Source organism: Anguilla anguilla, chromosome 11 (genome assembly GCF_013347855.1).
Source record: "Anguilla anguilla isolate fAngAng1 chromosome 11, fAngAng1.pri, whole genome shotgun sequence".
Taxonomy (NCBI): Eukaryota; Metazoa; Chordata; class Actinopteri; order Anguilliformes; family Anguillidae; genus Anguilla; species Anguilla anguilla.
Window position 1 is genome coordinate 14037652 of NC_049211.1, and position 58484 is coordinate 14096135.

The window sequence follows — 58484 nt, forward strand, 5'->3', positions numbered from 1 at the left end:
TGAAAATTGTTTGCAAAATGCACTATACAATCAAATTTTTGCATGTGGTATATATATATATATATATATATATATACACACACACACACACACATACACAGACAGGGGACAAATTAAAGGAAGAACCAACAAGTCTCTTAGTAAGGTGTTGGGCCACCATGAGCTGCCAGAACACCTTGGCACAGATTCTACTAGTCTCTGGAACTCTACTGGAGGGATGGAACACCATTCTTTCAAAAGATATTCCCTTATTTGGTGTTTTGATGATGGTGGTGGAGAACGCTGTCCAACACGTCTGTCCAAAATCTCCCATAGGTGTTTGATTGGGTTGAGACCTGGTGACTGCGAAAGGACATAGCATATGATTAACATAATTTTCATACTCATCAAACCCCTCATACTTTGTGAATGGAGGCATTACCATCCTGGAAAAGACCATTCCCATCAGGATAGAAAAGTTTTATCATAGGATAAAGGTGATCACTGAGAATAACTTCGTATTGATTTGCAGTGACCAAGTAGACCCAAACCACCCCCCCCCCCCCCCCCCCACAGCATAACAGAGCCACCATCCTCATTGTAGGGGTCAATAATTCAGGCCTGTAACGTTCTCTTAGTGTGTGCCACACTTGTTGAGAATATGATGAAGGATGAATCATCTGACCATATCACTTTTTTCCACATCTCTGTAGACCAGTGGCTATGGTTTTTGCGCCGCTGAATTTTAAAATGTGCATTCGTCTTTGTAATGAGGGGTTTATGCACTGCAACCCTACTATAATATTCCTCTCTCTGTAGTTGCCGACGTTGCTGTTCTTGCTGACGTTGCTATTGTGTTTTTCATTACATATCGCACTAATGCATGAGCATCATAGTCATCGAATGTACGCTTTCGACCACAATTATTACGCCAACAAAATCCTACAAGATGAATCTACATTAGCATGCTACTTTCATAAGTTCTACTCAAGCTGCAACTACACATAATCTGTTCTCCTGTCTATAAATAGATAGGTAATTTATTGCAAAATCTAGCACTATTACATTTTGTGTCAATATTCTGAGAACAACACGGAACATCGACCTGTCTGTAATTTTCAAGAAACTGAAGGTTTCAGATTCATTCTTGCTCTGACAGGAAGCAGTATTGATTGTACACTCAATTTCAGGTTGTTCTTTTAGGAAATTTTATATCATAGAGGGAAATTATGTTAATCACCTTGCCAGCATGAACTGCTGTCAGAAATACTGCTTATGTTCACAAAAAATAAACAATTTGTTTTCAAATTATGGAGTGGCCAAAAATGGCTGTACACTTTAAATAAACAATTACCTTTCTTTTTTAAGTTTGACTCATGAACTTGTGATCAGAAACCTCAAAGTCATTGGATCAAAAGCAGCTCACCCCCCCTTCTCCCACACACTCTTGCCTCTTCTCCTCTTCCCCTCTGGCCAGAGCAGAGATCTCTTATTATTTTATTATCCATTAAGACAATAAAACAGCAATATAACTTTTATATCTCTGGGAGAGAAAATCATTCAGTTCTGAATGTCATTTCCCTGCATCATTAATACCTATGACGGGCAAATAACACTGAATTATGTTGCTTTTGTTAATGGAAAGATTGTTAAAAATGAGAAATTATTAAAAATGATAATGAAAATGACAGCTCCAGATTGGAGAAAAGCAAAATGCTTTGAGGTTAACCTGTGATGTCATACTCTAATTACAATTGATACATGATTAAACTGGATTCCTCCAATATAGTTGCACCAATAAAGTCTCATAAACCCTTTCATCACTCAGCAATTAAACTAGACACAATGTGTTTTCGGTTTTATCTTGCACAGAGGAAGAATTTGTTTTTTAATGCTTTAGGGTGAAAGACACAATCAGTCTGTTTCGGTCAACCCTATTGGCAGCTTAGCACTCAGGCCTAACTTTACCTGTCCAGATGAGGCAGGACTCTGTCCCTGCAGATGAGGCATGCGACGAACTCTGTATGGCGGGGGGGGGGGGGGGCAGTAGGAGAGATTGATGAATCAGGAAGTTTGGGATTATTCGCCTGAGGGCAAAGACAGGCTCCACACCTCGTTTCTTGGCTTAACGGAGCTTAGCCTTGTCTTATATGATGTTTCCTGTGCGTACAGTATGTGTGCATGTGTGTGTGTGGTGGGTGGGGAGGAGAAGGGGCTGATGCACACATGAGTGTGTGATCACGGGAGGGTGTAAATGATGGGGGGTGGGAGTGGAGAGGGGTTCCTGGGGGGGGGAGTACAGACTCAAGGTTAAACAAGGAGGATGTAGGCCTTTGTTAGCTGCCACGATGCGTGCTCTGCTGCGGCGAGATACGAGCCCTCTGTCAGCCACCATCTTCCCTTTGACAGGGGCCGCAGTGAAGGGGCTTCTGCATGGGTACACACAGCAGCCCGAAGAACAGGAAACTCATCCCCACAATGAGCCAGCGTTCCAAGAGCCACCGCATCTCATCCCCACAGCCCCTGTCCCAACCACCCCCCCACCCCCACCCAGGCTAAAGGAATCTTATTCCAGGAATGCTATCACTCCCCCCTTTCCTTGTAATGCGACGTCTTATAAATAACCAAGTCCTGTTCCATGTAGCCTTAACTGTGACAATGAATGGCCCGCAAATGTGTGTGAGGGTGGCTGTGGTGCTGATAAGGGTGCTGGGATGGGGGTTGTTGAACGAGCGAAGAGCGTTGGTTGTTATCAGCGTGTATACAAATGGATGTTGGGGAACGAGTTCAGCAGGTGCTGTTTACCCACTTCCACATGAAGTATGACCCAGAAGCCTGCCTCCCTGGCACTCTGATTGCAGGAGAGATTGTATTATACCAGAAAAGGGTAGACACGCAGCATATATTTAATGGAAATCTATACGTGCCCTCCTGTGGGTGAGGATGGAGTGACAGCTGATTCCGAGGAGGTGTAGTGGTGCCCAGCCTCGAGAGACGCTGCTCTCTTCTGTATTTTATGTCTGTGATGATTCCTTTCAAATGCGTTCTCTCATCCCCCTCTGCCTCCTGGCTGTGGCAGTTTGCCTTTGATGAGGTAAATTTTCACACTTCCTCTTGCAGTTAGTGCGTGTACTTAGAATGTGTTTGTGTGTGTGTGTATGTGTGTGTGTGTGTGTATGTGCAGGTATGTATGCATGTGTGTGTTTGTGTGTGTGTGTGTGTGTGGCCGTATGTGTTCAGGTATGTACGCATGTCTCTGTGTGTGTTCAGGTATGTAGGCATGTCTGTGTGTGTGTGTGCGCGCGCGGCTCACCAGGCTGCGAGGTGTGTGTGTGTGTGTGTGTGTGTGGGTGGATGAGTGTGCATCTTGTTAAGAGAGACTCTTTTCACTGGAAGCTCTTTGTGGCTCAGAGCTCAGTGCTGTGAGGGGGAGTGCATGCCTAAATAGAGAACTTGTTTACATTACCAGAGGCTCACACCTCACACACTCTCATCTGATGGGTTTCCTCTTGGCAACCGTTCTGTTTATATATTTAACTCCTGTTGTGTTTACTGAGGGCCATCGTTGATTTACACCAATCGCAACTATATATGGCGCTGTGCATTTTACCTTATAAGATACTGTGAATATTATGATTGGATGCTGCCATAAAATCTTAATCATGTTCTTAAAGTATGTTTTAATACTCTCAATCTAAATATGGACATATCCACCTACCCCTCAATGAATAAAACATAGGGACCACCTGGCAGGCTTTTTCATAAATATACAGTATGTGTTCAGTCACATACAAACCCAGCATGTCCGTTTAAGATGCTGCTAAATTTCTATGTCTATATACTGTATGTGGACAGATAAAGAGAGTTAGTGTGTGTGTATATACATGTTGTTATATAGTATGCAATTGCTTCACAAACAAATTATTTAAGCAGTGCTGAACTTTGTTTTATACATTCATTTTCCCCCCTAACCTAGAAAAGCCTCAAAAAGCAGGGAACAAACTCTGCAGAGCACACGCTCTCTCTGTCCCTGCATGGTGTGAATGCAGGCTTCTCAGAGTTGCTCTGTATACGTAAAGGAGTCTGCTTAGGAGTGGTACTAAACATTCTGGCACATTTCTATGGGTGTCTGTGAGGGAGTCTTTAACATTAACCATCATCAGTGCTGAATGTATGCTTCTAATGAGAAAATGCTGATCCTAGCTATATTCCCATTAAGAGAAACTTGGCTGAGATGAGGGGATTGGGATTGAACCCCCACCCAAAACCCCACAGACACACATAAACATCAGTCATTCACCCAATGACAATTTTGTGAAGTCCCTTAGTTCGTAATTTTGAACCCTGCCCCAAATGGAATTCTTTGCCATTGCACAGCCATCAGCCTTTTTTCATTTTTCTTTTTTTAAGACCCACTGTTATGCTAACCTGTTATCATTCAGCTGTAACCCCACAAATACTGGACTGATGACATTCAGGCAGTACACGCTACCTGGAACTTTGCCTACTCAGCATACAGTGCATTGGTGATTCAAGCAGCAAATTCAAGGGAAATTTGCTGCATGCAGCTAGTTTTTGAACATAAAGCAAGGTTTGTCCTTTGGAAACCATTAAACGATTATAAATAATTGTGCAACACAACAAAAATATTAATTTTTGTTACCCTCACATGGAATTAAATGTTTCATTTAAAAGTAGAGTTCAAACATAAAATGAAGCAGCATTTTCATCACGACTCAAACATATGATGAGAGATGTGTTTTGAGCCCTGTAGTGTGCTGACCACGATAAATGGTGCACTGCCTTTTGCAGTTAACACATTCCCCGCAATCTCCAGAGGAGGAGAGTAGAAAGGGTCTAAAGAAAGCAAAGCAATGGTATCATTTCATATGAAGGATCGCTCTTGGATCCTTGCCAGCATTTTCAAAGCGCAGATCCTTCCCAGAGGTCCCCGCTAAAAAAATAAATAAAAAGGAAGTGGCAGGGCTTCCTAAAAACAGACTCTTGTTTCAGGGGAAAATAGGTCAGTGTTAGAAGTGGTAAGCCCAATGAGAAAGGCCTGGTGAAGGTGTTAAAATTATAAATAGAAAGAGCAAATTCCTACCCAGTCATCATGAGAGTACATATATTCTCAGTGGATGTTTTCATTACCTGTGCTCTTTAAGCTTTTACAAACACCATTCATTTTACGACCCTCAGAGTAGGCTCTAACATTATATGACAGATAAGATGGGATATAGCTGATAACTGTACTGTGAAGCCCAACTGGTTATTAATTACACATGAAGTAGAGCCAAGCTCAGAATGTCATTTCAGCTAGTTCATGAAGATGGCATTGTTATGATTATCTCAAGTTAAATTGTTGTCTGGGGAATGCTGTGCGTGAGTTGTACACGGCACAACATTTTTAATAAGTGATTTATTTGCTTTTTTATAATTGATTATGTCAAACTGTGTGTGAAGGGTACAAAGTGTTTTCCCCCTTGTTCTGTATCGACTTACTGTGGGTAAGATCCTGTTATTTTCCATTCCGTAGGGTTCCTGAGGGCTTAGAATAGATGAAGCGTATCGGGAATCCTCGTCCTTGGTTACGGAAGGCAGCAGGCTATTCTGGTTTTTGTTGTTACTTAGCACTTTATTGATCAATTAAAGCAAATAACTGCACAAACTAACCTCACCTGAGTCTAAACTAGTCGATAATTTTGAGGCAAAAACAAAATCCAGCATACCTACAGCCCTGTGTAGGACCCCAGCTGAAGACCCCTGCTCTAACACCAATTATTTTTAAGTTCCAGCTTGAGATCTAACCCACTAAACCTTCTCTCCCTTTATATTGCAGGTCTTGAGGCATGAACCTTGAACCGTACACTTACGCTCAGTGGCCACTTTATTAGGTACACCTGCTCTTTAATGCTAATAGCCTGCTCCTCCAAACAGCGCATCATATGGCCGCAGCTCAATATAGAAAGTATGCAGACATGGAGAAGAGATTTAGCTGCTGTTTGACCAAACATTAAAATGGGCACGATTTGTCACAAAGCATGCAGCTTTTTAAGCTGGTTCCACAAACATGGCTGTGGTTACATTTTACTCCAGTTGTCTGCATAATCCCTAGATCTCAATCCAATAGAGCACCTTTGGGATGAATGTACTTTACCTATTTCAAGCTATTTGTTTGCTTACCTGGTAAGATGCGCTTTTGTAAGTTTCTTTGGGTAATGCTGTGTGCCAGATCACTTAATTGTAAATTGACTAGCTTTATAAAATGTTCCATTTCCCACCTGTGAACCAATTACATTAATGTGTTAACTGGAACAGTTCTATTGCATACATGTTTAAAAGCATAGAAGCTCATGGGATTCTATAGGAAGAGCACTCAATTACTTTTTTTTTTTTTTACTGCTCTTTATTAGGATCAATTGGTCTTTTACAGAAACTCATTCCCGGCGCTGTCATAATCCCTGCCGCAGCAGTGTTCAGGTGGTATTCTGCTTCAGTGCATGACAGCGCTGTAAATGATGATGACCAGCTGCCTCCCCCCCCCGCACCCACCAAACCCCTGTCTCCGCCCCTCTTCATCCCGCATGCGATCCTCATCCCTGAGCGGCAGAGGCCCTCTCTGGCAGTGACAGCGCCTCATTACACACCAATGGGATGGGTTCAGTCGCCATGGCTACCTGAAAGGCTCACCATTAGTCTGAATCCAGTGAGATCTTATATAATTCTTCTCTTCTCCGGGGTTAGTGTTGTGTTGTTTGTTTCTGTGAGAATTATGAGCAAAACACAACAGAAAAGTCCATCAAGTGTTTCTCTAGTGCATTAAAGAAGTGATTACATGTTGCCTAAGGCAATAAAAATGTCATTTTTCAAATTCGAAGAACTTTATTTCACAGTAATATTCATGCACTTTGAGAGTAATACATACAGTGGGACACACTGTAAGCTCCCTAAGAAGTTTGTTGTGAAGTTTGTGTTTGTTTGTTTTTATGATTTACTGATACCTTATCTGGCCAACTCCACGTGTTTTTAAAAACCTATTTTTTTTTGGGTGTTGAAGCCACTTTTTCCAAGTATTCTTGCAGAACACCAGAAAAAAGATGATTATTTTACTTTTTAAATCAAGAAGAACTTTCCCAGACTGGTTTCTGATTGGTCAGGAGACCCACAGAGTCTGCGTTCCACTGCTCTACTTCTGGATTGTTTCTTTGCTGTGACTGCAGGATCTGTGGGAAGTACCTGCCCTTCCTTGTTAAGATTGCAGTTGAAATTCCATTAAGCAAACATCTCGGGATCACTTCAGTGCATGTTGAAAAGAATGGAACTTGATTTCTGTGCTGAGCTCAATTTCACTTTTATTTAAAGAGCTCATTGGCTGCATCCTGTTTTTGTGCAAAAAGCAGCACTGCAGTCCTGATGTAGTCAGACTGTTATAGTCTAGTAAAGTGATTGGATTGACTGGACTGAGATTCAAACAAACATCCATTACAGCAGTAGCATTTTCAGCTCAGGAGCTGGAAATAGGTGCAGCTGAAACTGAATTGGTATAAACGTATTGGTGTCAGCAAGAAGGAAAATACTATTCTTTTCAGTTAAATGAAAACATGACAAACTGATGGATGGATTGATATATGGACAGATATACATACACTGTAGTTAGATGGATAGATAGATACTGTGGATATAGTCTGACAGTCAAACAGGGAATAATTCAAAATTGACTGATGCTTTCCCATGGTGCAGGTTGACCAGGGCACTGATTACCGAATGTTGCCCTTGCATGGATTCATATGATGGAAATAGACTGGCATCTCATTCCATGGCTTGTCTTAACAGTAGACACACATGACTCTTGGAGAGGTTGGTTTGCTTTAAAGCACAGAGAGTAGAGTTTGGGATGTGGTGTATGTGGTGTATTGAATGTGGTGTATAGGAAAGGATTCAGTACTAAATACTGTAACTTCCCAGGTGTGAACGCCTGGGTGATGTGTGCTTCTGGTTGGGTATGTAGACCTGGTTGTGGTCTTGATTGAATGCTGCCTTCGAGCTGGGTGATAAAGGCTCCTGTGGGATCTGAATGTAATTGATGTTTTTCACATCGCAGAATTTTCTTGTTAAAATTAAAGAGGAAAAATGAAAATCCTGCATTTCATTCTTATGGGAACATGAACAAAATTAATGTGCATGGGAGTATTTCCCTGCACAAAGCAGCTGTCACAGCAGTTTGGGGGAAAATTTATTCTTACATGTGAAAGCAGTTACCTTGCATATATGTGGTCTACATCTGTGTATGTATGGGAGAACATTTGTGTATGTGTATATTTATGTATAACACACATTGATATGTACATGCATATGCATACAATTCTTTTCAGTTATATATACTGAAATATACACATTTTCATTTAGTTTCATTAACCTGTAGTAGATATAATGGTATCACATTGACAGGTTTGATCGGCAATCCCATATGAATAAGTTAATTTTTGCACAATTCTGCATAACCTTCAAGACATCTCAGTACATATGAAAAAAACTGTGTATTTTTAACTACTGTTCACTATACTCTTTGGAAGTACGCACGGTTTCCAGCCAACAGGGGGGACAAGAAAAGAAAAACGAATCACTGTGGATTCATCAGTGAGTGACAGTGGTCTTTGTCAGAGGTTGGAGTTAACTACAGACAAAGTAGTCACGGGTCAGTGTGCAGGGACAGGCTGGTCAGTTAAAGATTCAGTGCCGGTGCTGTCTTGAATTGATTGATTATGGTAATCCACTGCACAATGTAACTTGCCGGTTTTCAAAATGTATTCCTCTTGGACACTATTCCATAAATATACTGTGTGGGACATACAGTAGTCTCATCTTCGGCTACCTGATCCAAACGTAAATGCAATCATGTCAATAATTTCATTAGACGCGGGGGAATGTGATGAGCCATCACTAAGAGGAGTAAGGTTTGAGGTTTGTTGTGCAAGGCACAGGCTGATGCTGTGGGTGCGCTGGGACTCCTTTGATAAAGTGGCGAGGCGATGCGAGAGGAGCAGGCTGGGATAGAGAGAGAAGGTGCTCGGGTGTATAATGAATCATATTATCAGGCCGTTGCCAGGCAGGTTAAAGCTGTCTTATCTGACCCCGGAGCTGGGAATTCCCTCCCCCCATTTCTCTCTTACTCTATCTCTCCCTCCCTCCCCAGGAATGTATCGCTGGTCTCTTCCTGTGCATCTGGAATCAAAAATCCCCTCAAAAATCTCCCATTGGACAAATTACTACTGTACGAGGTCAAGCTGCTACAATGTTAACTAATTCATATACAATTAGACCAATTTACTGTTGTATTTATAAGTCCCCATGGGACATTTATGTAAAGAGGTCCGATCAAAGGACACTGCAAAGCTGAGATGGAAGTCTGTATCCTGCACTCTGTGATCTTGCTCCTGTTTTCCCACATGTACTAAATTTAATGGCATTAATAGTATTTATCCTGTATAACATCTGTCAGCATTATCCATTTAAATTTGTGTGCCACTCTCACTTCTTGTTACCGAATGTAAGGGACTATACATTTTTGTATATTTCAAATAAATAATTGTTGATGTTTGAAAATATGTTTAATTTTTTTAAAAGACCCTGTATGGAGAATAAAGATAAATATACATGCATAATATATTAGATGAGCATTCTGTCTCTTTAAACATCATTCTAGTTTCTCTAAGCAGGATGCGTTTTCTCTTCTCTCTCTATTTGAAAGTTCCCATGATGAGATCATTTCCTGTTCAGCAACCGGTAGTGGATTCAAATGCAAACTTATTTTGGTTCAAAAAAAGGAAAAAAAGCACAGTGAGAATTCCAGATGTTCCCAGTGCATGCAGCCAAAAGGACAGCCTTCCCCCGCAACCCCGCCCCCCCTTCCTCCACACCACCGCTAACCCTCTGACATCATCATTTGCAGTGACCCCCATGCACTGAGAAGAGAAACATCCGATGTAGATATGCTCAGTGAAAAAATTCTATCACACACCCTCTTCCCTTTTCTCACTCCTCTTCTCCTGCTCTCCCCCCCCCCCCCTTCCTGTCCCAGCTCTGTCCTAATGCTTTCCCTGCTGTTTCATCATATCTTCATGTCTCAGTGCAACAGTGGAGGGTGAGCACAAGACAGCTGGCAGGGAGAGAGAGAGAGAGAGAGAGAGAGAGAGAGAGAGAGAGAGAGCAAAAGAGCAAAGGGAGAGCAATGGGAACAAGAGAGGCTGAATTCCTATTAGAAAATCCCACAGACACAGTCACTCATTGCTACCAGGCTTTTAGAAATACAAAACAGCCACAAGGATAATTATGCAGAAGTCCTGAGCTATGCAGTTAGTTTTGTCTCCGTAATGTAAACTTTCAACTGGATATGAATAGTTCAGAATAACAGACCAGTCTTATAGGGGAAGATTTCCCCAAAGGAACCTAAATATCACACACTTACTATAGCTTGGAAATAAAAACCCTATTGACGTGAAATCTGTTTTTTCCCCAAAAGTGTCACCATAGGTCTTAGGAACCATAAAAAAGTAATAATAATAATAATTATAATAATAATAATACATTTTATGTGTTACTACATTATCTACATTTTATAATAATTTTTAAAAGATGTATGGTTCTGTAATCCATGACAAATAGCAGTACTTACAGTAAATATTGTCTTCATGACATATTTTTTTCTCAAAGTCTCTGAAGTTCTGCTTACCTTTGAAAGTATGAAGATATCAGTACATGGATGGAAAATATTAAATATTTGAAAATATTAAATGGATTGCCTTCACTATTATTACATACAGTTAATTCTGAGGCATTATCATGTTTATATCCAATGTTTAACATAGAAACGAAAGCTATATTTGGGAAATTTTTCCTTTTTTTTTGAGGGTTAACTTTTCTTGCTTAAAAGACTTGATGAATGGAAAGGAATTAGTCCAGTCTCCGCTGTGGTTCTGAGTGATCTTTTCTTACAAGAGATAATATGAGTGTGTGTTTTCCTTCTACTTTAATAGAATAAAATATAATAAGATCACAAAAAGGCCTGTTTTGCTTACAACAAACATTTATTTTTTTTAACAAGGACAAACAGTAAGCAATGAAATTTGAGCTGACAAATCTCATGGTCACAAAGACCTGTCTCCCAGCACAAAAATCCAAACAAAATTCTATTGCATTTTCCCTTTCATTAACTTTTCAAACTCTCCTATTTACAGAAATGTTCATGTCTAACTAGGGAAAGGAACAGTCACCTCTTCAACAATGAACAAGGCTTGAAAATCCTTTTTTTCTATGCAAGGATAGAAAGAGTATAAATAATATGCATTTTTTTCTTTCAAGTTACAATATTATGGAAAAATTTTTTTTCTATTTTGCTTTCTCTCTCATTTTAATTCAACCCATTAAAAAGAAAGAAAACAAATGCACAGGCAATTTTGCAATAATAATAATTTAGCAAATATTAACAGTTGAAACTAAGAACAGTTCATTTACATATTGCTGCATGTTGTGATGCTCAGCAAGGGGAATGTAGTGGAGGGTGTGATTACAGGGCATGAGCGAGGGAATGAGTGAGGGGCCCATGACCCCTTTGGTCGGACAAACCACACAGGGGAGTGACAGGCCTGTGTGGGGAGGGCTAGGGAGATCTTTCCAGATCAGGAGACACATTCAGTGTCTGTAATGCAGCGAGGCACAGGAGATAGACAGAGAGATGGAGAAATCAGATTGGCTGTAATCTATGTCTCAGAAATCTACGATCAAAACGCACGAGCGAACCAAAGAACTTATTGGCAGATGAGATACAGAGATCTGGACCTGTAATCGTGATCTGAGATCCAAGAGGTGAGACGGACTGACTGCAACTGCCTTCTAGTCTGAGAATGGCAACCTGACCTTGATCTGACCCAATGGCCGCTGTGAGTAACATGCTGAGACAGAGACATCATTATCTCAAGACTCTGCTGGGCACCGGACCTGGCTTATCCGCAGAGGCATCCCTTTGGAGAGCTGTTTTGACTGTGCCCATTAATTGAATTGAATAATTTGGTTTGTGCGTACTTTTACAGATTTCCTGAAGTGAGAGCGATGATGGCTGCACAGCTGAGTATAGTTGCGCTGATTTGGCCGTGGCATTGAATAGGAGTGCTGCATTTCCTGAAATGGGCGGGGCAACACTATACCTAACAAACAGAACAGGTAACTGCCCCAGTAGAAAGATGTTTCTATTTGTAAGTCCCCTAGTCCACAAAACATGAAACATGAAAGGAAAACCTGAAGTGTGGAAATTGGTTAAAACAGCAGCAGCATAATAATAATAATAATAATAATAATAATAATATTCAAATAACTTTCTTTGTAGGTGCAGCTCCCTGTTCATTTTCTGCTTCTAGAGGATGACTGGAGAACCATGTGAAGATTAATGTCGACATTTCCACTTTTCAAGCTGTTACATGTTACATGTTACATCACTTTTGTTTTCAGCACTTTATTGAGCCAGGGAATATGTGGGAGAACATTCAGTAAGTGTCACGCCCAAGGGTTCCGATCGTGCTACCTGCGGTCCAATTCTGTGCTGTTCGCAGCTAGGTCCTGTTCTATTTGAGTATGGTCAGAGCCTACCAGCCTGGGTGGTTGTATTAGGAACTTCCAACCAATAAGACAAATTTTAACAAAGGCACTCACATGACCCTCTAAAGAAATGAAACCTGTTTCAGTCAATAGGCTGCGTACACTTGTCAAGGTGCAGGATCGGAGAGGTAGCCATGGGGAGAGACAGCAGCTGTAGGGCAGGGGGATCCTCTTCATCCCATTCACACTGGCATTTCTTTCCCATAGGTCTGTCCTTTGTGGTGTCGTAACTGAATTAGACATTGACCTCTAATTCACTTATTACACCCTGATAACCAATAACCTCACTTTAGCATGAGAAAGTACATGTAAGTTACAGAAATTTCCTACATACGGAGCATAGGCTGCAGTGACATCGGTAATATGCTCCTGTTTAAGGCATCTGCAAAGAAGTACTCCAGACCCACAATCCATGTTTTTGCGTGCTAGCATTGAAACAGCGGACGTATTTTTTTAAAAAGCTGTTTCTGAGCCATTTAAAAGCACTTATAACATAGTGAAACTTACACTGTTTGTCCAGCACCATCAAGACTGAAGATACAGACAGACACGTCTTTAAAAAAATACCAATAATTTAAATAAAAATAAATCCCTTGTTATCAAAAGAACAGAAACTTTAGCTTTTCAGACATTTTTTTAAATTAAGAAATTAAAAGTAGTCAATAAATGTAGTCATACCACAAGTCCTTAATGACATAAAGTATTGAAGTATTTTATCCTCTTTGCTTGTGGTGAAAAGCCTTGGCCTTCAAGTTACGTGAGGTTGAAGTGTGCTGTCCTGATCTCACAGGCATGAGAAAGCAAGACATGGACCTTTACCAAAATGGGAGTTGGGGGGTGGGGGTGGGTCCTAGATATCTATTTTCACTTTATGCTACAACTAATGAATATTTTCTGTATTAGTTCTGTGGTGTTCAGTTGCACTGAAGTTCCAGGCAGAATTGTTTTGTGAGGAAGATGAAAATTCTCTCCCCCATGGAATGCTGTTCCCGTAGGAGAGAACGGGGCATGGAAAGAGGGCACAGCCAACGATCTAGTTATAAAACAGCGGGTGGGATGAATGACCTTTACAGAGAACACTGCAAGTGCATTCTGGAATGCTAGGAGAAGGCTGTACGCAGACATTCATGCACGCACGTGCGCACACGCATAAACGGGTAGTATTAAAAAGTCCAAGGAAAGGTTCTCTCTGAAAAGTAGAAAATGGACATCACTGTTATTACTATGAAGTCATTTGGTTGGTGCTTTTATAAAAGAGTGACCTTCAGATCCTGGCAGGGAATAATTTCTGTTGATGGATCTTTTCAAGAGCAAATAGAAGTGGAGCAGTCTCACACCTAGACCTACACAAGGTCATGTGATCAGTATGCTATCTACTGAAACTCATGGGGATTTAAAACAGTTTCAACATGTGAATGACTTTCACCTGCTAAAACTGATTCAGACATACAATCTTTGCATCCTAATCAATACAACATCCTCGATCCAACTAAAATCATTTATCAAAAAAGAACTAAAGAACGTTTGTTTAGGCAGTTTTCAATTGTAAAACAGAAGTTTCATTTGACAAGAATTCAATATCAGCAAGTGGTTCAACGTAACCTACATGTGTAGGCAGGGTGAAAATCTGAGCTGGCCTAGTTCAGCTCAGCGTTTTAAAATGTTGCTGCACAACCAGCTCCAGGATAGTTAAATGGATGTGAATGGGAGCAGAATGAGGTCTCTGATTCGTGTGGCTGAACAGTTTCTGTCACAACTGGGCTGCCCTCCTCTGAATTGCCATCATTCATTCATCAAGAGCAGCTCCCCCTCCTTACGAAGACAGAGGCGGCCAACACGGGATGGTACAGAGACTGACTAGCGTCCGAATAAAAAAGAATCTTCTAGTTTTGCTTACGTCTTCACAATGAGAGCCTGTACAGTACTGTAGATCCAGGATAACGAGAGACTAGTTTTTTTCTGTGCAAATCTATAGAAACAAATAGGTGTTTACAATGTTAGAATACTGCAAACGCAGTAAGTTTACGGTAAAAAAGAGGCGTTCCCTGCAGTGTTCCTCTTCTGCTATGTATGAAAGTGGGGCTTTGTTGCTTTCTGCTGGTAGCCAGTGGTGGTCCCGGAGGAATCCCGGGGAGTCCTGTATTTCCTTGGCATTGAGTGTGCTGTTGGGTTAGAGTTCCGGGAGGGGGTCCCTCAGCGCCTCTCCTCCCCACCCCGGGGGTTTGCGTGGCTGCGAGTGTGGCAGTGTGCGGAGGTCACTCGGGGACGGGTTCCTCCTTCTCCTTCTCCGGCGTGGAGGAGGGCTCCTGCGGCGGGCGCAGCCGGCACTGGCCCAGGGAGTGGCGCGTGGCGGTGCGCGAGGGCCGCGCGAAGCAGGAGGTCAGCGACTGGGACGCGCAGTCACACGCCGCGTCCTGGAGGGACAGAGGCCATTAATGCATCTATTCACTCTGCCCACGACAGACAGCACTTACTATTTCTAAATGTGTGGTGTGATTATGTCAGAATAACAGATGGATAACCTGGTGTTTATATACATACTCATGCTTGCTCTCGCATTTTCCTACACAGTTTTGTGAATAGTGTGTTTTTTAAAAAACTTTTTACATTTAACTGTTTCAATATCTTGTGCTGTAGCAAATATCTATGTGAAGGAACAATAAAGTATATCTTACAATACTAATTTTTATTTGTAAACTGAAGGAGTATAGCATGGTAGGCTTTTTAAGAACTAAACAGTTGAAGCAAGTAAGATAACGATGGGTGGAGACTCACCTCCAGTGGACTGGTGCTCATGTTTGTGTCTCTGGCGTTCGGGTCCTTGTTGGGCTGGCCTGGCTCCTCCCTCAGGCTCTGCTTCATGAACCTCTTGTTGACGATCTTGGTGACGTTGTCGCTGTTGACCAAAGTGGCGACGGCGGGGCACTCCGGCTTGACCTCGTCTGCCGTGCTGCCGACGTCCTTGGGCGGCCTCTCCCCCGCCCCGCCCAGCACGGGGGTCGGCGCCCGGCCGCACACGTTGCGCAAGAACTCCTGGACGATGCCGTACTTGTGCGCGCCGGGCTCGGCGCTGGGCTTGCCGGCGGCCTTGCCGCCACAGGGGCTGACGCCGGCCTCGGCCTTCCAGAGCGACTCCACGCTGCCGGAGTGCTCCACCACGCTGAAGAGGCTGGACAGGCCGTCGTTGAGGCCGCTGAGCACCGGGCTGTCCCGCGTGGTGGTGGAGCGGGCCCAGGCCGAGCCGTTCTGCCCGCGGTGGTGCAGGTTCCACAGGCTGCGGTCCTTGGAGCCGTCCAGCTTGGAGGACGAGGCGGACACCCGGCGCTGCAGCTTGGGGGAGCCGTACTTGGGCGAGCAGCAGGGCCTCTCGATGCGGCTGTGCACCTTCTCCAGGGAGGTGGAGATCTGCCGGGTGCGGGCCGACGCCAGCGAGGAGACCCGGGGGGCCCAGCTCTTGGCGTGCAGGCCGGCCCCTCGGGGCCCTTCCGTCTGGAGCCCCACGCTGACGTACTGCGCCGTCTGCGTCCCGGCGTTGGCCACGCCCACCGTCTGGCTGGCCGTGTCTTTGCACTTCCTCTCCAGGGAGCTGGAGCGGATGGCCTGCCGCACGCAGTTGGTCATCTCCTTCATGTCGTCGCTCAGGTTGCCCGACATCTCCAGGCCGTGGAAGGGTGGGGGGAGGCCGGCCGAGGCGGCGGCGGCCGCCGACCCGTTCTCCAGCAGGTCCCGGTGCTGCTGCGAGAACTTGCACAGCCACCTGTCGTAGGTGCCGGAGTCGGCGTCCTCCGGGACCCCGGCGCCCGCGCCATACCCCGGCTCCGCCTCCTGCTGCCGCCGCTCCATGCGCCGCATGGTGGGCGGGCTGTAGTAGATCCGGATGCCCGTCTTGTCGGGGGCCGTGTAGCTCCTCTGGGCACATGCCTGGCTGAGGTCCAGGCCCGGGAAGCTGCTGCTCATGGTGGGGCAGTCCCAGGTCTTGAAAGGGTCGCCCTTCTCCAGCAAGGCCATCTCGTTGGTCAGGTACTTCCAGTTCTTCTTGCTCAGTTCGCCCAGGTCAGTGCGCGCCAGCAGCGTGCCCCGGGCGGCCTTGTCGTTGGTCCCATCGACTTCCTGACCCGGAAACAAGGGGCAGGCATCCAGAAGACTCTCAAAATCTGACACGGAAGGAATGGATTTGGTCCTACAAAGAAAACAAAAATATTTCAAAATGTATTTACAATTTTAAACATGCATAATGAGCATAGATTTTCGGAGCATTTTTCAAGAAACTGGTATCTTACCCCTGTAAGTTTATTCTGTTTGCATCGGTGCTGGAGGGATTCTCTTTTTCGGGTGATTTCTCATGCAGAGACTGTAAGGAATCTTAATGTTAGTCAAGACGGTTCATTTGCATACCAAATAATTCTGAGTACAACTGTTTACATTGGATGCCACAGCCTTCAGGCCTGCATGACGGCACACAGAAACAATGTTTCTGACTGGGGAACCCATTTTCCCACCACATGAATCATAAATTCCGCTGCTTCCATGTAATGAACAGGACAACACCAGCTTTGTTTGCAGTGCATTTCGAGGCAAACACATGCTTGTCTTTAACTGATGCTCACAGTGCACTAAAGAAGCATTCAGACTCAATCTCGGCCTCGTCCATCTCTTCCATCTTGTTGACCTCTGGCTCTGAGAAGCGTCTCTTGTGCCCGGCCTCGTTATTTCATTTGTTTTGAGGTTTTCTGGAGCGGAGTAAACTGCAGAAAGTCTTTGTGTTTGTTTGGGGGGGTGGGGGGGGGTGGGGCAGAGTGGTCTGACCTGAAGGCCAGAAAGGCAGGATTGCCATGCAACCCAAACTTTCCTGTTTTTCAGGAACAGGCGTTAGTCTGAAGGGGATTGAACTAAAGCCAAGCAAAGATACAGGCCAGCCAAACTGGGCAAGGCCATTTCCACGGACCTGCACAGGAAAACAGCGCTGATTACAGCTGATTGTGACATAAAGCAACAGGAAAAAAGGAGTCTGCAGAGTCTGAATTCAGTGCAAGGCCTGTCTGACCTTTCCAATGGGGTCATATGAAAGGCAGATAAGACCTCCATAGCTTGTGACATATATATGGTATGATAGCTGAAAGAAAGAGGAACAGTGGGAATATGTTTCAGAGATCCTCGAACACCATGTGCTTGACAAATTGACTCTTTCGTGAATTTCAGAAAACCAGTGCAGGCATTTTGCTCATTTATAGAGTGCTGTTTCGAGCTGGCAGATGTTCGCCATATGTGCAGGGAACATCCTTGCTTAGGAAACATACGCATTCCTCTTCCTCTCTGACCCTGCAGAGCTGACACATACTAGCTGACTCATTTCTGGCCTCAATCGAGAGAGAACCCAGTGTGCTCTCATTCAGAGGTATGCTCTAGAGATACGTAGACTTCCTGCAGGCTCTAATCCCCCACAGCAACAACTGAGAGATTAGCCTAAATACAGCTGTCACCACTGCGTCGGCTGCTACTAACTTCCCACTCCGGAAGTCACAAAGTCTACGACTGCAAGGGAGACGAAACCACCAGCTACATGTTACAGAATGACGACACCACAGGGTCTTTCCTGATGACATATCCCCTGCTATGCAGTTGGAAATTCCATTCCCTTCCCAAAACTAAGATAATTTAGAGGCACAAAGGGAAACCCCGGCCTACACAGTAAGAAGGCAAAGAATTTAAAAAATGAAGAAGCGATGGTGATAGAGAAACAAAAACAGAACAGGTGTACACAGCAGAGAAAAGCCGACGGCATTAAGAGTAATGACACAAGAGGGAGGAGAAAGAGAGCAGATGGAGAAGTGTCTCAGCCCTTGACCCCTGACCCCTGACCCCTGACCCTGGCCGAGCTCACCTTGCTCTGGGCGTCCAGCAGCCGCTGCTCCCACTGCCCGCGCTCCTGGTTGAAGCGCTCCAGCAGCTCCAGCCTCTCGCGGCTCCAGTTGCGCTCGCCGATCTGCAGCTGTTTGGTCAGGTCCATGACGGCGGCGTAGGAGTCCGCCAGGAGGTGCTGGTGCTCCTCGCGCTCCCTCTTCAGCGCCGCTTTCAGGTCCAGAGCCTCCTTCTCCCCGGCCACGCCCGCGCCTGCTTTCCCAGCCTTGGACTCCAGCTGGGGTGAGGAGCGGAGGAAAAAGCATTCTGTGAGGTTTATGGACATGCGTGTGTGCAGATAACGTATGGAACCACAGTCTCGTTCATGCATCCGCACGCAGACAGATACACGGAGAATGAAACATTATGACTGCATGGTTTTAATGCCCTTTTTACACTTTTCCCCCCTTTCCTCTCTAGACCAGCCAAAGCATGTCTATGGTCCACATGCAGGATAGCTGTGTCACAGGTAGAATTCAGCCAGCAGGAGGGATTGTGTCGCAGGCATACATCTGCCGTGCAGACTTGAGTCTTCCTCAGTTAGACAGGAAGTCTGCTCATTTCCATGACACAGTAGGCAAATCATACCCAGTGCCAGTGTCTGGGAGATTTAATGAGTACGACAGATGACTCATATGCACAGTCCATATATTATGTAGAGAGGCTAGGAATTAAGAAGTGTAGATATGTTTGTATTTGTAGGGCTTTGCATGATCCTGTTTACAGATGGTGAACACTGCCTTTTCAGTCACTTATCTGTTCTGAGAAACTCTGAAACCAGGTTTATTTTGATACAGAGGGTAACAGTTGCAACTTTGGCTAAACATTATATGGGAATATCAAATTTTATTTCCTATTTAGAAAGGATTTTTTTTAGACTAAGGCAAAATGAAAGGCACTTTCTCAAATGCTAACTAACTAACTAACCAACGATGTGTTATCTGGCACAGTGGAGGCCATTGGATGACAAATATTCCTTGGTTTCTGTGGCACAAGAAGTACACACAGCAACCATGGAACGTGAGCCACCCCCCTCAGTACCCACCCCTCCCTTGGTCAGGTCATTAGTATTTATCAGGCTTCAACACTTTATTAGAGGCATTTCCTTGGCAGTGGCCCATCAGTCCTGTATAAGAATGACAGCAGGTTTTGGTCCTCTACAGCTCAGTGGAAAAATTAAATGCCGAACACATCAATTAAGCCATGCATTTTTAACGGTGCATTCAAATGATCTAGAAACACAGCATTCTGTAGTTTGAGATAATGACTTAATCAGAATTTATAGTCATTAAATGGGCACATGTAGCTGCATAAAACTCATAACTCTAACTCACATTTATGTTATGGCACGTGGTCACTTGCACAATGCTATAAAAAAGGGGCACAATTTCCATAGCCCATATTGAAGTAGATGATGCTGTTGACAGTCAAGACATATTACTTCCATGTCTGTCATGTGCTTTGGTTATACACCAACATATACCCACAAGCCATTGAACAGGCAAGATGCCACTTGTAGGTTTAATAAAGTACAGATGTAATCTCAGAAAGTAGAAAATATGTAATTCTGCAGAGGTCTTATGTGAGACGATAAATGGCTTCAAAATGTTGTGATAAGAATCCAGATGGGATATTTAGCAGGAAGATATCAACCTGTATTCAAGAGAAGAGGTCATTCTAAAATCATGCACATATTCTAGACAGCTCAGCATATCATATTTATATTTTAAATCCCCTTTTTGGTACAGAAGCCACAATTAATTATACAATGACAAATTGATCTCACTTAGCTGTGCATAACCTCAGTGTAGCACACATTTCAGCTCCCTTTTAAATATGCCGTCATGGCCTCAGTGCATTTCAGCCAGGAACAAAATTAATCTCAGGTTCCCTGACACTTGTTTACAATAAAAAGGTAAATGACATTGTGACAAAGCAGTGACATCTAAACAGCATCAAATGGCAACTATAATAACCCTCATTTTCTCTCTCTCGCTCTCTCTCTCTCTCTCTTTCTCTCTCTCTCTCTCGCTCTCTCTTTATTTCTCTTGGCACAACAAAGCCCTCCTCAGAAACAAAAAGCAAAACTGTGAGGTGGGTGCCAGGAAGGGGGGGGGGAGGTTTGACATAGAGCCCAGTCTGCTGCTGTAAATTTCTCCCGTGTTGTGGCGGCGCCCTGCTGGGGCACCGTTCACTGGCGGGCATTTAGCGCTGGCCTTTAAGACAGCTATCTGACAGCTCAAATAAAACACAGCCCCCCCAGCCCCCCAGCCCCCACTGCCCGTGCCCTGTTATCTAGCTTTGAACAGAGAACAGCTCCATTCAGTGTGTCACCCCACCCCTGATTAAACTCATTACTGCAACCTAACTTGGTGGCTTAGAGGAGCAGATATTAAAGCCATCCTTCAATGTCGGCGCATTTCTGAGAAGTCCACAGGAGGCTTAATGGCAAGCAAAAAGCAGAGAATGAAATAAGTTGTAGATGTATCCACACTTAAAACTACCATTACGCGATATTAAAGGATGTCAAGTGATTAACTCTAAAATTATTCAATATGCATTAAGTTGCATTGCCATTTAACTTAAATGAACATTGTGAATGGGCTATAGAAGGGGCACTGCCTTGTGGAATGGAGGGAATGAGCTATCTACCATCTCTCTGAACATATTTTATCGGTAGTGTTACAGTGCATGTCTTTAAACTCAGAAAACAAAACATAAATATCTGTTAAAGATACATACCTGGCAGGGGAGTGTATTGGGGTAAAATGAACACTGTTTGCAAAAAAAGAGTTATGCTAATGTAATGACTTTACTGTTATACGCTAATACTGAGTGAATGTGGAATGCATGTAAACCTCTACAGACATATGAGTTATGGTCTGTATATGTGATGGAACAGCTCGTAGGACAAAACAGCTCACCTTTATTTTATTATTTAAAAAGAACAAGTACAAAGAACTTTAGCAGTTCCAAGGGCAGCGACCAATGCATTTTATGCACGTCATAGCTAAAGCTAATTTCCAAAATTAGTCCCTTGACGGCATTGCAAATGTAAACTGTATAAACAATTTAAGGGTGGAGAATCATGCTTTCATTAAGAAGTGAATAAATGTCAGCTGCGGGACATTTCACTTTGAAAAATGGCAAATGGTTTACTGGTTTAACGATGTACACTGTGAACATATAAAGGGAGAAGAAGCTCACCTGTGTGATGTGACTTTTGAGTTCGGTCCGCTCCACTTCCCAGGAGGCCTTGGCACGGGCGAACTGCTGGGTGAGCTCCTGTGAGCCCTGGCGCTCCTCCCGCATCTCAGCGCTCAGGTCCTGCAGCGCCCCCTTCAGGTCCGCCAGGGTGCTGCTCACACCGCTAGTCTGGAGGATTATGGCGGACACGGGGAGGGGTTTCTGTTAACTTTCATCATTCATCATTCTACATTGGAAACAGTGGGCGCGGTTCCTGTTGGCTTTAACCATTCTCTAGGGACAGGTTTTAGATGTTTCAGTTGGCTCTGACCATTTGACACTGGGGACATGGGGAGAGGCTTCACTAAAACAGATGGATATTAGTAAGACTGTGGGGGAGGGGGTTGAGCTTTGAACATTGTACATCTCAGCTGTGCTTTACCCCTTAAAGCTCAGTTCGAAAATGTCTTTTGGTTGTGATCACTTAACCACCAACTATGCCAAAGCTCAAAGAGGAAGAAATGTCATGTGAGTACTTACTAGGAATCCCTTTAACAATGTAAATGAGTTTGAATGCTTAAACAAACCACAGCTTTCACGCAAAACTGACACTTACATTTGAACTACAGCCATTAAACTTCACCTTTAAATAACCTTTCCACTTTGAGTAATGGCTGTTAATTGGTCTACTGTGTGTACCTGCTTGTAGGTCTTCTCCAGGAAGCAGTGTTCTTTGGCTAAGGGACTCTGGGACTGCTCTTCTGCAGTGGATGTCTTATTGTCCCCTTGATGGGTGGCAAGCCCCTCCTCTTCCAACAGAAGGTAGAGATCCTTCACACTGGTCACCTGGCGGGTAGAGGGGGACCCCATCGTGCAAAGACTCAATAACTCAGTCACTTCAGCTGTTAGTATCACTGCCTGTCATGCTTTCTTTGAGACTGGCAGTATGAAAGGCCATTCAGTTTCACTGTTGTTTTCAGGTTCATATAATGTAATGGTTGCTATTTAATCAACAGCATGGCCATAACGTTGTGTGATATAACACAGCATTTCTTCACAGAATAAAGCCTCCTTTAAGAACCCAATCCAGCATTTTTTATTTATTTTAAACTATGGCGGGAGCATAAACAATTTTATGGCAGGAGCATAAACAAAAACCATATTTGAAAAATAAAAAAATAAAAAAACCTCCCAAAATCTGATAGCTACTTTAATAGAGCACTGAGAAAAGTACCTCAGGACATGTGATATAGGGCCACCTTAACAATTCATTAGCATAAATATTTAATTAGCAGGAACATGGGACAAGTATATAGACACATGCACATTATTAACTTTCAAGAAACCACCCACATGACATCAGTCAAATGCAGAAAAGGAGGACACCAGCAATTTGAGTGAGGAGGCAGAAGCTAGGTGATCTGCAGTATGCTCCCACAATCCCTCATAGAGACAAATGCTGTGAGAAAACAACACTGCCACACACAAATGTGCCACTGAAGAATAGCCAGCTAATTTGCATTTTAGACTTTTAAAGCCTATTAAAATAACCTGCTTTCACAAATGTACAAAAATACTAATTTAGATATTTCTTCAAATTTATTCATGAGCATCTTACTCTAAGCCAACAAACTAAATCCATGGCTGACGAGGAATGAGGTTTTGGAAAAGTGTGAAAGCATACCTGTGCTGGATGAGCAAATGGAGGGAGACATTTATGTCTGCATTAAGTGCGCGCTGACATTTGAGTACTAGCAAGACCGGGGCTGTTCTTTCTCCTCAGCACATTATTACAAAGGTCATGCTTGACTGACCCAGTTCCTGAACTACAAGCTTATCGTGCTATTTCCTGTACATAATTCTTGAGAATAAAGTCATGTAGCAAAGCAGGATTTGGTTTAGATTAGTTCCTGCTAATAAAAAAATATGTGTTAAATGACTAATCATTTCTGAACCATCATGAGTAGGCCTGTAATGCCCTGGTGTTTTTTCCTAGTTGTACCTCCAGGATGTCCTTGCCCTCCCCATCCAGCTTCTTTCCCAGCCTCCACTGCTTCAGGAACCAGCGCAGCTTCAGGCTGAGCAGCAGCAGGCTCTGCTTCAGCTGCTGGGACTCCTGCACCATCAGGTTCCTCTCCTGGCTCCAGAACTTCTGCTGCAGCCGTGTCTGCAGACTCAGGCTCTGCAGCTGGAAGTCCCGCCTCACCAGGGCCTTCTGGTGCTCTTCCTGAAGCTGAGACAGTGGGTGGGGGAGGAGCAGATGAAGAGAGAAAGAGGGAGAGAGACAGTGAGAGATGGAAAGAGAGAGCAAGAGCCCTATACGTCCTCAAAGTAGAGAAAATGGGCTCTGAATTTGACAGCCTCTCACAGGTAGACAGGCTACCATTCTTTGTGAGCGCTAGCAATGCGTGACATCGCTGGCAGTGCAGTACGCTATCGCAAGACAGTTATCATTCATTGTTATTTTTTTGGAATATGCTTTGGCTACTTATGTGTGCACTTGTCATGCCAGAGAAAACATCCTCGCCTTTATGTTATTATTCGATGTCCACTTTAACCAAACCAAAGCTGTGCCCCTGCTATGTAAGTGTGTGGCACTTTTACCTGCATCAGCTTTTGGGAAGAGCTCTGGCAGTCCTCCCTGTAGGCCTGTCTCTCCTGGGACAGCTGCTCCTGCGCCCCCTGTGCCTTCTCCCTGGCCTCAGACAGCAGGGCCTGCAGTTCCAGGATCTCCTCAGGCTGCTGGAGAGAGGGGATGGAGAGGGTTGAACATACCGCACATGAGCCAGGCACACTTCATAAGCCTTTTCTTATCATCTCTGTTCTTACATTCAAATAATTCCCATCCTTTCACTGACAGGCATGCACCACTGTCACTGCATCTCTTGCTCCACCCACACAGGGCACCACCAATAGGCTGAGAGCTGGCTCTCATGGCTTGAATTATACTGAGGGAGAACAAAAAATCTCCATTTCCTTTCTTTCCCCATTTCTTTGTAGAAGCCCCTTAATGTGAAAATGTAAGCCAACTACTGGGCACCCGAGAAATTGGGGAGGTGGAGTTTAGAAAAGGCATAATCTGCATATGAAGGACTCTGAGGGTTTAAAACTGTAAAAGTTTGTGAGGGGAAGGGAATCAAATTAGAACCGCTCTTTAACTTCAGAATCTGCAGCATAATGGCACTAGCAGTTCTGGAGTTTTAATGCCATTTTGAAGAACACTATAATATGAAGGGTAAGCTTTATGACTTGTGCTCAGCAGTTCTTGCATTGATGTTCCTTCAGATTTCCATGAAGAAAGGAGTGCAAAAAGAAGAAAACATCCAACCTGTTCCTACTTGGGTTTATGCAGCAATGGGAAAATAAACAGAGCTTGCAATTGAATCATGGCGAGAAAATACATGCTGGAGAATAAGCTTCTTATAAGCTGCCCAGTACTGATGGCCAGGTTCAGTTGACAATATGCTACCTAGTGTAGTGAAGAATTGATTTATTCTCAAGCTTTTTAAGGTCAGCATTACTGTGTATCGAGCACCTTCTCCACCAGTGCTTCCCTTTCTGAGTGGTTCTTGAATTGAATTTCTCTTGTGGGAAGTGCTAGAGGGAAATGGGATCTACGGGAGGGAATGCTTCTCCTCTTAAAAGGATTCCCCATTTCCTTATGACATTATACAAAGCAATCTTCATTGCTTCATGATGATACAGGAACCATTTGGAAAACAGTTGCAAAACATCTGCTTCGTGGTAGCTCGCACACAACAGAAGTTACTGACTGGGAGTTCTGAGAGCATGAGGACCCAAAGGTTAATGCATCACAGTCAGCATGTGACACTGTTGCCTGGCAACCACCCAGCTTGAGCGCCTCTCTTCCACTGCAGGGCAGCATCACTGATCACCAACTGACTGAGGACACCGGAAACAAAGTAAAAAAAAGTATACACCCACAGTAATCTGTCAGGTGTCCAGTGTGATTCCAGCCATGTCTGGATTTGGGGAGCACAGAGTAGATTCATGGTGCCACTCAGGAATAAGATGTACTGAAGCTTAAAATTACCAGTCTCCATCTTCCTTTGTCAAGATAAACTCCTAACCTCTCCAACAGACAACGTAATGTGAAATTGAAAAGCTTTGTCTTTATTAAAATGTATCTGCAATGTGAATGTCTTTCAATGGCTTCACAAGTCTTTCCAAATGTTGCAGTTTCAGCAAAAAAAGATGTAAAAAGTCAAAATATTTCAGTACATTACTATACTGTTGAATTAATACAGGTAGACGACCTTATATGACATTGAAATAGGAGTCAAAGATAAGAACATTAATTGAAGTGGTGTTGAAACTCATGGCTCCAGAAAGTTTTTCCTTTATCTTTTCTTATAAAAAACAACACAGGAACATCCTGTGGCAGGAGGCAGTGCTATTGTGTTTCTTGAGCCTCATTGCTTTTGCAGGCTTCCTATTAGAGCCTGCGTTGCCACAGAGACTCAATAATGAAACGCTGAATAAACAAAACAGACGCCACTTCCTTAATTCCAGCTGGTGATGTCATCATGTTTCCACTTCTGTGATGTGAGCGTGATTTTAACACAGCGGTTGAAATGGGAATGATAGGAAGGAGCACGTTTCAGATCTCAGATTTGTTTGAGAAGTTAATCCCCAGCGGGTGGGTGGTTTGGGGGGGGGGTACTATGAAGTAGGCTACACCGTACCTCGGCCGTGTCTGTGTCCTTCCCGTCCTGTCCGTGCGTCTCTTGGGCTTTATTGCTGTCCTCGTTGCCGCCCTCCTCTGCCTTGTCCAGGTACGCTTCCTGACCTTTGCCCTGCTGCTCTGATTGGTCCCTAAATTCGGGCTGCTGCATGCATGCATGGGCAAGTTAATGAAAACAAAACAAAGGATAAAGAGAGGAAAACACAGACAGAGAAGGAGGCATATAGGAGAAGAGGAGGAAGAGAGGAGTGGTTGTAGGGGTGTTATAAGGGTCGAAGTTTGAGGATTGAAGAAGTGGGGAGCACAAAGGATACAGTAAAAAAAAAAGGGAGGGACGGATTCGAAAACAAAAGAAGACAAAAACACAAAAATCAAAATGTTTTTTGTAAAAGCACTGAAAACTCACAAGACAAAGAAAAGTATGTAAAGGAAAAACAGCTTTGTCACAGTGGCATGAGACAGCGTGGAAAACAAAACCAAAACAACAATGAGGAACAAGAGCAAAGGCTGGAGAGGAGGAGACGGGGAAAGGGGGAAGAGAAGAATCAAAGAGAACAGAAGAAGAAAGAGGAAAAAGAAGGGGAAGAAACATGTGCAGAAATCACCGGTCATGGTGCCCATGCAGTGAGAAAGAGAGGGAGGGGTGTGAGTGGGGTGGGGGGGCAGGCACTCCGGGAAGCCGGATTCTAATGGAGTCTTGTTCTAACCATAGATACACAAGCACTAGTCTGGTCTAAATTTCTTCAAAAACCTTATCAAATATACCATTCTGAATGGACAAGACACACGGCACAGATACCTGTGCACTAGCATATGTCCTCAAATTAAGCCCTGCTTTCTGAAACCCTGCCTCGCTGAGAGAGACTACAGCCAGGCATCTGACTTAAGATTCCCCACTATAGTAAGCACTGGCACGGCCAGGATGCAATCCAGACCACAGAATCTGCCACTGTATACTGAGAACACCCGCTATATGTGCTTGGCACTTGGCAAATGCATTCTGTCATTACTTTTAATACTTTTACAGCGAGAATGCATTTCAGCCATTTTAACAAGCCGCTACGTTGGCAGAGGGCAGCTGGACGATATACACGCAGCAGACTTCACTAACGCCAATGTGGACTGAGACTTCATTGATCTACCAAGGGCTTCCAAAACTCAGTCCTGGGTCCCTTAATACGTCAGCTGGTTTTCATTACAAATGAAATTGCAATTCAGCAAGTGGAATGGGCTGTAAATTGATCTCTAACTCAGCCATTTTCATTGACCTGACCCATAAAGCCTCATTACCAGTCACAAATAGATATCTGTGCCATGAGGACCCCATATAAACCATATATCTACTGACTTGGATGAGTTCTCAGACAACTAAGGACTAATCTCTGCTGCACTGTGGTCTCTGGCAATCCTGTTTGAAAAGGCATTATGATTTCAATTATCAGAATTCTATGCTCTGTAAAAATCTTTTCAAATACAAAATCTCGGAGGGCTTTTGATGTGTGTTTTTAATTACAGAATGAGAATAAGCATCCACAGGGGCTGGGTGGTGGAAAGGGTTTCCAGGACCAAATTTGGAAAGCCCTATTCTGTCCTGGGTAACCTGGGTAGTCCCTCTTCAAAACTGTGTTTACGTAGCCATTGCTTCATTGCTGTACTACAGATACAATTGACGGAGTGCACAGCGTAACTGCTTACACATGTCCTGATACACAAGTGTATTTTAATAGGCTGCATTAAACTGGCCACAAAAACATTGTGTAATCGTATTATAATTTTATCAATATGCTAATTTGGACTAATTGATAAATAACCCTGTTGAGTTTCTGTTAAGCAGTTTTACGGTTCTGCCTGTAACAATACATAATGCTTTAATTTTACACAGTTAAAATGAACACTCCATTAGAGACTCGACTTCCATCGTGTTTAATTAGCATGCAGACTACCTGCTTTCTTTCTTTGGTAAAGTGTTCTTTTTGGAAAGGGGGATATTAGTCAGCCTTAGAATGATATATAAAGCCAAGGAGCAAAAATAAATAGCTGCAAAGGGAATTGTATAAATCTAAAACAAAAGAAAAAGAAAATAGCAAACGCAGAAGCTAACGGTGCTCGTACCTTCTGGTCAGCTGGAGATTCTTTGTCCTGCTCGTCGAGAGTACCAGGCTGAGGCTCTGAGGATCCGGGGCCCACAAAACTCCCAGATTCAGAGAGCAGAGGCAAGGGCGAGGCCCCCTCCACCTGCTCCCTCCCAGAGCCTCCCAGGCTCTCCACCCTCTCCACGAAGGAGAGAAGCTGTGTCTGCAGGGCACTCAGCCGGCTGTTGAGGGCCTCCACCAGGGGTAGGTCGGTGGGCGGGTCCAGGCCCTTGTCTGGGCAGCTTTGCTCGGCAGCCTCATTGGGGGATGAGGAGGCCGGAGAGACCTTGCGGTAGGGGGAGGACGAGAGGCAGTTGGAGTCGGGAGCCGTGATCAGCTGGATGGCGGTGTTGATGAGCCGCGCTTGATCCCGCAAGGCCAGGAGGGCCTCGTAGTCCTTCAGCTTCCGGCACTGGGCAGCGCTCTCCGGGTGGGCGTGGCTGCCTTTAACCTCACTGCCTGCAGGCTTTTTCTCCTGCTCATCCAGGAGGTCGTTCTCGCCCCCCACGGGCCCCTCGCGGCGGATCTGGCTCGGCACACACTCGGCGGAGTCGCCGGCCTCGGCGTCCGTCTCCATGGCGAGGCGGGAGTGGTGGTAGGAGGCGAGGTCGCAGCGCTGCAGGTTGGACAGCAGGACGCGGTTCTCGTACTGGAGCTTCTTCACCTTGCCGCTGAGATCACCGATCTGCAGCCGCGCGTTGAGCAGCTCCTCCTGGGAGGCCTCGCTCAGCACCGAGCAGCTGTCCTCGGAGAGGGCGGTCGAGTCCAGCTCGGGGTCCTGCTCCGACTTGTAGCGGTTGAGCTCGTTCATCAGCAGCTTGTTCTGTTCCTCCATCTCCAGCAGGGAGCGCCGCAGCAGGTCGGCCTCCTCCTCCACAAACTGCAGGTGCCTCTGAAGCTCAGTCATGTTCTCGGCCACGGCCCCGCCCCCGGCCAGCACCAGGGGCCCCGTCCCCCCAGGCAGCTCCTGGCACTTCATCTCGTCCATCTCGGCCCGGAGCCCCCGGTTCTCCACCTCCAGCTCCACGATCCGCCGGCTCAGCAGGTTGGCCTCCTCCTCCACCAGCTTCAGGTGGACCTTGACCTCCGCCTCGCGGGTGTGCGGGGAGTCGGCCACCTCCTCCACGGACAGGGAGGCGTCCACTTCGCCATACAGGGAGCGGTACTTGGCCAGCTCCTCCCGCATGCTCTCGCTGTCCTTGGCCATCTTGGTCAGTTTCTTGCACATGAGGGCCGACTCCTCCTTGGCAAAGTGTAGCTGGCATTTTAGGTCTGAACTGTCCTCCTGAGAAAGAACAACATGCCATTACTGACCCTATCCTACAGACATACAAGTTATACCAATGACACTAATTCTAATTCAATGGCTCTGACACTCAGCAGAGTGGGGAAAGACAAAGTCAGAGACCAGATATGCAACGGGATGCCTGGCTTAACATTAAAAGTTCCCGACTAAGAAAGGAACTCACAAATATTCATTGAAGCCTTCGGTAATCTTTGTACTTAAATCACTAAAGCTGCAATGTCAGTCATCCAGAATCGAAAGGCATATTCACAACATGTGAAATGAATGCTCAATACTATTTAGATGCGGGGGGTGTCCTTTTCTGTAAAGTTTTCTGGGAACCCAACTCTTTAGCAGTAAGGTACACAAAGTTCTGGGACTAGTCTTAGAAAAGAAATGGCTTTTGACAGCAGTGCTGTGAGCGGCATGAGGAGTGGATCACAGTACACTATTTCAGGTGCAACATTTGAACAAGCTCTCCTGACTTTCACAGGGGACTTTCAACAAAGATCTGTAAAGTGGGTGTCTGCAAGCTGCCCAAATTGCTGCTTGTTTGCATTTCTCAATACAAGCAAGCAGGAGAGTTTTCACTTGGGAAACTCTTCTTCGGTTATTTTCATCACACCAGTGATTCAATTTTTAAAAACTCTGAATCACAAATCCTAATGAAACATGAAACCAATATGGTCTGTTGGCAGTGGTTCATTCAAAGAACCACCCATCCCAAAGCCAAGAGGGTTAAGACCACAAATTTGCCGCTGCCATGTTACAGTGAGAAAAGAAATCAATTGGATGCTAAAACTTCTATGTTAAAATTGAATCAATATCAGAGTCTCGCAGGAAACAGCTGAAGTGCCCAGAAGTTCCTGAGCAATTCTTTCATTGATTCACTGGGACTCGCCACACCATTGTTCTTTAGCCTGATAATAAACCTTCCAGGGTGTACATTACCTGAGCAGAGAGCTTCTTGTCTGGTTTGCTGGACTGCCGGGCTCCCCTCTTCTTCAGAGAATTCTATTAAAAAAAAGGAGAAGTAGTGTTTGAAAAGGCAATAACCACAGTAGGTCAACAAACCTGGCAGGATGAGCTGATATTTCCGGAAATATCGATACGGTTACACATGTGAAATTGCCTGCACCTTGAAATGAGAAAGGAAGAACACTATTAACCGTAGTCAAACAATGGAGGGAAAGATGTGAAATGACAGCGAGCAAACCCCCCCTCCCCCACAAACCTCTTTCATTTCATTATATCCCTCATGATTTATGATTCTCCCCCTTTAGGGATATTAGGGAGCACACAAATACTGCAAAATGGGACAGCACACACTATAACCTAGCTCTCAGAGCCATTTCCATGGCAACTAGTCTAAATGACTGAAAAGAGAGATGCAATACAGTTCATTGAATACAACAACAAACAAGAGCCTGTTCTGCTGACATGGGCAGAGTAGAATATGGTCTCCATCCAGAGGCAATTTGCAGTGGACTTTCGCGGGAAAACCGGCTGAAGGATAACTAGATTGGACTGAAAGCCATGCCGTTGCAGTACACAAGACTGTGTCCAATGAAATTCCCATCCCATTTCTGTTTGCTGATGACATCCTGCAGTTTAGCTGTGGTCTAAAGGCTTTTAATAGTCCTGTACCTCAACTGAAATCAAAGAGACTGAACTCAGTGATAATGGAGGTATTGATTTTAAAATGACCCATTTTCTAACCTTTTTTTTTGTTTTGCTTTTGGGAATGAGGACTGCAGGACTTCCCCATTTCCATAACTGACACCACCATTAAAATCCTGACAGAACAGATGCAGTACATGTTCATACTGTAAGCACACAGAGGTTGTTTCCTCATTTCTCTACTCTCCCTTCTTCATTGTCTCTCTCCCTCTCCCTAAATGCAAGCATGCCTATCTCACAGAGCTCTGTCTCAGAGCCAGGCTGATGCAATCGCTGCCAGGCCGTTATGTGCTTCTGTTCTGCCAGGCACATGGACGGGCACACACTTGCAGAAGAAACTTCAAACAGTATACTGAATGCAGTCCTGGGTGAGGCTGCTGGTGGATAGATTAACCTACAGTATTACAAGGATTAATCAATCAAATGTGTCATACCTAGAACAGCATCACATGCCTCTTTGCAGGTAACTGTATCAAGGCCTTCAGCAGCCATCTTTCCCCCCTGCATCACTTCCTCTGATTAATTCAGTTTCTATCACCCATTGCGCCTGCCATGCCCTTCCCCCATACCCTAGCACACCTTTGAAGCCACAGCAGTTTGGTGTTACCTGTACTTATACTTGATCTGCCTCAGCTGTAAAGCCAGAACTCAGTCAGTAGATAATCTCTGGATTTCTCTGTTATGTGAAAGGCAAGTGCGAAGACGAGACGAACAGGCCCGCTGGCTAACCCTTGCTTGATTTGAATTACAAAATGCAGCTGTACTATAAACAGGAAATGGGGACATTGCAAAATTTGCTATGGAAGAAAGGTAATCCTGCTATTCTTGTTTCAACGTCTAAATTCAAGAACATGCCCCCACATGAACGCGCAACTTACACAACGAAGTTAACGTGCCAACTGTGTCACCTGGTGTAGGCCTGTTGTTCTCAAACACTTCCCTGGGGTATCACTGTGTGTGCTCATTTTCGTTCCAATCACGATTACAATCCCAGAATTTTAAAAAGCAAATTTTTCTTGATAATGCTTTACATGTTTGGAGGGATTATTTACCCTCTTAAACCACATTATGTCAGAAATAGCTATGCATGCCATGAAGAACAAAAGTCCCATATTCACATTGTGCTCTTTACATAATGGTTTACATAAAGAGCAGTAAAAAAAGGTTTCAACTGATCATATTAAAGACTAATGTGAATCAAAAGGTTCCTAATTGATGAAAGTCTGGACACACAGCCACTAAAACTAACCATTTTGCAGATAAAAATCTGAAGGCAAAGCAAATGATAACAAGCCAAAGCTGCACTGCGTTAATAGGTTTAAGGGAAAAAATATGAAAGCACTTAAACACATGTTCACCTGTTCAGCAACCTAATCAAGAGCCTATTTATTCACCTCAGTCTTTAATTTGATCACCTCCTTTTATGACAGCAATTTCTGACATAAAGTGGTTTAAGAGTAAAATAATCCCTCCAAACATGCAAAGCACCTAATCAAGAAAAATCAACAGCTTGCTAAAATTCTGGCGATTGCAAATGTGGTTGGAACGAAAACCAGCATACCAAATTGAGAACCACTAGTGTAGGCTGCAAGAATAGTCAAAAAACGTGCATGATTTTATATCGATAACCAAGAAAGCTAAATATTAATAAATAAAAGTTTAACTGGGAAAACTACAAATTACTGTAGAAAGCTTGGTTCTAATACATCAGGCAAGGGAAATCATTGGAAACATAATTTGAGTTACCTGTTCCACAGAATTCCATGCCTGGGCAAAAGAGGCTATGCAAACCACTTCATACAAAGTGGTAGAAATACCTGTATGAGTCTATCGATGAAGACAAGCACAGATGAGCAGTATCTGACAATATTATTCTGTTACAGTAATCAACGTGGGAACTGCTATTCTGCTATTTGTATGGGTGTGTGTGTGTGTGTACTTTCAAGTGTAGCAACATTATTAACTCGTAGGGTGGCCTTCTAGGAAGCAACAAAGCATTAAATCATTATCCAGTTGAAGAGGATCCGGTTGGGACTGGAAGCTTGGAGAGGAGAGAGAAGACAATGCCCGAGAAGCAGAGCGACTCGCAGAGAGTACAAGCCTCCACCCGGATGTATTGTTGCAGGATTATTGGGAAAACAAAACATATTCAGAACTGATTTTGTTCATTAGTGCCCTGAATGCACAGCTATGCACATCATTGTTCATCATTGCATTTAGTTTTATTACTTTCTTTGTGCTGGTTCTACGAAACCCTGCAGCAGATAATGAGAGAGAAAGGGGGAAGGAGGGAGCAAGGCAGAGCAAGTGGGGGGGGGGGGGGGGGGGGGGCAGGACAGGGGAGGAGGGAAGGCTTGGGGTAAGATGTGCTGACTCTGCTGGATGGGGAATTAATGGTGCAGTGGGTCTCTAGTGCTACAGAAAGATGGGGTCACAACCCAGAAAAAATAAGTTATGTGCCTTTATTAATGAATCTGTCATACACTAAGACAACAGACAAGACTCTGGAATCTTAAAAAGTCTAAACTGGATAAATGTCACATAAATTTGAAATTTGTCTGTAGTCAATGAAAAAAGCAGGTTTACCTTAAACTATTTCATTATCAAATGCAGCATATTACAGGTACGTTCTCAATTTAACAGACCACTTTATATCAAAATTAATTAAAAAAAAGGTTTGGACTCATCAGTTTTCAGTAGGATTCACACAGTGTGAATCTAGCAACTGTTCCTTGCCCGGTCTGATGCACAGTTCAGACCGTGGGGCTCTCCACTGGGTGTGCGTGTGCAAGTGAGCCTGGGGATTGTGCGTGCCTGCATGCGCGCGTGTGTGTGTATGGGGCGGGGGGGTCTGAGGGGCACTGAGACCCCCTCCATTTTCCCCATCAACAGCCAGCTCCCACAGTATGATTTAAAGATACAGGCACTCTGTACAACACATCTTCAGGGATTCTGTTTCTAATCCAAATGCAAGTCAAATGAGACTGGATTATTAACTAAAAGCTACATGAAGAATATTGACCGGTGTTGCAAAAAGATTCTGATAAAACAACAATTCAGCAATATCAACAATATCAATTCAGGGTGCAGAGAAGCCAAACCACAAGCGGCTGGCAAGAAGAAGCGACAAAGCAGTGACAAAGAGATGATTCCTGTGGGGGATGAGTGCGGAGAGAAAGAGTGGCGTTTAAACAGGATGGATTGATCCTCAAGACGGCAACAGACTCAGATGCAAGCAAGGCTGCGTCGCCCATTATCTGACAACCGCTACCGCAGACCATAATAGGTTACCATGACAACCGCTTCTGTCCCAAGTTACTGGGCTGCGAACGGTGGAAGCGGATGGAACAAATTGGTGAATAGGAAGAAAACGGAAATACAGGAAATAGAAAACCCTTGAAATCCACTGGAAGCGGGAGAGTTCCTCTCTTCAAACCAAGTGGATAAAATGACTGAAGAAATTACTCCACTCTCGCTTTTGCAAAGAAGCATGATTAGCAAATGGGAATATTTGCATAACCATCCAAAAAAACATCCAAGCCTATATGTGTGTATGTGTTTGTGTGTGTGTGTGTGTACGTCCATGTGTGCATGTGTGTGTGTGTGTGTTTGTGAGACAAAAACATTTATGAAGGCCAATCATCCAAGCTAAAATCTACAGAACAGAACTAACAGCAGAAAAGTGATGCTGAAACAGAGGACGGTTTCACCCACCATCAACTCATCACCGGAATCTCAGGTTTCCATTGCCCTCTCCATGGAGGCTGCTGATTCGCTAACATCTGAACCTTACAGGCTACCCTTCTCTACCCCTCCCCCACTGAAGCACACCTGAGCTGATGGCAACTGTTGCCATGGGCAGCCTCCGTGTGTTTATAAGAGCATGCACACACATGCAAAGACAGACATATGCATGCACACACACACATGCACACAGACATGCACGCACACACATACACACATATACACAGGCACACACAACAGCATGGTCTGCACAGATCCCCAGAGTCATCCACTATGAGGCCGGCTTTGAGCGAAGACCATCTGCCTCTCTCGGCACAGCCTGTGGCGTCTCTCCACACATGGATTCTTAAGGGGCTGAGAATACACCCAAGATCTTTAAGGTCCAGGTTTCTATAACAAAAAAGATCACGGTCACCAGAATCCACCTTAAAGGACCTTCCCACTAATAATAAGAACATTTGTCGTTGGACATGGTTAAGGGAGGCAGCTGCAGGCTTGTAGGATTACTGGCTTTAAGTATTAATTAGAGCTGAAAAATGCTTTTTAATTAAGCACAAAGCTTTGGGCCTTTGTGGGAAGACTGTAATGTTACCTTAAGCACAGCATATTGCCTGCGCATCAAGACACACAGACAGGCCAGGTTGACCGTACTCTGTAAGTTTGGTGTCACTCATCTGAAGATAACATTGAACGGTGAGCTTCCACGGGGGGTCGCTCAGGGGGGTTTCCACAGGGAGGACATAGAGGACACAAACAACAAAGGTCCTTTAGTACAAGCCAGAGCTTATCTCAGCAGCATTCCAGAGCACTGTTCCCTTGCGCTGAGGTGGACGGGGTTTCGCAGAGTGAGACAAGGAAGGCGTTTGGCCTGAAGAGCCTAATGAAAAGATGCAGGTGCTCTGCCCCCCACCCTTCGGCCCCACCCCACCCCCATCCCCACCCCACCCTGCTGCTCCAGCAGACGCCTCTGTATTAACGCTACACAAGCGGCTTTGAGGCTGGGGCTCGTTCCGCAGGGCGCGGAGACGGAGTCGCTGTTTACACTGCACACAATGCCACAGATCAAACGCGGGGGGGGGGGGCGGCGGCCTGTCGTTGTCTGCTGTCCTCCGATGCGCTGAAATCGTGTTTGTTCTCCGTTGACCTGGGGCTCATTGTCTCTCCCTCATATTTGCCTTAGCACCAGTCCAAAAGAAATGCTATGTGACCCCGCGTCTCAAAATCGATGCCTGAAGGGGTGGACGGAGGGAACAAGACGGAGTAGCAGAATGCGACAACAATCAACAAAAAGAGAACAATTTCACAATTTTTATTTACTTTCAAAAATATCTTCCTTTCCCTCTTTCCTAAATGATGATTTATTATCTCTGAATGGTATTCTTATGAAGACATTTCCATTAATAATATATTTTTTTTAAAACCACCACTCCTCAAAAGGACTGCAATCAGAAAATGAGCTGTACTGTAGGTCAGATCTTCGAGCAGTAAGACCAGACAATTTGCAATGGGACTTGGACAATCTACCACAGAATCCATATCAACAATTTTTAAAATGAGGCAGTGTCTCTCCATAGAGGAATCCCTGAGGAGGGAAAGGAAAATGGACGCAGTTTTAATTAACCAAATTCTATTTGGAAGCCCAGCCCATCCCCCTGTCATGATTAACAGCCTTCAGAGGGAATGAACAGGAACTGGAAGGGAAGATGTGAGAGACCGTCATGCAAACAATCATCTGGCTTTATTCAGATCTTCCTTTCAGCAGAATTCAATCAAAGGCCACATGCTCTCATCTCATTAGAGAATCCCAATCACTCGATGCTCGTTAAGCTGTCTGCTCTGGGCCCCGTTAAAGTGGGCAGACGTACTGCCAAAGGCCGGTCCCCGACACTCACCACATTCCTCACACTGCACACTTCATCTGTTCATTAGCACGCAAACAGTGACACCCTCTAACCCTAAAATGCTCACAGTGGAAAACGAAACAACCAGCTCAATCATATGGTCATGGTGCTGTGTGTTCCCTGAGAAGTAAAAATACTCCTGGAGAGAGAGAGAGAGAGCACTGCAGCTGCGGCTTACACAATTTTGCGGATGCAGTTTTCACGTGAACTGAAAGTCTGCAATTTCATGAGCTCAGTCATTCTATTTTTTCTCTGTCTCTATTTCTCTCTCTCTCTCACACACGGACACACATACACAAAAAAACACATACATGCCTATAAGTAGCATATGCACTCACCCACATTCACTCACATGCATTCACACATATACACAGTCCTTCATTAGTTTAATAACTCACGCACTCAGTGCCAGCTGCCTGCCAATTTCTCCTTTCTTTTGCCTCAGAATTAGTTTGGAGAGCTCTCCATCCCCAGAGGGCTTTTTATGAGCCCCCAAATGGCCAGTAAAGGGCCGGAGCTGAATGCTACATTGCTCTCATCATATCAAAGAGATGCCGTTTACGAGTGCACACACGTGCAGACACACACACACACACACACACACATGCGCACACACACACACATCCAGACACGCACAAATGCACACATCCATGCACACGTGCGCGAGCACACACACGCACACACATGCACGCACACACACACAGTCATTAATATAGATCCTGGACATTCACAATCCCATATGACCTGACTGAATGTGACAAGAAATCTGCCATTTCCAGAAAATTCTCTAACATCTGGATGCCCTGCATGACTTGGCCACAAGTCACAAGTTAGAGGATAGGGGGTGTTTAATTGGCTGTGCCACACAGACCACTGCAGAAGAGAATTCTGAGTGTGCCTATGATGCTTCTAGTTGTGCCAGACTCAATACATAATTGCAGTGCATGCACTTAACATTGATGCATATTTGTTTTTGATCGGCCTACATATTTGCTTTCAATCAAATGTACCTGCAACTGTGAACTTCAGTTTCCACAAAGCCCTCGCAAACACCACGATCAATAGGAGCGCAGGTCAGTACAACAGAGATCTGTGGTGGCTGGCTTTCTGCATGCACTTCTCCTGTATAGTCAATTTCATTTTAAAAGATATTGCCAGCATACACCCACAAGCCAATTTTGTTCTTTTTGGTAGTATTCAGTTTTGGCTCTTCACAACTATCTTCAGTTATCTGCTTTTCTTGGCATTGTGCTGTACATTTTATGGAAACAATGTGTTAAGGGCACTAATCTACGTAAAATAACACTCCTTGGTTGCATAGAGAGAATACTGATCCATTAACCTTATAACCGGTGAGGTTTCGATATAAGCTCTTTGAGCTTCCTATCTCACCTGCACATGTACTACTTTCTTTCATTTGTTGTATTTTTTTTCTTTTTCTTTTACTGCGTGCAAATAAACTAAACTGAACTAAACTAATACTGATCCATTTCAAAGTTCCGCAGCTAAACTAGTGGCTACTGCAACCATGTGACCCACATGCAATTCCAGTCCAGGTTTTTCTAAATCCTTGGGAGTGGGAGTGGGAGTGGGTGGTTCTTAGAGGCAGCTATTGTCCTTTATGAGACTGTGTATTGTGCAAAGCATTAAATTAAGCGACTGTGAAGAAAATAAGACCCCTCAATCAACTGGGGTGTTTTGTCGGAGGGTCATCAAAGGATCGTCAGAGGTGCCTTAACTGTAACAGGAATTACATGGGGTGCAGGCCACTGGCTAACTGGCGTCTAACCCCATAAAGTGGTTCAGCTGTGATTGGAGCATATTTGCAGGGATGCAGGCCGGTCCTCTTTCCACACCGATAGTGCCATTTACCAGAAACCTGCAGCTACAGCACTATGGAAAACCGCGCTTGGCTGTGGCTCGTCTCAGCTGTTTCATTCACACCATGTACATGCATGCATTTTAACACCAGTTAACCTGCTTATCGGTGGGGAGAGCATCATTACTCATCACATCAATAACACACACTTCTGCAGTTTCCATGACAGTGGCTGTTACAGTGAAAGGAACTGGTAAAAAATGCCAGAGGGGAACCTTTTCATGAATACATGCTGCTGGCTATGTGACTGTACACCATGTCAGTACAGTGTGCAGAGTATTGATCAGTTAATAATGATGCGGCCCACAGAATCTCAGTGTCCTCTTGCATACTAAAGGAAGTGTTCTGTTCATTAGGCAGGCAATAGGCCATTCTCCTTTGGCTTTGGAAAGTCAGAAATCTGTAGTGATGGAACAGTGAGGCTTCATCATACCAATAATGTGTGAAGATATAAAGTGCTGTCTTTCTACCGACTAGGTCAATTCGATCAAAGCATTACTCCACAGCAAAATGCTGTAATTGGTTCATATCAATGAGTCATTGACACTGTGACAGCTCCATCCATTTACAGATCAAAGAAGGTTCACTCTCCTAGTAATACCACTCCCGCTAGTAATGTGTCACCCGGTTAATTGATTCCTTTTTAAACAGTAGATTGATAAAGGCCTGATCTTTATGCCAGCGTGTAGAGGAAGACGTCTTATGTCTCTCTTTGTTCTCCACCTCGTACTGTTCATAAGGATTGTTCCAGCCGTTCACTCAGGTCACATCAAGGCTAAGATGGATGGGTGCTGACTGTGTGGCAGGGTTTACGTAACCTTGGTGTTACGTAAAGCTCTTTGTTGAGGAAATGAGGTGAAGGCCCTGATAACGCGTGAATCTTTTGGTGACGTAACGGATAATAACCATCCACATGCACGAACTTGAGAATGCACAACCCTATCTTGCAACACAACCCTATATTCCCTCTCACATGCACTTCAATTCATTGGGATCTATACATGTATGCATCAACACCAACCCCTACCCACCCACATACCCAGGCAAACATTCACATAAAAATTCACAACACTCAACAGATGTGTTCTTTATCCATGAGTGCACTTCACAGTTCTGAAAATGCATCCATCACAAAGACACCAGACCCTTGGCTTGTGTCTGTTACAGCAGAGTAGTCTAAAACTGCAAACACAATCAAGTAAACGAAAAAAAAACTGTCCCTCCCTCCTTGATGTAAGGTGACACATCTTGTACTAAGGGGGGGGGGGGGGGGACTTTTACCCAGACATAAAGCCTCCTTATTAGATAAAAATCGGATTAGTCTTTAACCCGGGGAAGCAACCAGTAAGAGGGCAAAAGTGGAGACGTACCAAATGATCACACATGAGACTGGAAGGCTCTGACAGGAGGTAATGAGTGGCTTGAGATGGGGTGGCCTGAGCGTCATTGGTTGAGCTGAAGAAGGCATTCCTATACTTATCCTGCCTGTATCACTGGCTCCAGACCATCAGTCTCTATTTGCTTACTGTTCTCTGCTCCACTGATCCACTGATAAAATTAACGAACTGCAAAAGATCTGCAAGCCAACTGGTTTTGGAAACATAGCTGATGCATTTTTAAATACATTTTTAAAAAATCTTCAAGTAACAAAACAAATAATTTAAGGCTTCTGATTGAAGACAGCTTAAGCAGGACTGCTAGGTGTTTGCATTATGAAATGCACAAGCGACCGTAGCTCTTTGTTTCAGCTGTTGAAGGAGTACAAACATACTGCGGTTTGGCAGTAAGACTATTTACTGAACTTCCATAAAATTCTATGAGATGCTCTATAAAATACACTATCAGGCCTGGTGTTCATCGCTTCCTAGTGTGTCAGCCTCTTGCTCTCCTCCAACTGCCACAAAAGTCATTCACAAGGTTTCACAGCATAAACAGGCACAGAAACTGGTCTGAGGGAAAAGGTGTGCCAGACGGCAAAGCAACACAGAGAACCAGTGGCAGGGAAAGCTGCAGAACCGGATCCCCTGTAGCGTAGCAGCCGCTGCAGCAGTACACGTGCTGGCCACGGATGGTGGTGATACTGCCAGGCGAAGGCACTGGTAGTGCTGTCACTGCCAGTGTCAGGGGCTGCGCAGAGGGAAAACAGACCTGTGGTCCATCCCCAAGAGGATACTTATGAATTATAAATAGAACGGCAGCCATTTCTCACGGAGGCTAAAGGAGAGGTGATGCACATGAGCAGCCAGAACTGGAGTGTAGCAATATGCCGCCATTATCGCTAATGTTCTTGTGTATTCTGTTCCAGGAAAATAAATCAATTTAGAGAAATTCATACATCATAGGAACTTTTTTTAAAATGTATTTTTACGTGTGCTCCGAATAAGTCAAAACCCAGCATGAAATCTGTACTGCCTTTTTAATAAGCACCAAAAATACTGCCCCCACAAACGGCCACTGCTTCCCCTTGATCTGCACTGCCATGCAAATTTAAACCTCTGTAGGTTGAAACAAATGCTCTCTATTGCTGCAAACACTCAACACACACACACAGGGAATATTTTTATTATATATATATATACATATATATGTTCACACACATAACACTTCAGGAGCTGAGCTTTTTACGCTGACACACATACCACTGGATATAAATATGCACCACTGGAGTAGGATGGACAGAGGAACCATCAGACAGAGGCAACAAAGCAGCACTCGTCCTGCATCTGTTTCTTGTTCCCTCCTCTGTACATTGATGTTCTGTTGTTTTCTAGACAACAACGTTTCCCTGGGAACCTTTTCCAACAGACGCCCACTTCCAGTGAAAAGCCCCCCAGGGCATTAAAAGCATTCTTCTGTAATGCCCCAGGGTCCGACCCTGTGCTAACAGTCATTAACTAGGAAACTGGGAACCTCAAAGTTATCCTTTTTAAGCATCATTTTTAAACAAAGAAATCACAAGGTTAAATCATAAAAGCATAGCCCTAATGCTCAGTATAATAAACCATAATAGGAAAATTGATCAGTAGTATGATCCAGTGTGAATAAATATAGCAGGGATGTTGAGCAATATAAACCGGATTTAGATGTGTGATTCTACCCTAACATCTTGGTATCAGCCACACACAATCAGTTAATAGTAGGGTGTAGTCGTACTTGCCCTGCATCATGTCATTGCATTGTCTGAGAGGACTGGGGGTACCTCTTCAAGGGTACCTTCCCTCTGCAAAACTCCACACTTGGCCTCAATACTTATAATACAGATACTCGTAATACATAATTTGAGCATGAAATGAACAATTATTTCATAAAATCACCCAATCATAGTTATGATCGGGGAAGGTGTTTTTTTGCACATCCAAGGTAGCCACACTTCACCACTTCACAACATCTCTACTCTACTACAAATTTATTGTAGTTGTGTCTAATAATTCCATAAATAAGCGTTTTTTCCTCAGTAGATCAGCAGCCCACGGGAGACTGATCTCCAGCGCGGCTCTGATGCAGAGAGGCTTTGTGCTGAGGGGGCTGTGCGTCTCCTCTCTCCGTTAGCGCTCAGCGCTACTGCAGAAAGATCCCAGCCTCCCGCAGGACCCCTCTCTCTTTGTGCAGCGTAGTATCGACCTACAAACGTACCGGCCCCAGGATCCTTTGTCTTCTCTGTTTTTACTTCCAGCTCTACCCTCCGTAGCGCTTCGCTGTTTGCACTGTACACTGACTGATGTGAGCATTTCTAGGCCCTGTTGATAGCAGCTGCCAGGAAAGAAATACTGTGTCTTTGCCTTGAAGCGAAGCTTCTGATTGCAAAACACATATTTCAAGTCTGTTGCAGGCAAAACATCAGGACGGCAAGGACAGCGGGGACTCAAACAGCTGTCTGTCTCCCCGGTGATGAGCAAAGGCTATGACACTTTTTAAATGAGGGCATGTGGGAACCAGGAACGCACACCTTGAGGCAGACAATAAAGGAGCCACTTAATAGAGGGATTCAGAAAAGAACTGAGTTCATATCAAAGTGGTCTCAGTCTGCCAGTAAGGATTGATTATCTAGACATGGACGTTTCTCCCCCCTGGTGACAGCACCTATTTTGGATGTGGTCACTCAACTATCCACAAGTCTTACAAAGCACAGAATCCCAATTTTAGTGTAGAGAGACAGCTCCAGGACTGTCTGAGACAACACAGCAATCAGGGACCAGCCTAAATAGGTTACGGTATGACTTAGAAGAAGGCCACACAATCACCAAATTACTGCGGATTCATCCGCAAGTATTGTACAAATAGACCCTCCCATCTGGGTGTGATAATTACTGTGATGCTGCCACTCTTCTGTTTACATCTGCCACTCACAGAGTATTGCAGAGCGCCAGTTCATCTGTTGTAATTGGAGACATAAAAAGCCAGTAGGGCACACAAGATTATCCCCTTCTCTCTCTCTTTCTCTCTGTTTTTTTTTTCTCTCTCTCTCTCGCTCTCTCTCTTTCTCTCTCTCTCTCACACACACACACACACACACACACACACACACTTCCTCTGTTTCTCTCTCTCAGCTCAAGGACAGGTCCCCCATAAAAACAATAAAATAGCACTTCCTGTCAGCCATGAATAAAAAGACATTTTAAAGTAATAATGGCAATTTCCTTATACGGAGATGAAAGAGCTATGAGCCTGAAAAGAGGTAGTACACTTACCAGAGAATCACCAAGTGACACATGGTGGAGGAAGTCTGAATAAAAGGGAACCTGCGTCCCTGTAAATCACAGCTAATAAACATATATACACACACAAGCACATGCATGCAAACATACACTCTCTGTCTCCCTGGAGACAAACCATAACTGCCTTCCACTTTCTCTGACAAAGAGCCATCTCTGTACTTCTTTCCCCTGCTCAGCCATTATGACAGTTAACGCCAGCCCCACCCCCTCCCCTCCCCTCCCCTCCCCCAACTCCCAAGTTAACCTTCACCTCTGCCTCCCCCATGCAGAGACCCAGCTCAGTCTTACCCGTCTCAATTTCAGATGTTGCTGCAGACCACTCCGTTCAGCCTAATTATCTCCAGAGGAGTGTAACAGCTGGAATACTGATCAATACACATGGGTAAGAGGGATGGGGTTGGGCGGAGAGATTCCATTATCCACAGCCTTTTGTCTCCATTTCGATGGTATGCAAGTTTGGAGAATGGCCTTAAAGAAATTCCCTGCCGCTCGTTCCGGTTCGCTGTTCGCACTCACCCTCTTAAGCAGTTTAACAGTCCATCAGTGCACTCGAGCGATGAAAAACTGCACAAATAGGCTGCCTGTTCAAAACTGTCATGGCAAAGTAGTTTGTGACCCGTACCCTGATAAAATAAGGGGATTCGATAAAGGTGGTCCTGCCATACCTTTATTGACCTAATCTCATCATTTAGCAGTTCACGTTTTATTGTCTTAAAAACATGCGAAGAGGTTGTTGACGTTGAGTGGCTCACTGCGCAGTGCTCGTTGCGCTACGTTTGTACGCAGGGGTGACTGAGTCTTGTGGAGCAGACAGTGGGATGGGATCTGGCACCTGAGTGCACAGGGCCACACGCGGAGCAAGGGCTGACAGTGTCAGCACACCGGGGAGCGAGACGGGCGGGGTCGCATCCCGGGGGAGGGCTGTGAACCCCTCCTGCTGAGCGCCGGATAACTCCACCCCTCCTGAGCTATGGCCCCAGCTTCAGCCCACACCGATGGCCTGAGCCGTCCTCTGCCCCTCTGCCAGCAGCACAGAGCTGCAGACAGCGCCACCCCAAATAATGAGGACCATAACCATTAAATCAGACCCAAATACTGCTCTGGTGCTTTTATCTGTTTTAAACACAGGCATGTCTGTCTTGGTTTCACTTTTTCACAATTACAATTTACTTTATTAGCATGGCAACCGTACCAGTTCATACCATAGCAACCAATTCATACTGGTAAAGCCTACACTCACTGTACAACAGAATTAGAAGGACACTCATTCCCTCCCTCTCCCCCTATTGTGCCTCTATTTTTGACTCGGCTCACCGCCGGTGATGAAGTTGGGAAATTCCTCACCAGCAGAAAGCCTCTCCTTCGCTGCCCGCAGGGAGGGAACAGAAGGCCGCTGGGCCGCGAGGCCAACAGCAATGCCAAGAATCCTCTCTCAACAGGCTGCCAAGCTCTGCTCCACCCAGCCCCGTCCGCCCCACAAAGCCCCGCGCCACTGTCGCTGCTGTCTGCCCTCGCCGCTCACAATGTGACAGCAGGAGAGGGCGCTTCCATTGTACATCCCAGGCTAATCGCCATGGAAGAGGCCGGGGCGAAAGGGGGGACCCTTTTCACTCTCTGAGAACAGTCTTCCGCGCAGTAACAGGGGAGTCAATGTGAAATTCTCTAATGCTCACGTGGAATGTGTCCCTAGCAAGCATTCGTGCCAACACTATTAAAGGTTAATATCATTAAAAGATGAAAGTATTTTAAAAGCGGATCATTCGTAATACACTAAACACGCTTAATGCATATCCTGCGTGGGACCTGCTGGCTGCATGCAAATTCTAGCTGCGTGTCAAAAAACCTTTCCCCACCAGACCGCATATGTAATCCAATATATTAAGTCTTCTGCCACTGAGCCACACCAGTTGATATTCTGCAGAGCCAGTGCAGGCAAACATCAACCCCAGTGCTGCTAAGCCAAGTCCAAACAGCCTATTTGCAGAATCCAGCCCAGCAGAGCCTATGCTGTCTCAGCTCAGCCTGGCTCTGTCATCACACCAGTCAATCAAATCCAAGCCCTGCCCAGCCATACCTCTCTGGCCTTCTCCATCTCGGCCTGCAGCACCTGCTTGGCCACCTCCAGGTCCTGCAGCCTCTGGCGCAGGTCCTCGTTCTCCTGCTCTAGACGGGACCTCTTCTTCTCCACGGACTCCAGCTCGTTGTGCAAGCGGATGGAGACGTCCTTCGCCACCTGGGACAGACAACAGACAGACAGGAGAAGGGGAACGAGGTCACTTTGAGCCCAGAAAGATACTCAGACATACAGAGATATGAGAGCGAACAGCGGCTAACATGGCTTCCACGAACAACCAATACAAAATTATCCATGAGTGATCGTTTTTAAGTCATGTAGTAGATTCTCTTATCTTGAGCAACTTACAATGTAGGCTCTTAGTGTACACATACAGTAGAGACTTTAAACACTTGTTTGTTCATATCTTTAGCAATATTTTAACTTATTCATAACTCCACACTTCTCATGAAGCAGCTTTTCTTATGTGGTAAAGAAGATTGTTGTAAATGTAAAGACTTGATATTTTCATTGTCTGAAATAAATGATTCAGAATGGGGATTTATTTTGATCAGGATCTAAGATATTATCAAACATAATCTAAAATATTTCATGATCTAAGATATTTTTCCCAGCAAATTGCAAAAACTGGACAAATAATAGCCTTCACATGATATATAAAATTGTTTACTGAAACACGTTTGTCGTAAAAATATAGCTGTTTTGTATTTCATTTGTAGTCCTGCGTCCCCCCCCCCGCCTCAACATTATAAACAAAGGCGAGCGGGCGGCCGTCTTTGGTGTCTAGCAGGGCGGAGCAGGGAAACCGCTGATCCTATTCAAAGCCGAGCCGAGCGATAGCACACAGGGCCCAGTTATGCGTGCGACCGTTGAGCGAGGGGTCCTCGCGCTGAACCGGAGCCAGCCTGCAGCTGCGGCCCACAATGCCCCTCTGTGCGACGGGCCGGGGAGAGCACCACAGACGCGTCCCTGTTCTCCCTGCTCCGATTCAAACGGCCAAAGGACCAGCCGCCAGTCCTCCCTCTCGCCACTGTACGTGCCGCGTGCCAAGCAGACAGCCCACATTACAAAATCAATATTCCTCTTCCATTAATGGCCTGGAAGGTGTCCAGAGTATATTCCTAAAGTATAGCGCTGTGTTTTATAGTAATTGCAGCTCTTTCCAATAAACAAAAGCCCCTATTAATGAATAAGAGAGGCCTGTTGAATAGTCAAGTTGACTGACAGGAGAAATGGCATCCCCCCCTGGCCTTCACCAAAACTGCTCAGTTTAATTTTGCTTTGTGACCAAAGGTGTTGCTTTTGATGTTTAGTTACAATGAGCATCATTACTAGGTGTTAGCAGCGTTCAGGACCATCTCAGCTGGAAAACATTGGGAAGGGCTCTGAATGTTTTTGCTGTGCTTGAAGACAGTGTAAAAGGGGGCTGTCACTAGCATAATAAACTTCCCAATTGTCTTGTTCCTGCCTGAGCCACTATACTTTACACCCACCCCTGAGCCACTATACTTTACACTGCACCCTGTGTGCTATTTGACAAACAACATTTGCGAATGGGAGAAGGGAGACAGTAAGCAACCAAAAGGCCCTTTACACTTGTAAGTGTGTGAGTGTGTGTGTGTGTGTGTGTGTGTGTGAATTGTTAAGAGAGATCATTTTAGCAGGTTTAGTTTCTGCTCTCCTGATTGGCAAGTTTTTCACAGCTCCTTGTTCCCCGTTGGCAGTTTTAACAGCCCTACTGCAGATTTTATCACCACCGATTTCCATATTACAGTCGATTTCACAACGGCGACGGAGGAAACCACCTCTCATTCACAGCGTACACAAACAGAACCTGACCAGGTGTAACCACCTCAGCATGTAAATCAATGAGAAGCGATTATATACTCTTCTCAAATGGGAAGTAAATACAGCACACAGCGAATACCCAATTTGGACAACTAATAAGTATACTAAGCTGGAGTAAAGGTCAAATATGCTGTTTCAAACACTTTGTTCTTGAAAGATTTATGCCTTCAGTTAGACTATTTATTGTTGTGAAACCCTAAAAATGCCACATCCACACACAATCACACCCTGCTTCTGGGAGCGTAAGATGAGTTTCTCTGCGTTCGGACCACTCCAGTGCGCTGCCTGACACCTGGGGACCACCCCTCCACATTTCAGGGTCCTGCTGCCCAGCTGTCATTGAAAGAGTCATGCTGGGAAACCTCTTCCCCTATGCCTCACCACGTGATTACTCAGCTGTTGCTATGTAGGCGGGCAAGGGGTTCAACTGACATTCAACAGGATGTGGAATCTCTCTCAACAAAATCAACAAACAATACATATGGTCTGGAGACATAGCCATAGACAAAATTAAGGCTTAAAATAACCACCGCCCCCCCCCCCCCCCCCACCCACACACACACAACGAAAACAGCCTGTGGTTTGCCCTCTTTATTCTATTTTTTAAGCTTTCTTCAAAATTATATATGGCTAACTCCAGTTGGACTCACTTGAGAAACAATTTCTTGGTTTGTCAGGGAAAAGAGAAGAGGTCTAAAACTGATTCTGAGAAGAAAACTATATGACCCTGATTTTTTAGAGGAACTTATCCAGGATACCAGAGGAGCAAACACAGGAAGTCACACTAACATCCAAGCTAACATCTCCCCCTCCCCCACCCCACATGGAGAACTGGTCAGCGGAACGGAACAGGACATGGGAACTAATAAACAGTGTGATTCAGAGAACAGACATGAGAATTACACTGTCTCCGACTGTGGGGGGTTGATTCAAGTAGCGCTTATACATGGAGCAACAAAGGGTGTTGTGTAAGCTATGAATAATAGTATCACTACCAACGTTACATTACAGCCATTTAGCAGACGCTCTCTTCCAGTGCGACTTACCAACATAAAAGAAATGGAACACTATCTTAAAAAAATGTTTAAAAGATAGCATTGTCTTATTTTTATCGCCCTTGTTTTTTGCAGAGGGTTTGCTTCAGTGATTGTTTTTTTTTTTACTTAATGTGCTGAAAAGAATGTATTCTCCTTCGCTTCTTTGTCTTTGTGGGGGTATTTAAACACGACAGACCTGGGTCTGTGGGTGGGGAGTGGAAACAGCCCAATCAGTGTTGGTGACCTTTTACTCAGCCGTTACAGAACTGTGCTGTCTTAAGGCCCTTTAACAGCTTCCACAGGACTGCCTACTGTAGCCACCGTCTGACGCGAAGCTCAAGTTTTAACGCAAGAATGCAGCTGGTTTCCAAAGAGTCAGCTCCACCGCACAAAGATGCACAATGTTAGCTTTGCTGAAGAAAGACGTTTTTCTTCTCCTCTTTCCCCCCTCTACAACTGCACCATTTAAATGAGGGACAGCGACAGCAGGGTAAGCCTGAGGGAGATGACATCACCCCCCCCCCCCCAACCCTCCCCCCTTTTGCACGGACGCCTGAGAAAGGCCGCATTGTGTGCCCGCCTGCACAAAAAAGTTGACAGAACTTTGCTAATTCATGACCTGTAACTGGAGCTGTGGAATTCTGTGCACAACGAAAGTCCCATAATATCCCTGCTAACAAGGCCTTACACACTCATCTCCTGCCATTCACTATTTGGTGGCAGACAAAAAACAGCCGTGATATAATACCCCTTACTTACGAAGAGACTGGCAAGATATCCGAGTCTCGGTTCAGCACATTACATGCTTTGCCTTTTAACTGACCTACCTTTAGGGATGTAAATGGGGGAAAGCGGCACCATGACACTCACCATGACAGTTATATTCAAATTTGGAACTGTGGTTTCCTTCTTTCAAAACATTCAAAGCAGCCCCAGTAAACATTCTTTACAGCCACATCTAAAGCAAATGAGCAAATGCAAACTACCAATTTAAATCCTGTGGCAGACTAAACAGTAGGTCTTGCACATGTAAGTGGCAATGACCAGTGGAAACCACTGCAAATGAGTCAGCCTGTGTGGAAGCATTCATTCTACTCGCACATGAACAGACACACATATGCAAACGAAATGGCAAACAGTCCTAAGTTGGTAAATAAGTAACATCCCCTCCCTTGCATGCGCCTACACACGTGTGCACAGTATCAAGTACGTAAACACAAACACACAGGACTGGACAATCAGAGGTACATATCTTTTCACTACCTCATCCCACACACACACACACACACACACACACACACACACACACACCTTAACATCCTGCTCCAGCGTGCGGATGAGCTCGCCGTCCACCTGACCAGTCTGGGCCACGCGGAGGCTGCGACGCTCGGCCTTGCGCAGACGGTACTGCAGGATGCGGCAGGTCTTGCTGGCCTGGTCCAGCTGCTGCCGCAGCTCCTGCAGCTGGTACACGTCCTCCTCCATGTACATGTCACGCATCTCCAGCATCTCCGACCGCAGCTCCTCCATCTCGTCCTGGAACAGCACAACACAGTCAGCTGGTGCAACTACTCCTCGTAACGAGCGTCCCGAAGTTATCACCATGACAATAGTCACACCATTACCATCATGAAACTCTTTACTGCGTCATTATCAGCTAACTGAAAGAGAATAACCTCCTTGTACATTGCCAGTACCCAGTGCTGTTAGTAGCATAATCAAAATCACTACTGCCTGATCACCATGACTATATATCATCATCATCAAAATCATTACTATCTGAATCATAATCACAATCATTACAGCATCATCATATCATCATTATCAAATCACCAGGCCTACTATTTGAATCATAAGCAAAATTATTACTAAATCATTACAATCATCAACAAAATTGTTACTATGTCATCATCACGGCTATCTTCATCATCATTGTCACATTTTACTGCACAATACACTGATAGCTGCAGAGCCACCCTGACATTAGGGACTTGCTCAAATACTGAAGAGTAATGTACTATCAGCAACTGGGACTATATGTACAAACCTGTAGATATATGAAAATAATGAAAATTATCTATCCAAGACATGCATCATTTAGCTCTCGCCTCACTTGGTTGCTATGCCAGTGATAATGAGCATTAAAAATCGAACACCTACTGTGTTGAAAAAAGAGCTTTGTATTCAAAATAATACGATTGTGCAAATTATTTTGATTTGTGTCGATACTCTGGAGGACTTAAGCTAGCTCTCAAATATTGCATATGTTAAATGTTATAGTGTTTTGATGCTTCTTCAGTAGAATTTCATCTTCACACGACAACGAATATAGATTGTGGAATACTCAATGCTGTAGCAATTTGGTAGGCTATAGGCTATATGCGTTTGATTTCATTTGCATTGACAAGCTGTTATCTAACTGGAAGTTGCTGACACAGACGTTTCCATTTATTTGAGAACATGGGAGTTTCAACATAATTGCATTCATTTAAATCGCAAAGACTTTTCAAATAACATACTCAATCAATATACAAACCTATGTTCAAATAATGTGAATTAAAACGATTTCCAAAAGCCGCATAAATTCTTCGTCCATGTGCACTCCATTTACATGATAACAGAAGCGTTTATGAAGCATTAATGTAAATCCCGACAAACCCCTGCTATAGAGCTGCAGTAACAAGCTAGATAAAGTATTTATAGGGACGTGAGAATGTGTGGAGTAAATATAACCATTTTATCTCAGACTAATATTCAGAAAGCTGCCGCGCACTGTCACACAAGCCTAGAGAGAATGTAGGTCATCCACTGCAGAGCGGATCACGTGGTCCGCCGGGTATAAACAATGGTGTGTAGAGTAAAGTGGGCGCGTTCGACTGCAGCATCTGGACTGGGCTGGGGGCCACGACGCACAGATGCGCAATTCAGGCAAATCATGCCACTAAAGAGGAATCAAATAAATATGAAGTCTTGTCGTAGCAATTCATGGCGCGGTTTTTACTTTACTAAACGCTGAAAACCGAGATACCTCACAGTTGGCTACACATAGGCCTACGTCTTAGAAAGCTATAGGTGTGGTGAAGGTCACAAAATAGCTGAACAACCAAAATGGCATGATCTATATAAATATATATTATTCACTGTACAGGTTAGCTCCGTTTTTGTTTTGCTTAAATACATAAATAAGATATTAATTGCATCAATTGCTCAATTGAAAATTGCAAAAACGAAGTAATTGAACTGTAGGAGAATTATTTTTTAATTACATTTTTTTTTAAAATTGATCATTGCTATTGCAACAGCCTATTCTAAAAAGCCTATTCTACACGATTATTCAGTCATGTATCACTGATAAAACTGCCTGGAACAATAAAATGAGTGTAATTTATGAATAGGCGATTACCACAATCAGCCAAGTCATTTAAGAGGGGCATAGTTCACGATCTAGCAACACGAGTTCCAAACTCAGTCACCTAAACCAGAAAACAAAACCATGTAAAAATATAAATGCTAAAATATCCTTTCTGGCGCTTGTAATCCAGGGCAACACCAATGAGCCTTTCGTTGCTGCGACAAGAAAACAAACAAGAGGTGTTCTAATCAAAGTGTGTGTAACCAAAAGATACGTTGCGAGGTTTCTCTTTACATATTAGGCTATATATTTGATATTCAATAAGACATCGGAGACATGTGACTCCAAACAGTAGTAGCCTAAAGGATTGGTGTTGGAGATTAGCTTCGGCTATATAGCTACACATCAGATAGGCTACTGCCTTGGAAAATGCAATACTTGTCCCTTACAAACAAACAAACAAACAAGCAAACAAATAAATAAATAAGTTTGATCATAAGCTATAGCTATGTTTAGTTTTACGATTAGAAATGAACAAACAATTACAATTCTACCAGCCAATAGGAGCTACTCTTGACAATACGCATCACTTACAGGAGCGCCATTTGTGCATGCATACGAGATTATTGGAGCACAATAGTTATCAATATATCAATCTTATTAAATAAAACGAAAAAGGCTTTCAAACAAGACATATAAGTCCACGCAACTATAGTTAAAATGTAACCTTTTCAGCTCTTACTTTTAGGTAATCGTTTTCTGATCTCAGTTCTTCAATTTCCCTGACAAATTCTTCATGCATCCCATCCATGAACTCCTCCGTCAGGTCAGAAAACGCCTGGGATGTGCTAACAGGCATCCGACTATCAAAGGAGGCGAGGGACCGTTCGTCGCCCGGCGAAATGCTTCCTTCCACAGTGTCCACTCCAAGGGAGACCCTGTCCTTCTCCCCGGGGTTCTTTGCATGTTGATCAACTCGACTACCCCTCTCTGATCGTCCATTTCCATGATCCCTGGTTGCACTCTCCCCCTCAGCTCCCCCGCCACGACTGCTGGATTCAGTGTCACTGCTTAGGGCATCCGTGGAAAGTTTATTTTCTTCGGAAGCGCAATCGGAGAGCTCTGAGCTACTGTCTGTTGGCGACAGCTTGCCCGGGGCGCAACCCGAGTCTCTGCTCAGGTCGTCGGAGGCGTTGCTGGCATCCGATATCTTTCTCCGGCAGGATTTTGATGATTTACCGCTGCTCTTTTGGGAACCGGCGACGGATAGCAGGGACTTTCCGGAGACTTTTCCTTTTTCAGATTTAATTTCTTTCCCACTGCCCGGGCTGCGCCTAGACACTCGACTCCCCAGGTGTATGGCTCCAGGTTTAACACTTAAGGTTGGCGTGCCAATTCCTCCCCTGATCTTCGTCAGGGACCAGCCGGGGACGTCTTTGGGTCGTGCGGGCGAAGGTGCTCGGTTTATTTTCTTCTTCTCATTCACTTGGTGTGGCTGGACACTCGGCTGCTGCTGAAACTGGTGTTGTTCTTGGGGCTGCGTCTGCCCAATATTACTGCTCCCATTCTCGCTTTCCATTTTGTGCCTGTGTCTCCTTTCCTTAGGCGAGACAAAATCAGTAGGCGAATTCACATCAACCTTTGTCTTTGTCATTCATTCCGATTTTACACAAACAGTTAGCCAGAAAAAAATCTACAGAAGTTACGCTCGAACTGCACAAACCCTAACGAATAGGCTAGGGTTTAATAGTTTGGGTGTGTTTTATGCAACCCACGACAGCGAAAAAAAATGTTGAAGTTACTGAGAAACAGTATCCACTTTATCTTGTAGTTGTTTTTGGTTAATATTCCATTTTTTTCTTCTTTCGTTCTCGTTTTAATTTCGCCTGCTTTCCTTGCGACTCCGTTTGCTTGCAGTCTGTGGAAAGATCTTAGCAGTGCGCCAGGAGGGTTTTTCTCCGCCCAACTATAGCGGATCTGTATGTGACGAATCGGTGTCTGGAAACTGTGGTCTGGCATCACTCAAAGGACTCTCTACTGCCACCGCGGCTTTAAAACGGCTTGTGCAACAATATAATTCCAAGATAGCTACCTAATGTAAAATACTAACCACGAGCCTTTTATTTTAATTGTTTAATTTTTAGGCAAGGTTCTGTAATTAGCTACGCTATTAAATTTACGCGCCATGTAGCCTACATTAATCATGATTTCCAATTGTAATATTTTAATTTAAAACAAACATATCACGTTTTTGACTATTCGTTTTATAATTAGCCGTGTAAATCTTTCGCGGGCGAATATGACCGGTCTTATTTTAACCGAGTTTTGAGACTGCAGTCTTCACCATGTCGTTATTTTCTGTGCATAACTGTGCGCAATGTAGCCTAAATGTAGGTCTGATGTATACTATAATGCTGTCTCAAGATGTGCACGGGGTGACTTGCCACGTGCTCGTCTAATTTGATTTCCTCTCTTGAGTTTTGTTCTTCTCTCTTCCCCTCTACAGTATTTCTTTCTTTCTTTCTTTATTCTTTCTTTCACGCCTCTTAATTTTAGTATCGAATGTAGCCTATTCTCTTATTCAACTCTCATTTCTAATAATTACACCCGTATCTCCCTTCACCCCCCGAGCACATTCCCGCGAATTATAGCCTATTTCTTTTTGTTCAGGAGTCAGGACCATAGGCATATATATTTTACAGTATTAAACTCAAGATGCGGCTATTAGGCCTACTATTATCACTTAAAGCTATACATTAGCCTATCTCCTCTGATAGCAGCCTTTTCTTTACAAACATCCACATGACTAAATTCACTAGCGTACGGTAACCTATAGCCTATATTTCTGTCAGTAGCCTAATATGTGTTCATTCAATGAATGAATCCCCAAACAGCGAGGGCACGGTCGAATGGCCTTAAATTATTGAACAGGAATCTACGTGTCATAGAGTGACATACATGGCATGCCCCGTAATTACAACACAAAGACACGTTAATTTCATTGCATCTACGCGACAGAATGGTGAATGCTTAGTTCTCCCGGGTTTTGTAGCAGTGCAAGTGTAAGAGTTCCTTGTAGCGCCATCAGTGACTGACGCATAAATTTAAAACAGGAAGGTTCAAAGAACAAAAGGAATAGGAACACAGCTACTTGATTAACTTCGAGCATCCCTCAGGGTTCAAGCAACGAGTTATATAAAACTCACCCAAAGGAACTGACACATAGCACTATATTATATTCCACTACACAAAACCGTTGAGGGGGAATATTTCCTGATCAACTTTTAACAGTTTTTAAGATCAAAGGTATATTGCAATCATCCACCGTGCACTTCTCTTGAAAGAATGCAATGTGAAGTGTAACACACACACACATATAATTCCAATTTAAGTATGCCCTTATGTTTATATTACTCACATTAGATGGACAATTCCACTAGTGTATTTTGCATAAATCATTAACAAAATTACCTATTTATTCAGCATTACTGAAGTTTTACTGATGCTGTACTCCTTCCACTGAACCATTACTTGCTGGGATTTATGGCAGTGCATCACAGGAACTCAGTGTTCTAAATATGATTATTCTTTATTTATAGACATGCTTTTACATCCCAACAGGTAGTCTCTGTGTGTGTGTGTGTGTGTGTGTGAGAGAGAGAGATGACAAATATTGATAGGTAAATATATTGAAAGGAGAAATGTTGTTTCAAAACAATGAGGCGATGTACAATGGGAAACAGGATATACATTTTTGTATACTGTAGGTAGTGCGTAAAGGTCACCGGCAAAAAAACACAGAGGTTTGGCACTGGTGTGGTCATAATCAGGGCTAAACCTTGTACTGTGATAACAGATAATTGCACATTGTTTTCCTTCTTGCAGAATTGGTACAATAATTTCTCTTTTAGAAGAATGCATGTAATTAAGCTAGTTTCAGCCTCTATTCAGTCCCACTATGGCTTAAATAGTGCTAATGAAACCACACCAGTTGAACTCCCTGTAGCTGCATTTGTATCTCTCACATGTAAATAGGAAACCTTGCATTTCCAGGCCACGTGTGGAGTTATCCTGCTGCCAGGCAATAATTATAATTACAGGCTTGGTTTTATTTCTTCCCTGTTGTTGAGTGGTTCCTTTGGGAGTGAACAGTGTGTGCCTGGGAGTATATGATGCCACTTGTTCCTTCAACATGCTTCTTTATGAGCCTCCTGCTGAGAATACACGTGAGAAGTTTAATGGACGAAAAGAGGGTGCCAATGACAGAGTAACTGGGGATGGTAATTCAATTTACCAAAATTGTACATACCACATTATAAAGATATATTTGATTTCTTTTTTCCCACTGCCAGACAAAATATTTACTTGTGTAAATGATTATTCATTTGAAGTAGGTTTTTTGGATTTTGTTTTATTTTTTCAAAAATTATAAGTCAATATTCTAGAACTCCATTGTGTTCCATTACCAGTTGTGAATATTGCATCTGCATTAGGATGTTCAGTTAATCTCACACCTTAAAGGGTTAATAATTTCATGGTAGTAATCACATTCCATGTTAGTCGTTAAGAAAGTTATTAAAACAGTTTTTCAAACTTAAACTCAAAAGGTCAGGAAAATAATTTAAGGGATTACTTTTCTCTCTCATGTAATCCCAAAGACTGTCTCACAAATAGACAATTTTCGCGTTTACAAGTTCTTTGTGTTATAAGACAATGCCCATCACTTAAAAAAAGCAATCTACTTCGAGCCTCAGTGAACTGGCAGTGTCATAATCCTGTTCCTGTACTACCATCTAGTGGCCATTTGGGAGGTTCTATATTAACCTCTGAAACGGAAACAATTGAACTGACACTTGTGTAAAGATAAGCTGTTGAAGCTCAATTTTCATTGGCATCTGTATTATCAGCAAGCGAGTATTACCTTTACAGGGGAAAAAACTTTGAGAGTTTTACTGGATCAGTGAAAACACAAGTAAGCTTTTTATTTTATTTGCGATATCACACTTCAAAATGTAAAGAAAGGTTCCACAACAAAACAATACTGTAGCTCTCACCATCAGCAGCAATCTGTGTAATTACCGTGCATAATGTTCAATGAAAGACTCGGTTCACTACTATTGCTCCTGGTTGCCATGAACTGCTGAAGCGATGCTACAGTAACAATGGCTATAATTATGCATACTTTCACTGTGCAAAATGGCTAATTGTTTCTGTGTCATGACTATTAATAAATTCCCGATTCTTGGTGGGTGTAAGCAGACAAGCAGGTTTGTGTTCTCTCTGTGACTCCAAAAGCAGTGCATAATTTGGGCCCACAGAGGAAACAGTGAAAAGTGAGAAGGAGTTTGCCTCATGAAATCAATGTTTTACAATTGGAACAAGAGACCAACCATCAAATCCAGCAGAACAGAACAGCAAAGTAACCAAATAACACATTATTCTCTGTCTGTCTCACTCAAAAGCACAAACACACACCCACTATGTAATAGTTACATATATCATGTGTAGGTTTGTGACAGGGCTGTAGCAGATATTGCTATTCTTGGGAGACAAGGTTGACTGATGGGGTATCAGTGACTGAATGCTTGAATTATTGATGTGATGGACAATACAGCCCAACCTAACTTATCTCTCATAAATAATGCACGGCATGCTTATTTCTATCTTCCACAGCAACTCGTGTATGTTCTTGAATTCTTTTCCACACTATCTTGGGTACATCGGCTTCCATCTAGAAATAGTCTAACTTCTTCACATTGCTTTTCTTTCTGAGAAAGTAAGTAATGATACTAATATTACTAGTATGACATCTTATTGCTGAACGTAACGTCTAATATTTCTTAAAGGTCTTATAAGTCATAAGCATGCAGTATCGTATTAATATGATTATTATAGTCATGTTGGAAAAACTCCTTCATGCGACCTCGTTCAGCTAAAAGTGAAAAAAAAAACATCATTATACAAATCATCTCCCCTGCACGAGATTCAAGCAAGGCTGTCTTGAGCTTTCGCAATATTCGAAATGTTATGCATGCTGCGCTCACTGTGTTCAGTGTGGTAGGCTACGCGATTGAACAATAAACGTAAGCACGACGACCCCCTTTACTGGGCTTCTACCTGTAAAACAACTGGAAGATGACAACAATCTTGTTGAGTCTCTGTGATATTGGCTATCTGAAGTTGTACTACCTTTTATTTCTAAAATGGAATTACGCTGTCACAAAAGTGACTTCAGAGCCAAGTGTATTCAACGAATAGGCAGGCCCTATCTTGTTGATTGTTGAAAATGTTAAAAACAGCAAGGAATAACTAAAAAAATAAAATAATAATTTAAAAAAATAATTAGCTGTGGTGGAGGCATCGCGTATCTCGCCTTTAGCTACTTAGCCTACCCATTCCTTTCAAACCTAGCTCCGAGCCT

At 44.0% G+C, this 58484-nt stretch overlaps 1 protein-coding gene across 3 annotated transcripts; it reads right to left on the reverse strand.

Moving 5' to 3' along the window:
- Window positions 1–11044: 11044 nt before the first annotated feature.
- On the reverse strand, window positions 11045–54208 carry soga1 (suppressor of glucose, autophagy associated 1). Of its 3 annotated transcripts, none has more exons than XM_035381705.1 (14): window positions 52806–54208; window positions 50023–50247; window positions 45827–45985; window positions 30785–30847; window positions 28529–29833; window positions 26418–26558; window positions 24316–24453; window positions 23714–23944; window positions 22411–22557; window positions 21733–21900; window positions 18509–18763; window positions 16908–16978; window positions 15403–16807; window positions 11045–15041 (listed from the first exon to the last, which is right to left on the reverse strand). In XM_035381705.1, the coding sequence occupies exons 1-14, from the start codon at window positions 53715–53717 to the stop codon at window positions 14883–14885; spliced, it is 5379 nt and encodes a 1792-aa protein (XP_035237596.1). In that variant the 5' UTR covers window positions 53718–54208; the 3' UTR covers window positions 11045–14882. The 3 variants fall into 3 exon arrangements, with proteins under 3 accessions (XP_035237596.1, XP_035237595.1, XP_035237594.1); XM_035381704.1 differs by having other exon boundaries at window positions 24316–24450; window positions 26418–26561; window positions 52806–54207; XM_035381703.1 differs by having other exon boundaries at window positions 26418–26561; window positions 52806–54201.
- Window positions 54209–58484: the final 4276 nt, after the last annotated feature.

Bases quoted from the DNA above. Each gene is read 5' to 3' on its own strand.
- soga1 (XM_035381703.1), bottom strand. From the start codon at position 53,717: ATGACAAAGACAAAGGTTGATGTGAATTCGCCTACTGATTTTGTCTCG. The intron at 23,945-24,315 runs GTAAAAGTGCCA...CCACTGTCTCAG, and splicing joins CTTCCCAAAAGCTGATGCAG to CTTCAGGAAGAGCACCAGAA. The intron at 18,764-21,732 runs GTGAGCTTCTTC...TCCTCACCCCAG, and splicing joins TCAAAAGTCACATCACACAG to CTGGAGTCCAAGGCTGGGAA.